The following is a 72,089-nucleotide window of genomic DNA, read 5'->3' on the forward strand; positions in this document are numbered from 1 at the left end:
GTATTTGCTACTTAGTATTTAGGTGAAATGGTCGTTTCAGAATTCTCTTTTCTGTATTTTTGCAAAGATGCTTAAATTTGCTTTAAGTAGGTATTAAATACTTCAGAATATTAACAACTTAGTAATGGATTCTCTCCCTAATATATGTTCTTTTGGTGGGGAATTAAAAAGCTTACAAGTCCTAGACTTGTACATAATAATTGTTAAAGGAATGCCTCTTTTACACTCTTAAAAACAACTCTTAAGAGATCATACCTGTTTTCAGCTAATCAAGGACAACATTTATGGTACTGGTATTGATTTTTTTTGGAAAAGAGTATTCAGTTTTTCTTAGTGTATAGAGTACTGTTGTGGAGCTTTGTGGACAGTGTTTTTAAATCCCTTTTATTTCTTAGAGACAAAAATATTTTATTCTTCCTCTAGTAAGTTTGGGAAAATTAAAATAAGTTTTTAGTAGACAAAAAAGAGGAAGTGTACTAAACTCACATTTTGAACATGATAGCATTTTTTTATTCTGTTACAGTGCATTTTATTATATAAATTTTGAGGTGTTTTGTTTGTTTTGTTTTGTTTTTGTTTTGTTTTTTTGCTTCCCTTGTAGCTCAGTTGGTAAAGACTCTGCCTGCAGTGCAGGAGACCAGGGTTCGATCCCTGGGTTAGGAAGATCCCCTGGAGAAGAAAGTGACAACCCACTCCAGTATTCTTGCCTGGAAAATCTCATGGACAGAGAAGCCTGGTGGGCTGCAGTCCATGGGGTCGCAAAGCGTTGGGCACTACTGAGTGACTAACACATTAACATGAGTTTTTGAGTAAGAGTGAAGATTCTGATGATGTATAGGTCGTTTAAGAAATACTAAGGTAATTGGGAATCAGATAAATACTTACTTGGCAGTGAACTTCTTTTAGCGGTTTCATTGTGAGTTTGTTCTCTGTGATATTTGTGTAGTTAGGAAGATTTTTCTGGAATAAAACTGTTGAATCGAAGATTTATTACAAGTAGTTTCTTGTACAGTTCAGTGTTTTAGTATTAATCCAGTATTATTTCCTTAAATAGACAATTAATCTAATAACATCTTGATTTTATATCTTTAAGAGTATGCTCTTACTCTTTTTAGCTGAACTTGATGAAACAGACACCTTTGATCCTGAAGATGATGATGAAATCTAGTTTAAGGACCCCGAAGGTGAGGATGAAGACATTAACTCCAGGCTGGACCATGTGTATGTGTGCTTTTTACTGTTTTATATATGAAAGTAGTCAATTCTCTCACCGTCTTTGGTCTCAGAAGGTTGAACATTGAATTGAATATATATTGAGGATTATGTATCCATGATGGAGAAGGCAATGGCAACCCACTCCAGTACTATTGCCTGGAAAATCCCATGGACAGAGGAGCCTGGTAGACAGTAGTCAATGGGGTCGCTAAGAGTCGGACACGACTGAGCGACTTCACTTTCACTCTTCTCTTTCATGCATTGGAGAAGGAAATGGCAACCCACTCCAGTGTTCTTGCCTGGAGAATCCCAGGGACGGGGGCGCCTGGTGAGCCACCGTCTATGGGGTCACACATAGTCGGACACGACTGAGCAGCAGTAATAATCCATGAATTTGAATATTCATTAATATTCAGAAACCAGCTTGGCAACCTTCCTAAATTTTCTAAAACTTTATAATTCTTTGGATCCTCTTTTTTTTTTTTTTTTTTTTAATCAGTTAGGTCTGACACTGGGTACTCCATAATGACACTTTATTAGACAAGGGGGTCTACAGTGATAGTAGTAAGAAGTTTAACAGGCAGTTTTAAAATGTATCATCTCCCAAGGCTGGTATATTAAAAGAGGAAAAGCAAACTGCAGCCATCTTGCTGAAGTATTGGAATTCCAGTGTACTCCAAAGCATTCTTAAAATGAAGGCCTGTTTTGTTGCCCATGGATTTAGAGGTTACATTAATTGTCTGGTATCACTCTAGGACAAACGTTTGGTTTGGAATTTGTGGGAAATGGTTGTTTATCTTGGTAAGGAAATAGTGATGGTAGGAGTTTAAATGCCTCACTTTTCTGCTATGGACGTATTTAAGTAAACATTTTATTGATTTGTATCTCTTGATTAGACAGGCATATCAAGTAATTGGAATGACAGTATGGCTTATACTCTTGTAAGCCCTGTTAGACTTCTTCTTATTCTTTTGGTACTTCTGTAGTAAAAATGCACTGTAGAAACCAAACACGCAAAAGAATCAATGAGTGTTTGATTGAAAAAGCAGAAGTTTAAAATTCCAGGAGCAGATTTTACGAAGTCTAAATTGTATCACTGACCTAGAACACTGATTTCAAGATCTTTCAGTCACCAACATTCTTATGAAGAGCATTTTCAGACACTCAAAGTGAATTTTAATTTGAAGTGAGCAATCACATATTCACCAAGATTATACAGTTTACAATCTTCTACTCAGTGTGTCCCATCTATCCTGTTCATATCAGTCCATATTATTCGTTGATGGATTTCCAAATCATTTAAGAAATAAAACCAAGACACTACCCTGGTGGTCTAGTGTTTTAAGATTCTCACTGCAGGGTTCATGAGTTCAATTCATGGTTGGAAAAGAATGGTTCGCATCCTGCGGTGTCATGGTCACAAATAACAATGAAAACCCTAGTTGTTTCAGATTACTCACAACATGAATTAGAACAGCTGAATATGTATCTTTAATAGTGAAACTGTTACCAGAATTTTTTTAACCATATTTTACAGATTTTTAAAAATATCATAATATTCTACTGAAGTGAAAGTGAAGTTGCTCAGTCGTGTCTGACTGTTTGTGACCCCGCAGACTGTAGCCTCCCAGGCTCCTCCGTCTGTAGGATTCTCCAGGCAGGAATACTGGAATGGGTTGCCATTTCCTTCTCCAGGAGATCTTCCTAACCCAGGAATGGAACTCGGGTCTGGATTGCAGGCAGACATTTTACCTTCTGAGCCACCAGGGAAGCCTAATACTCTACTGATGTTATAATGCATTCTAAAGCACATGAGAACTATGAAATGAAAAAAGATTAGAAAAATATTGTTGAAATATCATTAAATGTTTTGAAAATTTCCCTGTTCCACTTTTGCTATCATTTATCAGAGGCTCTAAAAATGTAACATACCTTTTTATTTTATGAATTTATGATGTTTTTGTCATCATCTTTTATGTATTTGGAGTTATGAATTATGTAAATGTTAAAATGAACATCTTAAAGACGTCAGTTAAATCTTGGCTTTAAAAAAAAGGCACTTTTATTTGAAAAAGTGGACCCCAGGTTTTATGAATCAGTTGCACATCAGAAAGTATAAAACGATTATATACAAAGAAAGAATCCAGTAATGAAATGCGTATTAAGATGTCTATTTAGTGATGACTTTGTAGTTTATATGTCATTTGTAATACTGACAATGGATTTCATAGAAGTGCTCTCCTCTCTCTCTAACATTTTGTTCAGTTTTTCCAGAGATTCCTTGTGGCTAAGTTAATACTGTGGAGGTACAACTGACAGTTATTTTCTGTGGTAAGAATGTAAAATGCACCAGTGGCATAGTATGTTATTTGAGACCTGAAGGTTGTCACCACTGAGCTGGAGTTGAAAGCAAGGGATCTAACCAAAGGGAACACGTGAATACCAAGCCCCACAGAAGAAGGAAAAGAGAATAGCTTTCTGGAGCTGTGACTAAGCAGCTCAGTTGGGGAAAAGACTAAAGACAATAGTAATGAAAAAAGTCTGCGTTAGTTTGGAGATTTTGTTTATCTTTATAAGTTTTATGTCAGAATCCCAGTTCTTGCCAAAGTCAGTTATCCCGGTGATTTACTAGAGTGCCACTCTTGTGATGAATTGAGTCAGAAGAATTTGATTGATTACCACCTTCTCTCTTTATGAGGAAATAAGATGCCAAACTCCAATTAAAATGAATGCTGTTGCTGCTGCTGCTTGTAAGACGATTCAGTAGTGTCTGACTCTGTGTGACCCCATAGATGGCAGCCCACCAGGCTCCTCTGTGCTTGGAATTCTCCTGGCAAGAATAATGGAGTGGGTTGCCATTTCCTTCTCCAGTGCATGCATGCATGCATCCTAAGTCGCTTCACTCGTGTCTGACTTTGTACAATCCTATGGAGAGCAGCCCTCCAGGCTCCTCTGATCACAGGGTTCTTCAGGCAAGAATACTGAAGTGGGTTACCATTTTCTTCTCCCATTAAAATGAATGTTTATTTAAAACATTAAAAAAAAAAGAATAGCGTGTATAACATGTGATGTTCTCATGTCAATCATAGAGATTTGGTGAAAACAGGAATTGAGAAAACAATCTGGTTGGTGTCCTTAACTTTAGTTCAAAAGGACTGATTTTCTAAGTAGTGTAAAGAAGATCCCATATGTATTATTAAAAGAATTAATTTTTATGTAGATCAGGTGTTCTTGTTACTTACAGATCTGAATTGAACTCAGAGGTCTGAGCATCGTGCTACAGTTTGAATTTTGGTCATCACCTGTGAAAAAGAGTAAAACTTCAATATGAATGTTGTTTAAAGCACACTGTACCTTAAATAAACAACGGTGTGTTTTCATTGTTTTAAAGTATCATATTTCTTTTAAAAACGAATGAGGCTGAATTATTTTGAGGAAAATGTCAACTCTTGGTTCTTTCAATATAATGGAACTTAGGGGTAAACCCAAAATATCTGCTGTGAAAACACTGGGAAGAAAAAAGAAGAGAAAAGATTTCTCTCCGGTTTTGCCTCCAGTCAGTCACCAGTACACATGTGTTCCCACATCCAGAACCTTCCTCCCACCTCACTCCCCAGACTATTGTTCTTTGTTGCTCCAGAGCACTGGCTTTGAGTGTCCTGCATCATGCACTGAACTTGCACCGGTCATCTGTTTACGTATGGTCATGTACATGTCTCAGTGCTATTCTCTCAAATCATCCCACCATTGCCCTCTCCACAGACTCCAAAAGTCTGTTCTTTCCATCTCTGTCTCTTTTGCTGCCCTGTATGTAGGATCATCGTGACCATCTCTCCAAATTGCATACATATGCATTCCTACACAGTATTTGTATTTCTCTTTCTGACTTTTATTCATTCTGTAGAACAGGCTCCTGTTTCACTCACCTCTCTAGAATGGACTCAAATGCATTCTTTTTCACAGTTGAGTAATAGTCCATCGTGTTTATATACCACCACTTTCTTATCCATTCATCTGCAGTGGATATCTAGATTTCTTCCATGTTCTAGCTATTGTAAATAGTCGTGAGATGAATATTGGTGTACATGTGTCTCTTTCAGTTCTGCTTTCCTTGGGGTGTATGCAAGCAGTGGGATTGCTTTGTCATGCTGCTGCTGCTAAGTCGCTTCAGTCATATCCAACTCTGTGAGACCCCATGGACTGCAGCCTACTAGGCTTCTCCATCCATGGGATTCTCCAGGCAAGAACACTGGAGTGGGTTGCCATTTCCTTCTCCAATGCATGAAAGTGGAAAGTGAAAGTGAGGTCCCTCAGTCATGTCTGACTTTTAGCGACCCCATGGACTGCAGCCTACCAGGGTCTTCCATCCTTGGAATTTTCAAGGCAACAGTACTGGAGTGAGGTGCCATTGCCTTCCCCCTGCTGCGTCATATGACAGTTCTATTTCCAGGTTTTTAAGAAATCATATGGTTTATTGTGGCTATACCAGTTTTCATTCCTACCAACAGTGTAAGCTGGTTACCTTTCCACTCCCTCTCCAGGGTTTCTTGTTTGAGACTTTGGGTGATGGTCCTTGTGACCAGTGTGAGATGACATCTCATTATGGTATTGACTTTCATCTCTCTGATAATGAGTGATATTGAGCATCTGTCCTGTGTTCATTTGCCATCTGTATATCTTCTCAGGAGAAATGTCCTATTTAGTTCTTTTGCCCACTTTTTGATCGGGTTGTTTGTTTTTCTGGTATTGAGTTGCATGAGCTGCTTGTATATGTGGGAGATTAACTCTTGGGCAGTTGTTTGATTTGTTGTAATTTGCTCCAGTTCTGAAGGCTGTCTTTTCACCTTGCTAATAGTTTCCTTCACTCCACAGAAGCTTAGAAGTTTCAATCAGTCACTTTTGTTTCCTTCTATTATTTCCATTACTCTTGGAGGTGGGACATGGAGGAGAAGGTCTTGCTGTGATTTCTGTCAGAGAGTGTTCTGCCTATGTTTTTCTCTAAGAACTTTATAGTTTCTGGTCTTCCACTTACGTGTATAATCCACTTTGCATTTATTTTTGTGTGTGCCATTAGAAAACATTTCATTCTTTTGATGTGGTTGACCTGTTTTCCCAGAACTGCTTGTTCAAGAGGTTGTCTTTTCTCCGTTGCATATTTATGCCCCCTCTGTCAAAAATGAGGTGGCCGTGGGTGTGTGGCTTCATCTCTGGACTTCCTATTTTGTTCCGTTGATCTGTATTTCTATCTTTGGCCCAGTACCTTACTATCTTGATGACTGTAGCTTTGTAGTATAGTCTGAAGTCAGGAAGGCTGATTCCTCCATTTCCGTTGTTTCTCAAGATTGATTTGCTCATTGAGGTCTTTTGTGTTTCCACACAAATTGTGAAATTATTTGCTCTAGTTCAGTGAAAATCCCCGTTGGTGTTTTTTATGGGGATTCCACAGTTGAATCCAAGAATATCAATGGTGAATGAATGTACCAATAGATTGTCTTGGGTTGTATACTCATGGTCACTGTATTGATTCTTCTGATCCAAGAATATGCTATACTTCTTGATCTATTTGTGCCATCTTTGATTTCTTTCAACATGGTTTTATAGGTTTCTGTACCACGTCCTTGCTTTCTTTGGGGGAACATATTCCTAAATCTTTGAGTCTCTTCATTGGATGGTGAATGAGATACTTTCCTTAAGTTCTATTTCTCATTTTTCATTGCTGGTGTATCAGAATGAAAGTGATTCCTGAGTATTAATTTTGTATTCTTCAGCTATACTCTATTCATTGATTAGCTCGAGTAATTTTCTGCTGGCATCCTTAGTGTTCACTGTGTGGAGGGTCATGCCATCTTCTAACAGTAATAGTTTGTTGCCAATCTGTATTCCTTTTATTTCCTTTCCCCCTGATTGCTGTGTCTAGGACTAATTTAAAAACTAATTCCAATGTGTTTTTCACCTCAGAAAAGCTTAATGATGAAATTACAAAGCACTGAAAAATCTCAATCCTACCAGATTCCCACAATAAAATCATGAAGATCATCAGGAGTTCGGGGTCATATTTTGGGTGGTGGGGAAGAAGAAACTGTTTAAGTCTTTAGAAAAATGTATCATACTCAAATTAGTTCGGAATATTTGTAGTCTTTCCTTCAGTTTCAGAAGATTCTATGGCCCTAAGAGTAATGCAGGGCTTTCTAACTGAAACCAAGAAACTCATCAAGAGCTCCCCAAACTCTAACAGTGCACATTAGAAAAATTGTGTTACTGTGTTGTTAATATTTGTGAGCTTTATAGCCAAATTAAAGAATGGCAAAAACACCTTCAAGAGGGTTGTGCTAAGCATCCTGCTAAAACAGATGAGGCCACAGGGCAAGGGAAAAGGGAAGGTGTGGGAGACCTTTGAATGAAGTGTGGTCCGGGGGAAAGGCAGGTTCCAAAGGCACAGCTGAGAGGGGTCTTGCAGGGCCACACCTGTAAGTGTCACAGCCATGACTTTGGGTGTCTCCCTCAGGCCTGCATTTGAGAAGAAGCAGCACCCGAGACCTCTAGGTCAAGAATGACCAGAGACAGTACACCAGAGCAGCCATCAGAGACAGTTATTGTTATAAATGTGGATAATCCTGGGAAATAGGTGAGAGTGGGGGTGTCCTAAGACCCATGACCGTCAATCAGAGCCCCTGTAGTTGCACTCATTATTGCAGTGCAAAGGCACCAGGTGGTCCACATGCAAGGTGGAACTGGAAGAGGCTGCTGTTCTCATCTGCTCTGAGTGCCAGACAAATTCAGACACATGCTTGCCATCCGCTGTGAAGACAGGGAGCAGGTCAAAGACCCAGGACTTTCTTGCTGAAGACACACACACATACACACATACATACCCATGCATACCACCCCCTTTTTGGAAGACACAGTGTGCAACGGGGACTGCAAATCCTGACCAGGTAAGCAGTGACATGACACTACCCAGCACACACAAGTCAGGAGGAGTACAGTAGCTGTGAGAAACAGCCCCTGGTTGGGGAATGCAGAATACCTCAGATGCAGAACACCACAGGGACATGGAGCCATGAGCGTGTCTGATGATATGGCAGGGCCTGAGCACATAGTGCTGGGAGTTGAAGAACCCAGTCCTTGGAAACTCCTGTCCCAGTGTGCTTCTTCCACCCAAGACTAGGGCTGTTGCTATTGGATCTTCTGGCCCAGCATGTGGGCTGAATGGCTCCTTGACCTAAAGCAGATTATGAACCACTCTCAACTTTCCATCATGATCAGCAACCAAGCTAAAGACTTTCTTAGCTACAAGATCAACTTGAATGTCAGTGAGGGAGGTTGAGGATGGCTGGGTATGGGACCTGGTGGGGAGTGGGAGGATCATGTTAGCCATGTTCCTGTGCTGTGAGACTTTGGAGAGGCATCATGGAAGCTGTTAATGCCTGACTCGGAGGCAATCTGAGGCACCTAGAAGCTTGTACCTTTACCCTTTTCCCTATCCTGGCAGGTGCAGGTGCAGAGACATCCAAGGTCCCGCTGCAAGCTGATCTTTTCCTTTTGGGACAACTCCTACTTCTGGAACATGGTGATCATTAAGGAGTATTACCTTGACATCACTGGTAAAACGTGGCTCCAGGGTGGTGAGTGTAGGTGTGTAAGGAGGTGGATGATCCACCTGTGGAATCCGCCCCTGTGTCCCCTGTCTTTCTGCATGTTATAAGGCAAGTTATTCCACTCCAGTCCACTGGCTCTGGGACTTTGAATGAGGAGCACAGGCTGCAGGCTGGACATCATGTGCCTTAACTTTCTCAACTGGTTGTCAGGCCACAGAATCGAACAGGATTGCTGAGGTGGGGTTGCTTTGGGGCTGCATACAGTTGGCAATTGATGTTGGAGTTCTTGGATGCTCACAGGAGGGTTGGGGGCCTGGTCAGTCCTGGGCTAATCTTTCTTGTGCTGCCAGCAGATCATTGGGAAAGATGTGGGGGATGATCCTGTGAAGTAGTACCATAGGAAGGAAGGTCCTGCCATTAGCGGACCACAGAAACACATGTGATGAAGGGGTCTGGAGGTGGGCCCTGTAGGGACAGCCGTGTAGTGGCCGGGACACTGTCTTTTCTCAAATGAGGATGCTCAGTCGCATGCAAGCTGTCTCTGGAGCCAGATTTTGGGTCATGCATGTAGCAGATGATCTGCTGAGACCGGGGCTTAGGGACTCAGTGTGTACTTGAGTGCAGCAAGTCTCCCTCAATTTAGCTGTGGTTGCAGTGCGAGAGTCCTGGATGATACTACTAAAGGCAGCGTGAATTAAGTATCTTTGTCAGAATCATCCTTTTGTGGGTCCTGCCATCCCCTGGCCTCCTTTTGCTCACAGAGTTTATGATTGCCTGGGCCCTACACTCAGGCACCTTACCTTGGGAAGGCCTATCATTGAAAGGACGTCCTCTCCAGGGTCCCAGTGCACCTGTGTGCTGACTTTGGGATCTTCTGATTTTGCACATCCACCGATCAGCGTCTCACCATTACCACACTTGCTGCATTGGAAGAGGCTTCAGGCTGCCTTCGGAAAATACGGAAGTGCTCAGGGAGGAGGTGGACAGAGAGCTCCAAGTGCAGGACGTGGTGCCTACTGATGCCATCTCTGATACTGCTGGACACATGGGCGTCTTCAGCTCCTGAAACACCTGTGTTCCCTGTTTGTGTTTGTGTCCCTGTATCGAGCCTGTGTGTGTATACACGTGTGTGCTTGTGTCACCTGTGTTTGCGTGCGTGTGTGTGTGTGTGTGTGTGTGTGTGTGTGTGTGGCCCAGGGAAATATCAGAGAAAAAGGCTACAGGAGAGGAAATGCCAAGCAATCAGAAGACGAGACACAAGGCACCCCCAGTTTGAGGGTGGTTGGTCGCCCTATCTCTGCAGTGACCCTGTCCAGGATGGGAATGAGGAAAGGATGGCCACTGATAACTCAGGACCTTGGCTTCAGAAATCTGCCATGAGATGAAATACAAAAACACACTCACCATTTCTACCGTGTTCTTGTATGTGTTTGGACCAGGAAGAGTGAGTGCATGGTCTGTGGATTCACCCAGGGCAAATCAGGTGGAGTGGGGCTTTAAAACCACCGCCTGTGGAGCCCACAGCCTGTGGGGACATGGGCTGGCAGGTGGAAATGGTGGATGTGGATACAGAGGACCTGGGATGGGTGAGGAGGCTAAGGTCTTGCTGAGAAGGACAGAGACCCGAAGGAGAAAGAGGCACAGATTGACTTGTGTACTGGAGACTTGCTCTACACATGTGAGAAGGAGACCTGGGAAGGTCCTGGGCCAGTGCTTCCCAGGATCAGCCCATCAGCCAGCACCCTCTCTCCATGAGGGTTTCACACACTGGAACGATGTGACACAAAATGCGAGACATGCTAAGGTAGGCTGTCGTGCAAAACCACAGGCATCCTAGGAGAGACAACATGTGAGTGTGGCATGCCTCCAGGCACTTCCAGTCTCCCTGGCAGTGCAGAAAGGCGTAGAAAGTGCAGGTGTTTTACGTGTGTGCTCTTCTGCCGAGGTGTGCCTATAAGGGAGGGAACAGGGAGGAAGCAAGGATGGTGGGCTTATTGCGTGTCCGAAGGACCTCATGAGAGTGGGAGACAGGGAAGCCCCTGGGTGCAGTGTAGGGCCTGCTGGTTTTCAGGGTCCAGGGGAAAGGCAATAACGCTCCTGCCAAAGATACCCCATGGCTTGTGCTGAAAGTCCTGATATAAATTCCTTCTTTCCTCTGGGTCTTTCCCCTGGCTTTGGGGACCTGAGGGCAAAGGTGTGTGTTTGCACCTGGGGGAGGATTTTGGCAGTTTCTCTGGAGCATAATCTCTGATTTTGTCGTAGGGGATCTGCACCAGCTGACACTCAGAAGGAAGCTGCATTCCAGGTGACCGTCTTGGATGCCCCTGTGGCCAACCAAGGACTGGCTAACTTGGCACGTGGGCTGTGTAGGTAAGCAGGGATGCCTGACTCCAGGGAGTCCTACCTGGGCTTAATGAACCCAATGAAAGAGAGTATTTGATTTAGCAAATCAATGAGGCCTGGGTGGAATCAAGCCCTCTTGGTGTTTTTGAGATAGAAAAGCTGCTTTCTGTCCAAGGGAGGCATGAGCTGTGGGCCCAGAAAGGGCAGGATTCCCAGATCATCATCTGTTTGGGGACTCCATGGGTCTGGGTAGGAATAAACAGAAGGGACCACCTGTAGGAATGCCACCTTACCATTATGGTCTCGGGCTTCATGCCTTGTTTCAGAAGAGACCCTCTATCTATGGGCACCTTCTTCACAACATTGGATCACACCCAGGTCTCTCACAGACTCTGGGGGACCTTGGAGGCTCAGGCATCTCTTTGGCCTTTTCCTGCTAAAGGGAGATAGTGCTTGGAGGCACAGGTCTTTTCCTGCTAAAGGGAGATAGTGCTTGGAGGCACAGGTAGACAGGTGCACACAGAAAACTACACAGGTAGAAAGAACAGGGGACCTCACTCAGAATGTTGATGTGGTAGGCTAGCAATAGGGACACAGTTTTGACCAGGAATGACTTAGAAGGGGCACACTGAGAAAGCAGTTCTCCAAGTCAGCTGAGCCCAGACGTCCTTGTTTTCTGGTCCCCTGAAAGAATGCACAGGCAATGGATCAGGCCAGTGTGACTGGTACTGTGAAGCTGTCCAAGGTAATGGGAGAATGTAGAATGCAGGCAGAACTCATTCAGCTGTCCAGGGCGAGCATTTCCAACCCTGCCTGAAGCTCTGCAGATCGGTCCTTGTCAGGAGCAAATGCCAAAATTTTGTAACCTTTGAGGCTAAGTCAAAGGGTTAGAAGTGTAACCTGACAGGATCGATGAGAAAGTGAAAGAAAATAATCAGGACAAAGAAAGTCAGGTGCTTACCAAAATTGATGTTCCTGGAGAAGAAAGTTTGTATGTCTGTATATGTGCAAGTTTCCTCTCAGGGATGTTAATGTGTGCACACGCATGTGTGTGCATATATGCATGAAAAGCGCCTGACAGTATGCTTGTGAGTATGAGGTGTAGAAACTGACCTAACCAGGTGATAGAAGTTGAATAGGGAAAACATAAAAGCCATAGGGAAAGGTACATGCTCTGGCCATCAGAAGCACTGGAGCCGGGTTGCCAATCCCTGTTATCTCACTGAGTGAGCAACTTCTAAGTGGAATCACAGTGGTGCACCCAGGATGCCTGGCAGAAAGGAGAGGCAGGAAGAAAGTGCCTGGGGGTGACCAATGAGAGTGCAGAGGATCCGAGACACAGAACAGGCTGCAATTCCAATACACAGAGGTCATAGTGGGTGACCCCACAGCCCCTTGGACATGTAGCTACCAGGGCGTTCTATCCTTCTAGAACACTGGGCTTTCTTTCCCTGTCCTTGCCATGAGCATGAGCACCCCGTGCCTTTTTTTGAGGTTTCAGAAATGGACCAGCACTGCAGCATAAGCACCTGCTACCTGCATAGTCTTCCAGTTTGAAAAATCACTCTTTGTACTCTTTGAAGAAGGTATATATCGGGAGTAAGGACTATAGGATGGATGGATTAGCTTGATCCTCTTGCTGCTCCTGGCCCCACAGGATTGGCCTATTGGGCAGGCTGGTACGTGTTCTTACATGGAGAACAGAACCATTTTGAAACGACCTTGGTAGGGTAAATGGGCAGACGTGCATGTCTCGGGCACCAGGAAGTCCTGGAACTTAACAGGGAGTTGTCCTTAGCATCTCACTGGTAGGCGTTTGAACAAGGTTCAGGGAGTTTCCTCATGCCAGCAGAGCATGCCCCCATTTCTCCCTCTGTGCAAAGTGTGGCCAAGACGCTGCAGACCTGTGCAGTGTTCACATCTGTCCAGTGAGGGAGGGAGGATAAACCGGCCCCTTCTGAGGTTCAGCAGTGACCGCCCACTGTTGGCTTTCAAGTTTGAGAAAGTACTGTCTGAAAGTGTGGACTAAAAATGTCTGATTTTGTACACCCGTGGTGGACTCATGTTGATGTATGGCAAAACCAATATAATATTGTAAAGTAATTAGCCTCTACTTAAAATAAATAAATTTAAATTAAAAAAGAGTCTGATCTCCCGTTAGTGAAACTCACTCAGGAGGAGAAGGGCTTGCCTTCATGCCAAGGATAAGCTTCTCGTATGAGTGCTGGTGTCCAGACAGTGGCAAAGGGTAACAGCATCACTTAAAGAGATGGAACTACATAGACACCAGCCCTGGTACACACACAGAAGGATAGCCCAAAACAGTGCTATGCCAGAAGCAGAGATAAAGAGACACAGAGCGAGCTCTGTACCCTAAGGTTCTGGTGTCCCCGAACAATGCAGATCAACTGTTTCCTCTCAGGGATGTTAATGTGTACACACGCAAATGGTACTCCTACTCCCGTAGCATCCGGACAGCAACAGGTACTCTGTCCCATGGAGAAAAGTATCCAGCCACTGGATCTTTTGGATACTCAGAGCGAACGCCCAGTTATTAAAGGTTATTAAAGGTCTTGTGGGACCCAGGAGTGTGTTTTTCGGATTGCGGAGCAGGAACCCGTGGTTGGAATTTCCAGATCCAGGTCAATGACAGCCCCCGGGGAAGCGGCAGATGCAAAACCTGCTAGCTCCTTGGAGCAGAATCTGGCCACGTGGTGGAGCTGGAGCCCAGGAACCAGGAAAGATGCCCTCCAGTCTAGGGGCATGTCCATAAGGGTGCCGTCCACTACCCTTTTGGCCATTGGTCTAGATTTGGGCCAGCAGCCTGTGCGTGGCTCACAACCTAGGGCCCTGCCTGTTTGGGTGATGTCCCAGGGCCCGTTCAGCCTGTCCTGGGATGTCCACTACCCCTTTCTTCAGCCTCAGGCGACCCCAGACACACCAGCCCCTGCCTCCCAACCATGCCTCTCACTCCCCACCCCGAAAAAGCAAGCGGGCCCCACAGGTTTACTGCAGACTGGGCCTCCATTGCACACCACTTGCTTTGGTGCTATTATGTCTGTCCTTTCGCTTCTGACAGCCAGGGGTCATGGCCAGGGCCAAGAGGAGCGTGAGAGGTGGTCATAGGAAGACGGGAGCGTCCTGGGACCCTGGACCTTCTTAGTTGTGAGCCCAGGTGTTCAGGGGGATGGGGCCCCGCAGCCTGCCCTTGTGATGCTATGCACAGCTGGGACCTAGCAGCCACCAGTTGTCACACCAGGCGAAGATGCCACCCTCTTCAGGGTGGAGATGGCAGAGGATGGCAGGGCCCTGGTGGATGGAGATGTGGTGGGAATCAGGCGGGTGTTCCAGCTGCCTGTGGAAGACATCATGGAGGAGGTAGAGGTTTCAGCTGATGAGGAGCAGCAACAGGGATCCTCCCAGGAGCTGGAGGAGAAGATGTTGGAGAAGCAGGGCCAGGAAAGGCCTGAATGAGCTTCTGGTGCTATATGTGCTACAGGCGCTGGCCGCCCTGCAAGTGGAACTGACGTCTTAGCATGAGAAAAACCGCAGGGCCTATGTTTGTTTCATGTGAAGAGCCATCAGAGGAGGACTTGGCTCAGAGGAGCGCCACCATCCAGGGCATCCCTGGCTTCTGGGACAAAGTGGTATCCTTTCTGCTGCTCCTTGGGGTCTACTTAGGAGGAGGAGAAGGAGGTGCAGAGGCAGGAGCAGGAGGAGGGGTGGGGGCGAGTGCTGGTGGACCCTGAAGGAAGTGTGGTACTGGGCAATTCGCAGGCTTCAAAGGCATAGCTGAATAGAGTCCTGGCAGGGCCACACCTGTGAGTGTCGAAGCCATGACATTGTGTGTCTACTTCAGGCCTGCATCTGAGGAGGAACAGCTCCGAGGCCTCTAAGTCAGGAATGACCAGAGACAGTACACCAGAGCAGTCTCAGCAGACAGTTATTGTTGTAAATGTGGATGATCCCGAAAATAACTGAGACATGGGAGTCACACATACACACACACAGACACACATACACATACGCAAACACACACCAACACCTTTGCTTTCAGACACGATGTGTTACAACGACTGCATGTCTAACCATGTAAGCAGTGACATACCACTACCCAGCATACACAGGTCTAGAGAAGAGTAACAATCAGAAACAGTCTCTGCTTGGGGAATGCAGACCACCTCAGATGCAGTACACCAAAAGGAACCCAGAGCCATGAGCGTGTCTGATGGTATGGCAGGGCCTGAGGACATCAGTAGTGGCTGGGCAAGCAGAAGTGCCCAGCATCCTTGACGATGCCTGTTCCAGTGTCCTTCTTCCACCCCAGACTAGGACTGTTGTTCCTGGATCTTCTTGGCCTAGTATGTGGCCTAAATGGCTCCTTGACCTAAAGCAGATTATGAACCACCCTCAAGTTTCTGTCATCATCAGCGACCAAGATAAAGACTTTCTCAGCTACATGATCAACTTGAAGGTCAATGAGGGAGACTGAGGACAGGTGGGTATGGGACTTGGTGGAGAGTGGGAGGATCATGTTTTCCATGTTCCTATTCTGGGAGAGTTTGGAGAGGCTTCATGGAAGCTGTTAATGGGAGGCAAGCTGAGGCCCCTAGAAGCTTGCACCTTTTCCCTTCTCCCTATCCTAGCAGGTACAGGTGCGAGCCATCTCTGGTCCCACAGCAAGCTGATATTTCCTTTTTGGGACCACCCTTACTTCTTGAACAACAGTGATCATTAAAGAGTATTATCTTGACATCACTGGTAAAACGTGGCTCCTTGGGTGATGACTGTCAGTATGAAAGGGTGTGGGTGATTCACCTGCGGGATTCACACCCTTCTCCCCTATCTTTCTGCAGGGTAAAGGGCACATTGTTCCACACCAGTCCATTGGTTCTGGGACTTTGAACAGGGAGGAGCCAGCCACAGGCTGGTCACCAGGAGCCTAAACTTTCTCAACTGGTTGTCAGGCCACAACTGCCCAGAATCAACAGGATTGCTCAGGTGGAGTTGTTTTGGTCCTGCATACAGTTGATGATTGATGTTGGAGTTCTTGGCTGCTCATGGGAAGGTTCGGGTCCTGGTCAGCCCAGAGGTGACATTCCTCGTGTTGCCACCAGATCATCAGCTAAGACGAGTGGGACGATCCCCTGAAGTGCTACCCCAGGAGGGAAGATTCTTCCATGAGTGGTAACTGACAGAAACACATGTGGTAAAGGGTCTGGAGGTGGGCTGTGAAGGGACAACTGTGTTGGAGCCGTGACACTGTCCTTTCGCAAATGGGGATGATCAGGCTCATGCAAGCTGGCTGAGGAGCATGGATTTGAGCTATGCATGTAGCAGGTGGCCTGCTGAGACTTGGGTCTGGGCATTCAATGTGTCCGTGAGTGAAACAAGTCTCCCTCAAATCAGCTGTGGTTGCAGCATGAGACTCCTAGGTGGTACTACTAGAGGCAGGGTGAATTAAGTATCTTTTTCAGAATAATCCTGCTGTGGGTCCTGCCATCACCCGGCCTCCTGTTGCTCACTGAGTTTGACATTGCCTGGGGCCTTCATTCCCGCCCCTTAACTTGGGAAGGTCTATCATTGAAAGGGCATCCTCTCTGGGATCCCAGTGCACCTGTGTGCTGACTTTGGGATCTTCTGTGAATTTCCACATGCACCACTTGGTGGCTCACAAGCATCACACATGCTGCGCTGGAAGTAGCTTCAGGCTACCTTGGGAAAATATGGAAGAGCTCGTGGAGGAGGTGAACAGGGAAGAGCTCGTGGAGGAGGTAAACAGGGAAGAGCTCGTGGAGGAGGTGAACAGGGAGCCACAAGGGCAGGGCATGGTGCATACCGACTACATCTCTGACATTGCAGAGACCACCCACCCTTAGACTGGGGACACCTCATGCCTCCACTTATGGTAACTAGGCTCCTCCTCTCCTGTCACCTTCATCTCTGTGTCTTCCCTGGGCTACACACACAAACACACACACTCACAAACACAGCCGACATAGGCACATGCGTGTATACACACACATGCTCGGCACGGAGACACAAACACAATCAGGGAACACGGGCTTCTGAAACACATGAGTTTCCTGTTTGCATTTGTGTTCCTGTGCCGAGCATTTGTGTGTATACATGTGTGTGCTTGTGTCGGCTGTGTTTATGTGTGTGTGTGTGTGTGTGTGTGTGTGTGTGTGTCTGGCCCAGGGCAGACACAGAGATGAAGGAGACAGGAGAGGAGGTGCCAAGCAACCAAAAGAGGAGGCACGAGGCATCCCCAGTCTAAGGGTGGTCGGTCGCCGTATCCCTGCAGTACCCTGTACAGGATGGGAACGGGGAAAGGATGGCCAGTGATAACTCCAGACCATGGCTCCAGAAATCTGCAATTAAACCAAACACAAACAAGCTCATCATTTCTACCATGTTGCTGTGTGTGTTTGGACCGGGAAGAGGGGGTGCATGGCCTGAGGATTCACCCAGGACAAATCAGGTGGGGTAGGGCTTTGAGACCACTGGCTTTGGAGCCCTCAGCCTGTGGTCACATGGGCCGGCCTTTGGAAATGGTGGATGTGGCTATGGCAGGACTGGGATGGTGAGGAGGCTAAGGTCCTGCAGAAAAGGGCAGAGACCTGAAGGAGAAAGAGCCACAGATTGTCTGCTGCACTGGAGACTTGTTCCACACATGTAAGGAGAACTGGAAAGGTCCTGGGCTGTACTGCCCAGGATCAGCCCAAAAGCCAGCATGCTATGTCCATGAGAGTGGCACACACTGACACAATGTGACACAAAATGGAAGATAAGGTAAGGCAGGCTGTCTGTGCAAAATGACAGGCCTCCTAGGAGAGACAGGATGTGAGCGTGGCATGCCTCCAGGCACTTCCAGCCTCCCTGGCAGTGCAGGTAGGCAAAGAAAGTGCAGGGCCTAGTGTACGTGTGTGGCCCTCCGCTGGGTTGTGCCTGTGAGGGAGGGAACAGGGAGGAAGCAAGGGTGGTGGGCTTATTGCATGTCCCAAGGGAACTCGGGGGAGGGGAGATGGGGAAGCCCCTGGGGGTAATTTGAAGCCTGCTGGTTTTCAGGGTCCAGGGTCTAGGCAATAGCGGTCCTGCCAAAGATACCCCATGGTGTGTGCTGAAAGTCCTGACGTGAATTCCTTCTTTCCTCTGGGGTCATGCCCCTGGCCCTGGGGTCTAGAGGGGTAAAGGTGTGCATCTGCATCTGAGAGAGGATTGTGGCTCTCTCTCTCTGGAGCAGATTCTCTGATTTTGTCATAGGGGATTTGCACCAGGTGACACTCAGTGGGACCCTGCCTTCCAGGTGACTGTCTTGGATGTCTTTGGGCCCAACCAGGGACAGGCTTCTTTGGCACTTTGGCTGTTAGGAAAGCAGATATACCTGATTGTATGAAGACCTACCTGGGCCTAATGAGAGCAACTGAAAGGGAGTCTTGGCATTTAGTCAATCAGTGATGTCTGGGTGGTTCTAACACAGTTGGTGCTAAGTTACAGAGTCAGAAGTGCAACCTGAGATGAGCAAGTGAAAGAAAATAACCAGGACAAAGAAAGTTGGGTGCTTACCAAAGTTCATGTTCCTGGAGAAGAAAGCGTGTACTTTCTGCATATGTGCAAGTTTCCTCTCAGGGATGTTACTGTGTACATGCACATGCACACAAAGAACCACCTGCCAGTACGCTTATGAGTATGAGCTGTCGGAAGTGACCTAACCAGGTAATGGGAGTTGAATAGCAAAGCATGAACGTCATAGGGAAAGACTCCACCTAGACTCCAGCCAGCAGAAGCACTGATAACAGTTCCTGTTATCTCACCGAGATAGCAAGTTCTAAGTGGAGTCAGAATGGTGCACCAAGGATGCCCGTCAGAAAGGAGAGGCAGGAGGAAAGTGCCTGTGGGCGACCAGTGAGAGTTCAGAGGTTCCTAGACACAGAACAGGCAGCAACCCCAGACACAGAAACCAAAATGGGTGACCACACAACCCCTTGACCACCCGGCTACAAGGGTCTTTCTGTCCTTCTGAAGTGCCAGGCATACTTTCCCTGACCTTGCCAAGAGCATGGGCAAGGTTTGCCTTTTTCCTGTGTTTTCAGTGATGGACCAGAACTGTAGCATAAGGACCTGCTACCTGCAGAGTCTTCCAGTTTGAAATATTACTAATTGTACTCTTTGCAGAACACATATATTGGGTATCAGGACTATAGGATGGATGGCTTAGCTTGATCCTCTTATTGCTTCCCTCCCCACAGCCTTGGGCAACAAGGCAGGCTTGGGTGTGTTCTCACATGGAGAACAGAATCGCATTTGCTGGGAGCCACCACGGGAGACCCCATGCATGACAAAAGTCATGCAGAGAATATCTGACAGGCAAAGGCGGATCAGGACTCGAGGGATTCCCTGGACCTGCTCAAGCATCTGCCCCCAAACCAAAATCTGTCTGTCTACTGTTTACTATAGTATGCCTTTCATCAGTTCTTCTGACATTAACAGGGTGCTCTCCCTGACAATCATTCTCTGAAGAAATTCAACTTAAGGCTCTAGTTAATAAGTCTCCTGGGCTTGAAAGGAGCATTTTAATTCTAACCCCTCTGTTACTATTTTAGCTTGCTTGGCAGGTCTATTCATACTCTTGTATTTAACGCACATGATTGTTCACAACAAAACCCAAGTATAACCTTTGAGTGATAAAACAGCATTATTAGAATAATACTGCATTGTTGAGCCAATGTTTCCTTCTGAGTTTCCTTGTCCTTTACCCAATTTGCACCTGGGAGTGCATTAGCTAGTATATTGGAATGCAAGAAAAACAAGCGGTAGCCTTGGTATTAGCAACATAAGACTCTTGAGTTAATAAGTTTGTTCTTTCTTGTAACCCACTGCACCTTTGCTCCATAAGAATGTAACTCTGTTTCCTGACGGGGAAAGAATGTAACTCTGTTTCCTGAGGGGGACTGCAGACTGGAAAGATAAAGGGAAAGCAGGTTTTGAGGTTGACCAACATTTATCAAGAAAGAGTTGCAAAATGTTAACAGGCCACAGAGCCAGAAGATAGTGTACATAACATAAGACCCTTGTTTGTGAAAAGCTTTGCAAAAAATGTCCTGGTTTCGATAAAGGTAAAACTGATGGAATGTTGAGCTTATTCTGCATGACTTTGTATCTTTCACTTCTGGAAATGTGTAACTCAGGGTATAAAAGCCCCTTTTGAAAATAAAGCTGCAGACCCGTTTCACCTAAGCTGGGTCTCCCCGTGTCATCCTCTCTCTCTCTCTCTCTCTCTCTCTCTCTCTCTCTCTCTCTCTCTCTCTCTCTCTCCCTCCCTCCCTCCCTCCCTCCCTCCCTCCCTCCCTCCCTCCCTCCCTCTCTCTCTCTCTCTCTCTCTCTCTCTCTCTTTCTCTCTATCAGCCAGATTCCCTAGAGCACAACGGCTCTCTGTGTTAACTTTTTTGCCCGGGCTTCTAAGACCCAATCTAGAAGGTGCTCTGCGTCTTCGCTCCATCGGGAGTGCGCCTGTGGCCTCCATGAACAGAGCGAGTGCTGTGTTAGGGGCTTTATTGGCTTTCTGTGTAAACTAAGGAATATCAGCCTCTTTTGCTCTCCTTTACTTTCCCTCTTGCCAACGCCGTTCATCCTGAGAGTATCCCTAAATCCTGCTGGGGCTGGACCCTGGCAAATGGCACCCAGAACAGGAACCTGAAGGTAAGTCTCCCCATTGTCCAGTTTTTGGAACGGCCAGGGTCCCACTTAGGGTGCTGCAAACCCCCTTGCATACGATAGGTAGTGTGAGGAAGAGTGGGTAGTGTTGAGTCTTTCCTTGAAGACAGAAATCACTGACACGGGGAACAACGAATCAAAAGAACGACAGCTCTTTATAGGAGTAATCTTGCAATTGTTAAATAAAAGAGGAATTAAAGTTAAGGTTAGTATTCAATCATTTTTTACGTTTGTACAAGAGCAATGTGTTTGGTTTCCAGAAGAGGGCACTGGTAACCTAGATACTTGGGAAAATGTAGGGAAACAGGTAAAATCTTATTACACTTTTGCATTACCCAGAAAAAGTAACCACTGACACCCTTTCTCTTTGGAATATGATTAAGGATGCTTTAGATCCTGCTCATAAATCTGAAGGGTAAATAATTTGAGACCGTAATGTGGGGCGGTTAGGATTGTACCTGCCTAACTGCCAGCAGGGTGAAGAGGGTACAGAATGAATAAGAATATTCTCTAGAAAAATAGGTTTCTCTGCATCTAAGAATAGACAAATGTTTATTGAAGTACTACTTCACATGTTAGCCCATAGAGACATTAAAAAAAGCACAGGAAAACTGTCTAAATTTCTACATTGTTTTATACTTTTCATGGGCCAGAAAATGTTCCTGTAGATGCTTTGCTCTGTGAAATATGATTAGAAATGTCCTGAACCCTTGTCATGAGGCTGTTAGACAGCCTATGGGCGAGGCTATAGTGGTCGGTGGTGGGTCTCCACTTTTGTGCAGATCATATTTTCTGCCGTTGAAGAACAAAAAGGAGACAGACTGTGCTCTACCTCCCGAGGAAGGAGGGGGCTTACAGGATCCTATGGTCAGGCGCCCTGGTGAGCCCCCTCCCCCTCTGCACAAACCTTTAAAAACTTATCCACCACTTTCTGATTTAAGGTGACTGCCGCCACTTCCATTTGTGCCTCCCAAAGCCTCCGAAGGTGTTGCCTAAGGCTGAAGAAGATAAAAAGTTTTTTGCACAACAGAACTTTTAAAGCAGACACATACACAATATGCAGAGCATGCTCCTTGGAGAAAACCCTCAGGGGGGCCTCACACAGGCTAGGAGAGAAGTGGAATGGTAAGGGGATTTAACAACAATATTAACTCCGGACATGCCTGTTACTCCAATTCCAATGGGAGTGGCTGTCCCCCTACCTGAGGGTATTATAGGATTAGTGTTTGGGCGTAGCTCGCTTTCTTTTCGAGGAATTTCACTGGTGCCTGTTGTAGTAGATTCTGATTATATTGGGGAAATTTAAGTTTTGATCTTGCCACTTGCCAAAACTGTGCAAATTAATAAAGGTCAAAGAATAGCACAGCTTTTGCTTTTAAGTTATTATCAGAAAGGAAAAAAAAAAAAAAAACTTGACTTCTCAAGCTAGGGGCCACAGAGTATTTGGATCTAGTAATCTAGCTTTTTGGGTTCAGGAAATTACAGCTTCTCGGCCTTCAAAAGACCTTTTAATTCAAGGAAATGAAATAGGGCTGTTAGATACTGGAGCAGACGTCTCTTGCATTGCTGGACTTCCACCTTTAGAAGGGACAATTTTAGTTTTCACAGATGATTCCTCTAATGTTAAAGCAGTCACAATTATTGATAAAATATCCCATGTTCAGGTAACTGAAGTGACATCTGCCCAGAGAGCTGAGTTATGAACAGTTATTTGGGCTCTTCAACATTTAAGAGACCACACCTTCAATTTTTTGACTGACTCCCGATATACTGTAGGGTTGATTCCTCATATAGAGACCGCTAATATCCCCCCAAAATAAAACTACTATATTCTCCTTGTTATCTGGTTTACAGAAAGAGATTAAACACAGAGATAAGAAATACTTTGTGGGACATATTAGAGCCCATTCTGGCTTGTCTGGCCCTTTACATGAAGGAAATGCTTTGGCAGATGCATTGACTAAAGTAATTGCTTTAAACTTACAGAAAAAGATGAACAAAGCCAAAACTTCTCACAAAAGTCACCATCAAAATGCAACTGGTTTAAGGTATGAATTTCATATCCCTAAAAGAAACAGCTAGACAAATGGTAAAGTTATGTCCAAATTTCCCAATATTTAATCCATCTCCACTGTTAGGAGTAAATCTCCGAGGCCTTAAGCCTAATGCTCTCTGGCAAATTGACGTAACCCTATCCCGACCAAAAAATGAGTCTACTTATTTTATTTTAGCTTGCCTACCCTCTCCCTATGTTTTTCTCTTCACTAATGACTCCAAAGGACTTAATATACAAATAAATTATTCAGGTGGACCTAACATAGTATCTTGTGAACAATGTACGCTCTCATCTTGTGTGAACCCTCAATATAACGTTTGTTCCTTTGCAGTGTTGCGAAGTCCACCCTATCTTATGGTGCCTGTGACTGCACTCACTTATTGGTATGATAACTGTGGTCTTGCTGTGCTGCAACAATTACAAGATTTGATGTGATCATGACTGTTTGTGAGCTTGCTTTTCTTGAGAATATCAGCTTTAATAACTGCAATTACCTCTGTCACTGTGGCGGCAATATCATTGACTCAAAAAGTGCATACTGCTCAATATGTTAATACTATGTCTAAAATTGCCTGGAAAATCCCATGGACAGAGGAGCCCGGTAGGCTACAGTCCATGGGGTCGCAAAGAGTCGGACACGACTGTGTGACTTCACGTTCACGTTCTCGTTCACGTTCATGTCTAAAAATGGCTCTTTAGCTTTGGCAGGAAGTTATAGATAGGAAACTAGAAATGGAGGTAGATGCCCTGGAGGAAGCAGTAATGCATATTGGGACTGAATTACAGGCATTAAAAGTAAACCTGTCACTGTCCTGTCATGCCGACTACTGGTGGATTTGTGTAACACCCATGAAAGTAAACGAGACAGATTATAACTGGGAGAAAATTAGAAATCATATTTCGGGGGTATGGAATAGCTCCAGCATTAGTTTAGATTTAGGCAAACTTCACACTCAGATAAAGACCATGGAACATTCCCATTGGATTTTTCCACCTCAGGAGCAGCAAATGACCTTTTTTCTTATATTTTTGAACCTTATTTCAGGAAAAAAACATTCTGTCTACTATTTTTAGCTATGCTGCCGTGGCCACTCTAATTCTGCTTCTCATAATTATTCTTCCTTGTATTGTCAGAACTCTTGGACAGAGCACTCAGAAGCTCGTGACTGAATTACATCTGGCTGTTTTAAAAAAATAAAAAAAGGAAAGATGCCAGGAGCCAGGAGAAGACCTGACAGGCAAAGGCGGATCAGAAGTCAAGGGATTCCCTGGACCTGCTCGAGCATCTGCTCCAAAACCAAAATCTGTCTCTCTACTGTTTACTATATTATGCCTTTCACCAATTCTTTTGACATTAACAGGGGGTTCTCTCCAACCACCTTTCTCTGAAGAAAACCAACTTAGGGCTCTAGTTAATAAGTCTCCTGGGATTGAAAGGAACATTTTAAATCTAACCCCTCTGTTACTATTTTAGCTTGCTTGGCAGTTTTATCCACACTCTTGTAACTAATGCACATGATTGTTCACAACACCCCAAGCATAACCATCGAGTGATAAAAAAGAAAAGCTTTATTAGAATAACACTGCATTGTTGAGGCAATGTTTGCTATCGAGTTTCCTTGTCCTTTACCCAATGTGCACCTGTAAGTGCATTAGCTAGTATAGTTGGTATGCAAGAAAAACAAGCAGTAGACTTGGTATTAGCAACATAAGCCTCTTGAGTTAATAAGTACTTTCTTTGTTGTAATCCACTGCACCTTTGCTCCATGAGAATGTAACTCTGTTTCCTGAGGGGGACTGCAGACTGGAAAGATAAAGGGAAAGCAGGTTTTCAGGTTGACCAACCTTTATCAAGAAAGAGTCACAAAATGTTAACAGGTCACAGGGCCAGAAGATAATGTACATAACATAAGACCCTCTTTGGGGGAAAGTTATGCAGAAAATGTCCTGGTTTCGATAAAGGTAAAACTGATGGAGTGTTGAGCTGATTCTGCATGACTTTGTATCTTTCACTCCTGGAAATGTGTAACTCAGGGTATAAAAGCCCCTTTTCAAAATAAAGCTGCAGACCCGTTTCACCTAAGCTGGGTCTCCCGGTGACATTGTTTCTTTCTATTTCTCTCTTTTTCTCAGGCAGATTCACTTGAGCCCAGAGGCTCTCTGAGTTCACTTTTTTTGCCAGGGCTTCTAAAACCCAATCGAGAAGGCACTTTGCATCTTCGCTCCATTCAGAGAGCGCCTGTGGCCTCTGTGAACAGAGCAAGTCCCGTGTCAGGGGCTTCATTGGCTTTCTGCGTAAACCAGGGAATATCAGCCTCTTTTTCTCTCCTTTACTTTTCTCTTGCTGGCACCGTTTTTCCTGAGGGTATCCCTGGATGGTGCTGGGGCTGGACCCTGGCACACGTTGAAAGGGCCTCAATAGCGTACATGGGCAGACGTGCATGTCTCTGGCACCGGTGGGTCGTGGAAGTCATAGGGGAGCTGTCCTTACTGTCTCCCTGGCAGGTATTCGAGTAATGTTCAGGGAGTTCCCTTATGCCAGGAGGGCATGCCTCATTTCTCCATCTGTGCAAAGTGTGGCCAAGCCACTTCAGGCCTGTGCAGCATTCATATCTGTCCAGCAATGGAAGGAGGGTCGCCAGGCCCCTTCTGCAGTTCAGCAGTGACCACCCACTGTTAGCTTTCAAGTTTGAGAAAGAACTATCTGAACGCGTGGACTAAAAAAATCGGATCTCCCATTGGTGCAACTCACTAAGGAGGAGAAGGGCTTGCCTTCACGCCATGGATAAGCTTCTCATATGAGCACTGGTATCCAGAGTGTGCCAGACAGCAACAGCGCCACGTGGAGAGATGCAGACACACAGACACCAGCCCTTGGTACACACATAGAAGGATTGCCCAAAATAGTGCTATGCCAGAAGCAGAGATAAAGAGACACAGATTAAGCTCTGTACCCTAAGGCTCTGGTGTCCCTGAACAGTGGAGATCAACTGTAGCAAACAGTGGGGTTTTTCCCTACTTCCCTAGCATCCAGACAGGAACAGGTTCTCTATCCCATGGATTAAAGTATCCAGGCACGTGGTGCCCCTGCTTATCCTTTGATACTCAGGGAGAGTTCCCAGTTATTGACGGGCCCGAGGGACACAGGAGTTTGGTGTTTGGACTGTGAAGCAGGAACCTGTGGTTGGAATTTCCAGAGCCTGGTCAATGACTGTGCCTGGGCTAGCAGCAGATGCAAAACCCACTACCTCCCTGGAGCAGAATATGCCTCGTGGGTGGGCTGCAGACCAGGAACCGTCGAAGATGCCATCTGGTCTAGGGATGTGTCCGTAAGGGTGCCACCCACCACGCTCTCAGGCTTTGCACTAATTTTTGGCCAGCAGCTCGAGAGTGGCTCACCACCTAGGGCCCCGCCTATTTGGCTGATATCCCCAGAGCCTGTCCACCATGTCCTGTGCTGTCTTCCAACCCATTCTTCAGCCTAAGGCCACCCCACACACACGAGCTCCCATCTCCCTACCATCCCCCTCACTCCCTGCCCCCAAAGAGCTAGTGGGTCCCACAGGATTACTGCAGCCTGAGCCACATTTGTGCACCACTTGTTGTGCTATTATGACCCATCCCTTCGTATCTGCCCCAGCCTGGGCTTGCGACCAGGGCCAAGAGGAGTGTGGGAGGCGGTCAGAAGAATGCAGGAGTGTCCTGGGACCCCAGACCATCTTAGTTGTAAGCCCTGGTGTTCGGGTTGCTGGGGCCTGTGGCCTGCCATCCTGATGCTTTGCGCGGCTGGGACCTTGGAGCCACTAGTTGTAATGCCAGGCAAAGAGACCACCCTCTTCAGGTTGGAGGCAGTGGACGACAGTGAGCCCCTGGTGGACGGAGATGCGGCAGGGATCGGGCGGGGGTTCCAGCTGCCTGCAGAAGACATCATGGAGGAGGTGGAGGTTGTGGCAGATGAAGAGCAGCAATAGGGGTCCTCCCAGGAGCTGAAGAGAAGATGATGGAGGAGCAGGGCCAGGAAAGGCCCAGGAGATCAACTGAGCTTCTGGGGCAAGATGCACTGCAGGAACTGGCCGCCATGAAGGTGGAACTGAGGTCTGAGCATGAGAAAAACTGCAGGGCCTACTTTCAGTTCATGCGCAAGAACCATCAGAGGAGGAAGCCTGACTTGGCTCGGAGGAGTGCCATCATCCAGGGCATCCCTTGCTTGTGGGCCATAGCTTTATCCTTTCTGCTGCCCTTGGAGTCCGCTGCTCAGGAGGAGGAGGAGGTGCAGAAAACTTTTCCCTCCTCCCTACCCTGGCAGGTGCAGTTGCAGAGCCATCCATGTTCCCCCTGCAAGGTGATCTTCTCCATTCAGGACCAACCCTACTTCTTGAGCACAGTGATCACTAAGTATAGTTACCTTGACATCGTTGGTAAAACATGGCTCCCAGGGTGAAGAGTGTGGGTATGCAAGGGTGTGAGATCCGCACCCATCTCCCCTGTCTTCTGCAGGGTATAGGGCACATCATTCCACTCCTGTCGACTGATTCTGGTGCTTCGAATGGGGAGCACCCAGCCACAGGCTGGACACCAGGAGCCTTAATTTTCTGAGCTGGTTGTCAGGCCAAAACTGCTTAGAATCGAACAGGATTGCTGAGGTGTGGTGGTTTGAGACCTGCACAGTTAACGATTGATTATGGAATTCTTGGTTGCTGGCTCACCTTACTCATTTTGCCAGCAGATCATCAGCAAAGATGTGTGGGATGATCCCCTGAAGTAGTACCCTGGGGAGGAAGGTTCTTCCATGAGCGTAAGTGACAGAAACATATGTGGAGAGGAAGTGTGGAGGTGGGCCCTGAAGGGACAGTCGTGTAGTATCTAGGACACTGTCCTTTCCCAAATGGGGATGCTCAGACTCATGCAAGCTGGCTTTGGAGCCTGAATTTGAGTCGTGCATGTGCAAGTGACCCCCTGAGACTGTGGATTTGGGGATTCGGTGTGTCCATGAGTGAAGCAAGTGTACCTCAAATCAGCTGTGGTTGCAGTGCCAAAGTCCAGGTGATACTATTAGAGGGAGGGTGAATTAAGGGTTTTTTTTTTTTTTCAGAATCATTCTTCCATGGGTCCTGCCATCCCCTGGCTCCTGTTACTGTTACTCCTGTTACTCCAGGGTCCCAGTGAACCTGTGTGCTGACTTTGGGATCTTCTGTGAATTTCCACATTCACCACTCGGCATCTCACCACCACCACACATGCTGCGCTGGAAGCAGCTTCAAGCTGCCTTGGGAAAATAGAGAAGAGTTCGGGGAAGGTGGACAGGGAGCTCCAAGGGAAGGACATGGTGCCTACTATCACCATCTCCGACATTGCAGGACTCAGTTGTGTTAACCTTCTGAAACACCTGTGTACCTTGTTTGTGTTTGTGTCCCATGCTGAGCATGTGTGTGTACACATGCATGTGCTTGTGTCGGCTGTGTTTATATGTGTGTGTATGTGTGTGTGTGTGTGTGTGTGTGTGTGTGTATGTGTGGCCCAGAGCAGATGCAGAGATGAAGGCTACAGGAGACAAGGTGCTGAACAACCATAAGAGGAGGCAGGAGCGTCCCCAGTCTGAAGGTGGTTTGTCACTGGATCTCTGCAGTGACCCTGTCCAGGGTGGGAACAAGAAAAGGATGGCTAGTGATAACTCCAGACCGTGGCTCCAGATATCTGCAATTAGGCCAATTACAAAACACACTCACCATAACTACTATGTTGTTGGGTGTGTTTGGACTAGGAAGAGGGGGTGCATGGTCTGAGGATTCACAAAGGGCCAATCAGGTGGGGTGGGGCTTTGAAACCCCTGCCTGTGGGGCCTTCAGTCTAGGGGGCCGTGGCCGGCCTATTGAAATGGTGGACGTGGTTATGGCAAGACCCAGGATGGCGAGGAGGCTAAGGTCCTGCCGAGTTGAGCAGATACCTGAAGAAGAAGGGCATAGATTGCCTGCTGCACTGGAGACTTGTTCCACACATGTGAGAAGGAGAACTGGGAAGGTCCTGGGCCAGTGCTGCCCAGGAGCAGCCCATCAGCCAGCACACTCCCTCCCTGAGAGTGGCACAAACTGCGACACAAAACGCGAGACATGCTAAAGTAAGCTGTACCTGCAAAACCACAGGCATCCTAGGAGAGACAGGGTGTGTGTGTGGCATGCCTACAGGCACTTCTAGCCTGCCTCCCTGGCAGTGCAGAAAGGCAAGGAAAGCGCAGCGGGGTGTAAGTGTCTGACCCTCTGCCCGGATGAGCCTGTGAGGGAGGAAACGGGGAGGGAGCAAGGAAGGTGAGCTAATTGCATGTCCCAAGGGACCTCAGGAGAGTGGGATACAGGGAAGCCCCTGGGGGCAGTTAGAGGCCTGCTGGTTTTCAGGGTCCAGGGTCTAGGCAATAGCTGTCCTACCAAAGATACACCATGGTGTGTACTATAAGTCCTGACGTGAACTCCTTCTTTCCTCTGGGGTCTTGCCTCTGACTCTGGGGGCCTGAGAGGCAATAGTGTGTGTCTGCATCTGAGAGAGGATTCTGGAAGTCTTGCTGGAGCAAAAGCTCTGATTTTCTCGTAGGGGATCTGCACCCGGTGACACTCAGAAGGAAGCTGCCTTCCAGGTGACCATCTTGGATGCCCCCGGGCCTAACTGGGGACTGGCTTCCTTGGCACGTGGGCTGTGTAGGCAATCAGAGATGCATGCCTGTAGGGAGTCCTACCTGGGCCTGAGAGCAACTGAGAGTTTTGGCATTTAGCAAATCACTGTGGCTTGGGTGTTTCAAGCCCTCTTGGTGCATTTGAGATAGAAAGCTTCTTTCTTCCCAAGGGAGGCATTAGCTGTGGTCCCAGAAAGGGAAGGTTTTCCAGGGCATCATCTGTTCGGGGACTCCGTGTGCATGGGAAGTGTTAAACAGAAGGGAAGACGTGTAGCGAGACCACCTTACCTTTATGGCCTCAGGTTCCATTCTTTGTATTGGAAGAGACCCTGTATCCATGAGCATCTTCACAACATTGGCTCAGACCCAGGCCTATCACAGTCTCTTGGGGCTCTTGGAGGCTCAGGCGTCTCTTTGGCCTTTTTCTGCTATATGGACATAGCACTTGGTGGCACAGGTATATAGGTGCACATAGAAAGCTACACTGATAGGAAGAACAGAGAGCCTCACTCACAATGTTGTGGGCCATAGCGGGTGGTAAGCTAGCAAGAGGGCCACAACATTGACAAGGAATGACCTAGGTAGGTGCACACCGAGAAAGCGATTCTCCAAGTCAGCTGAGCCCAGAGGTCCTTGTTTTCTGGTCCCCTGAAGGAATGCACAGGCAATGGATCAGGCCAACGTAGAGACTGGTACTGTGAAGCTGTTCAAGGTGATGGGAGAATGCAGAACACACACTCATGTCATACAGCTGTTCATGGCGAGCGCTGCAGGTCGATCCCTGTCATAAGCAAATGTCAAGATTTTGAAACCTTTGAGGATAAGTCACAGAGTTAGATGGAGAAGGCAATGGCACCCTACTCCAGTACTCTTGGCTGGGAATTCCCATGGACGCAGGAGCCTGTTAGGCTGAAGTCCTTGGGGTCGAGAAGAGTCGGACACGACTGAGCAACTTCTCTTTCAATTTTCATTTTCATGCATTGGAGAAGGAAATGGCAACCCACTCTAGTGTTCTTGCCTGGAGAATCCCAGGAACTGGGGAGCCTGGTGGGCTGCCATCTATGGGGTCACACAGAGTTGGACATGACTGAAGTGACTTACCAGCAGTAGCAGCACATAGTTAGAAGTGCAAAGTGACATGATTAATGAGCAAGTGAAAGAAAACAACGAGGACAAAGAAAGTTGGGTGCTTACCAAAATTCATGTTCCTGGAGAAGAAAGCTTGTATTTCTGCATATGTGCAAGTTTCCTCTCAGGGATGTTACTGTGTACACACACATGTGTGCACATAGAGTTCCCTGCCAGTACATTTGTGAGTATGAGCTGTCGGAATTGATCTAGCCAGGTGATGGAAGTTGGATAGCGAAAACATGAAGGTCTTAGGGGAAGGTACATAGACTCTGGCCAGCAGAAGGACTGAAGCCAGGGAATCAATCCCCGTTATCTCACTGAGCAAACAAGTTCTAAGTGGAATCACAGTGGTGCACCCTGGATGCCTGGCAGAAAAGAGAGGCAGGGGAAAGAGCCTGGAGAGTGGGCAGAGGAAAGGCCACTACACCTGCAGTTTATGAAAAGTAGAAAATGTACCTAATGACCTGGAAGGAGAAACTGTATCTTATTTATTGAGATATCTAGCCAAGGAGAATTCCAGCCAAAGAGCCAAAAGTGCTTCCTGGTTTCTTGCTGCCTATAGTAAAATATGAAGGGAAATTAAATGAATAAATAAATAAATATGAGAAAGACTATTTAAAAATAAGACAGAACTTGCTGATTTGGAAATTTTCCAGTCTTTTAAGATGTCAGAAGATGCGAAAATTAATGGCTCTCAAGCAAGTTCATATACAAGGCATTGATATAAGATGGTCTAAATATAACATTTACATCACGTATAGGTCATTCTTCTTATTATTTTTTTTAAATAAAGGTTGTCTAAAGATGAGTGTGACTGTAAAATTCTTTGTTAAGCCTCAGAAAGCTGGAAGGGGATGCTTCGTGGCATTATTTAGGCAGGCCAATGCCCTCCAAAGAGTTTAGGGGTGTCACTCAGAGATCATTTCAGTCAAACAATAAGATTTCTACCAAGTTTCAGGGTGTTATCCCTCAGCTATCTCAGCAGAAAACCAAGACAGAGAAGGACTTTTTATGAAAACATGTGTGATTGTGGCTTTCGGGTGGAGTGCTTTACCATGAAAACCAGTAAGATTATCAGGAGACATACCAAGATTTTAAGATAACATATTTAAGTTCAGCTTGGACTGAAAGGACCAGCAATAGTACAAAATAAGAGAGCTCTGGACTTCTACCTTCGACAAGCAGGAAGCAGGCTAGGGAGACTGTTTCACTGTAACCATATACTACCCACCTTTCCTGCAATGGAATCATGTCAGAGAGCAGAATTAAAAATTCAGAGACTGAAGCCTAGGAAGTTTCCAGGCCTTAAATGCTAATCAAAGGACTGCCAAAAAGAACCCGTGGGATTTCAGAACTGCTACTATTGACTCCCACTCCCCTCCCCTTTCTGGAACAGGAGTGTCTATAAAGGTTATCTATGCCTGACCCAGCACTGTATGTTGGCTGTGAAAGTGAGCAGAATAATTCATCTCTTTTGTTTACAGATCATCAGGTCTAGAGGAACTACACTTGTATAATTTGATCTGATGTGTTGGAGAAGACTTGAGAGTCTAGTGGACTACAAGGAGATGAAACCAGGCAATCCTAAAGTAAATCAGTCCTGCATATTCATTGGAAGGACTGATGCTGAAGCTGCAGTTCCAATACTTTGGCTACCTGATGTGAAGAACTGACCCATTGGAAAAGAGCCTAATGGGGGAAATATTGAAGGCAGGAGAAGGGGACGGCAGAGGATGAGATGGTTGGATGGCATCACCAACTCAATGGACTTGAGTTTGAGCAAGCTCCTGGAGTTAATGGTGGACAGGGAAGCCTGGCATGCTGCAGTCCATCGGGTCGCAAAGATTAGAAAACAACTGAACGACTGAACACTTGAGATATTGCACAAGTAGACCCTGATCCATATCTGAAACTGACTTAGATGACAAGGCCCTGAACTACAAGTTAATGCTATAATGGATAAATTATTTGAAAGCATTGGCAGGAAAATGCATTTTGGACATACAAGTATGTAAACAATTTTGTGGCCATGTGTGTACCACGTGGTTTTAAAGGATGTCCGCAAGTCCTTTCTTTCAAGGGTGGATGTTTATACTCCCCTTCACATGTGGGCTGGACTTAGTGGCTCACTTCTAATGTTAGAATATTGTAGAAATGAAAATGAAGTGTCTGAGACTAGGTCATAAAAGACACTGCAGCCTCCTTGCTCATCCTCTTGGATCACTCTAGAAGCCAGCTTAGTAGTATCTTGACAACACTCATGTAACCCAGTAGAGGGGCCCATGGGAAAGAACTGAGGCTTCCTCCCAACAGCCAGCAAAGAAACTGGTTTCAACAGCTATGTGAGTAAGCCATCTTGGAAGGAAATCCACCAGCCCGTGTCAAGGCTTCAGATGACGACAATCTCATGAAACCCTGAACCAGAACACTCAACTGAATTACTCCTGGATTCCTTTCAGCAGCAGTATGAGATAATATTGTTTTAAGCTGTTAGTTTGGGTAATTTGTCATGTACCAGTAGTTCATTAATGCACTGCCAACTTTGTGCCATGTCTTTATCCCGGGGCGCCTGCCCATTTAGTCCAATCTAAGCTGTTAGTTTGGGGTAATTTGTTATGCAGCAGTAGTTCATTAATGCACTGCCAACTTTGGGCCATGTATTTATCCCGGGGCGCCTGCCCATTTAGTCCAATCTAAGCCAGAATCTGCTAGTTCAGTTTAGAAAACATACCTCACCCTTGATCTGACCACCCTCAGTATCAGATCAAATTCCTTATCACTTGCCTCAATATCTTATCAGCCTTGCCTAGCCTCAGCAATGATCCTCTCAGTTGAGCCAGAATCCACCCTCACCCTTATGGCCCTCTTAATAAGTTTCCATTCACTGACACCCACTCTGTTGTTGTTGTTCATTGCAGTCTCCTAGTCTCTATTTGCAATCCCATGGACCCATCCTGTTCCATAGCTATAAATCCTAGTTGTGTCCCTACTGGAGTCAGACTTAAAGCTCAATCTCTCCTGTATTATAAGACCCAGCTCTAGTACTCTTACTTTGAATAAAGTTTTTCTTACCACTTTTAGTAAGTGTTATGCATAATTTTTTAACATTTCCAAGTTCTGTTAGTAGGGATTATTCTCAAAGGAATAGTTTTGTACCTTTACTTTTTATACTGTATTCATTTGGGGAAACAAATTTTTAGAATTAAAACATTTCATGTTTTTACCATACAAACAGAAAATAGCTTTAAAATACATTTATATATACTAAAAAAAATGTAGTAATCTGAAAAGGATGTGTATATAGACATGTCAGTGTATATAAACACATACCCTCAGAGCTCCAAGGAAAACTTAATTCTCAGTAAACTATAAATTAAAACATTCAGCCTGCAAAGAGTGAAATCTTTGGAATTAACTTGCCAAAAAATTGTAGAGAATGAAATATTAGTTAAAAAATGTATACATAAAAATATTTGGGATTTAGACAAAATTTGCTATTTAAATAAAGTTAGGTCAAGCCCTAAACAATCTATTTAAAAAAAGAAAGAAAGAAAGACTCTGCATCACGTAATAACCTATATTGGAAAAGAACCTAAAAAAGAATAGATATGTATCTGTATAATTAAATCACGGTGGTATACATCTGAAACACAACATTGTAAATCAAATATATTTCCATTAAAATTTGTAAAGAAAGCCTTTAAAAGACAAGGTTATAAGGAAAAAGTCGTAAGGAAAGTAGAAGGTATATATGAATTGAAACAAAAATAGAAAACAACAAAAATAAAACTTGTTGGGATAAGAAAACAAGAGCTGCTTCTTGGAAAAACAAAATTAGAAACACTGATACAACTGTGGCAATCTAATAAGGGGAAGAGGAGGTTAATTCCAGTACTAGAAATGAGAAATGGAATGTGGTTCTGAAACTATAATGTTCAAATCTGAGTGGAACTACTTTTGTTTCAGGAAAGATCCAGTCAAGCAAAACCCTGGGGAAAGAAAGGGAAGGAAAGAAAGAGGAAGAGAGTCAGGGAAAGAAAGGAAAAAAAGGAAAGGAAGGGAGAAAGATAGAAAAGGAAATGTCTCAACAGATATTGTAAACTTTCCAATAAAACAATTCTCTTTAAAATCTAAAAACAGAAATAGAAATTCATTAAGCCATATCCTCATTGCCTTTGATGGTACTAAGAACAAGAAAACCCATTTACACATCAGTGTTTAGAATTTGTGGCAAACACAATAAGATTATGAAAAAAAATAGAAATATGCCATTATTTGTAAAAATATGGACAGCAGAAATATTTTTGTAAAAAACATTTTATTTCTATAAATAGTAATTTTACTTAGAATGTTTTGGCAACATTAATAAAACAATAAATTTTACCTGAAAGAACAAGCAAAGTAGACAAGGAATTCACAAAGAGCAATAACAAAATAGTGATCTTGACAGATATTCAATACATTTGTAAACAAAACAAAGTGTCATTGCCTGAAAAAAATACAGAGGTATCAACAGAAAAACAGAGGAAGCTCCTGAAATAACTCAACTATTAACTATATTTTATTTGCAGGCACAGAAACTGACTCAAGCTAATTCTAAGACGCAAAGCCCTGATGTTATTATCTCTTCTCAGTTTGTGTGTGTGTGTGTGTGTGTGTGTGTGTGTGTGTGTGTGTGTGTAAAGTAGGAAATTTAGGCTGGAGAGGTAAGAAGAGGGTAGAGACTTAAAGTGCCTTTAAGGAGGAGGAGGAAATGGAGGGGGTTGAGGATTTCATTGTGTGATTTGAACAGCACTGGTGAAGCTCAAACAAGGGAGGTAGCAAGCCATGCAGGCCTAGGGGAAGAGCATTTCCAGAAGAACAGCAGTTGCAAAGTTTTTGGATTGGCAAGAAATGTATTTGCTTAAGGAAAAGCAAGGCCAGTGTTGTCAAAAAACAGGGCACCAGTGGGGAAAATAGTAGAGTAGAATGACAGAGAATGGAAGAGAGGAAGTAGTCAAGGACCATATCCCTGGGACCTTTTTATTTGGCAATAAATACAACTTGTACTCCTGATGAGCATACTTCAGAGCAAACAACAGTAACTGTGTTCAAAATACTAAGCAACAGTAAAAACATATAAATAAAACATTTCGTATTTTTACTACAGAAATAGAATAAAGGAGATAAGAATGCAATAGTCTGTACATTTATTTATACATAGATTTCTCACATAAGATCAGAACACACACACACACACACATTTTATACAACTAAAAGTGGTTTAAACTGACACTTTGCAAAGTGCTTTGGCCCAAGAAAATTAACTGGAAAGGCCTAGTAATATATTCAAAGTGCAAACCAATCAATCAAGCATTGAATAAATAAATACAACCTACTTGTATTTGAATTTACACTCAAGAAATTATCTAAAATGGAGATAATAGGCTTACTATAGCTTAGTCATCTGTACTCCTTCCGCTTCCGTTCTGAGATGGATGCTAATACCTTGGTGATTACCACTTCCCAGGGTTTTGTGAAAGCTTAGAGCATTTAAATAAATTGTGGAAGGGGAAAAAATAGTGGGGAGAGACAAAGAGGAGGAGAAAGGAAGAGGAAATGGAGAGATTTCTCCTGGCATAGGTATACAGCCAGGATGCCAGGTTCCTTGAATGGTGCACAGAGATTGCTAGGTAACTGTGCCAGAAGTGGAGAAAGTATGGCATTCAACTCCAGGAGGAGACTCAACTCCAGGAACACACAGAGGAAGCCAAGTGTGCTGATGTTCAGGAACCAATATTTAGAGGGTACCCTGCAGGTCTGTGAAAGAGCTCTTGGAGACCGCAAGTAAAAAGGTTTCCACAAGTATAATCACAGACTAGATAGCTGGATAGAGTAGAGGAAGGATAATAATTCTATGACCTGATAATTACTGAAATAAATGAGACAATTCCTGCACATTAGACGGTGTCAAGTAAGACTGAAAATCAGTATTAGTTTGATAAAATGGGAAATTACCCACACAAAGAATTAGCTGTTAACTGCAATACATTCATATTCAAGGCAAGATAAGATACAAAACTGAAATCTTCACGTGTTCAACTAGGGTAAGATACATGTAACTGGAAAAGGTAAGGAAAAGTTCTATAGAGGGTTTAGTCACCCTGGACCCTTCGTATCCACTACATTTACTATTCTCAGACAACTCCATTGTAGCTTAAGGGTAAGAGAACTAAATTTAGCCCAATTCATAAACTGAACAGATTCCCTGTGTTTGATCCTTTTCAGTTAAAACTATGGGTCCAGTACAAATCAAACTGGATGTCAAGGCTTTTTTACTTGGGAATCTTAACTTGCTTTACTTTTGTACTTTTACTTTTGTGACTGAGACAGATATGGCTACTTCACTGTGACTAAAGGCTAGCCAAATGGGAAAGGGGATGGAATGAATCAAAATTCCCCTTTTGATCACTCAACAGGAGGTCCACAGGAACCATGCCTCATTCTATTAACTATTTCTGCTTCCCCAACTGCAGTCAATGATAACACAGGGCCTGCTTGATGCTTGCAGGGGCCTCTCACCAAACACAGGCATTTAAATGGTTGGCTTCCTTGAGATGTCCCTGGGCTAGGTAAAGACACTCTGAGACAGTGTTCCTTCTGCCTTGGCTCCATGCCTGGAGGGAATGCATACCTCTTCCTCCAATGGGACAAGAAGCCACAGCTCTCCACTGACTAAATCCCATGTCTGGTCCCAACTCACATCATAGCTTCTCCATCAACTTCTCCACACCAGGCTTTTGGAGCCAGGTTATCTTAGATCAGCACAACAGAGGCACTTCGGAGAGTTCAGCAGCACAAGGGAACATACAATAACAAAGCCATTCCAATCTGGCTATATAGTTAATATTGAGATAGTCAAGGCATGAAAACAGTTGAAAATTATGTTGCTAAAACACTCTACAGATTATATGTATAGCAGAGCTTTCGAACTTACAAATAACATGAAATACCAAAATAGGCTGTTACTTTTCCTTTCGCCACCTCTCTCGTTCTCTCTCTCTCTCACACACACGCACACATACTTTTTAGTGCTAAGACAACTGTATGAAAAACAGGTAATATATTTTTAAATAACATCTCAATATTCAAACGAAACTATGTTCCATGTATTTAAAACAAAAACACATAAATTACACATTGGTTTCTCTGTATTTATTATTGAATCATGCTATAGTTGAATTTTTTGTTTTTAATGGAGTTTATAACTTTGAAATACTTGCTTCAGACTTACTTAAAGTAGAATTAACTGGGTTTTTTTGACCTCCTACTTTTAGATTTGGGGGGTGATGGTTCAGAATCAGATGCGTTCACAGTAATGGATGCTACTTCCACCAATCCTGGTTGAAGGGGTTCCAGTGATACCTGAATAACAACTTTTGTTTCAGGAGGTAATCCTTCTAGCTGCTTAGGCTTCTTAAACATTTGATGACACTGGGTCTTGTGCTCCCTTTTCTCTTTACAAGTTAAAAATTGTAGCCGACATTTGGAACACTGGTGAAAACTCTTTGCCCAGTGCTGTCTATAATGACATATGTATAGTGCTTCAGTTTTAAAAATTTGGAGACAAAAGGGGCAAAGTAAATTCTTAGTGTTAGCATGGTATGCTCTGAAATGTGCATCCACATCTGCAAAGAATGATGATCTGTAACTGCAAACCTGGCATACATAGGGCATTTCACCAGGCTTATGATTATCTTTCATGTGCTGTAAGAGAATCTGATCTGCCTCAAAGGACAATTCACAGATTTTACAGACTGTGCAGGGCTCCTGGGAAGTGTGGACACTTTCAATGTGACACTGCAGCTGGAAGGGCGTAGGAAACTGGCGGTGGCAGTGCTGGCAGGTGGTGTGGTATTTCCAGCTGTCACATCTCAGCCTCTCAAGTTCCAAATGGTGCTTCATGTGATTCATAAACTCAACATTTTTTAGAACCTTCAAGCAGCTGTGGCATTTAAAGACTGTGTGAGTTTTCGGTTCTGGCTGCCCATCTCCTATATGCTGTCCATAGTAGAAGTCACGAAGTAACACAATCAGATTGCCTTCTGTGGGATCAGCAAACTTATTTTGACTTGATACACTTGGAAAGTCAGTTTTTGTCAATACATTTCCCCCTAAAGGACTTACAGGCTTGCAATGAACATTGTCCTTTGGAAAAGCTGTTGGACAAGGTTCTCCACTCTGAACATGGCTTAATGAGTTATGAACACTGTCTGGTGTGCTTTGCTGAGTAGTCACTGTATGAAAAGTACCTGAAAGGGACAAAGCTAAAGAATGTTCTCCTATAATTCCATCACTGAGTGTAGGCCTTTTGGGACTTGTGCTATTTGTTTCAGAAGTGGAAAGTCGCTTTGATACACGAGGACTTTTATCCATATCTCCTGCAGAAACTGCTGTTTCTACTGGATGCTGCAATGAACTTGTGAAGGTAATCAAAGGAGAACATAACTCTGAAAAGCTATTAGGCACTATTTGTGGTGAAATATTTTTAGAATCCGCTTTGGACAAAGGCTCAATAATAATAGGACTATCTGTTGATCTTGATTCAGAGACAGAAAGTGGCAAGACAGTCTTTGCTTCTGATGTAGGAGTCACATGACTAACAGGCTGTAATTTCTGAGCATTATCTTTCCTGAAGTGACCATACCTATTTCTCCTTGAACAAGAACCTGGGTTAACTCTGTTCAGTACGTTTGAAATGACTGGTTTTGAATTTGAGGTCATCCCAACAAAGATCACATCATCATCCTCATGTACATGTTCCACTCCAACCAAGATGAGTTCAGCATCTTCATCATTTACTAGTTTGGTTTCTCCCTCACTTTTCTGTGGTTCTGGCTCTTGTTCTTCTTCACATGACATCCATGGTGGTTCCATATTTTAAATACTTTTTTGTTCTTGGAGGGTGTGACCACAAGTCCCAGTGCTTCCTTTAAATAAACTGCCACCTAGGTATAAATATACTACATATTAGTTAAGTACAGAAAAATGTGCTATTTGGTTATCTCCAAAACTCTATGGTAGTTATAAACACCCTTATCTTACAAATAAAGATACTGAGCATCAAAGAGACTAAATGAAAGATGAATAACCTATGACTACAAGTCTACATGACTCAAGAATAATAGCTTTGTTCCATGTTGATTTTAATCTCTTCTAAGTAAAAAAAAAAAAGAAAGATAAAGAAAAAACAGAATACCACCACTGATCATTAGGAGAAATCACATGTAAAGCACGAGTATTTTTACAACTGCACTATTGTACAGTGTTTAGAAACATGGACTTTGGAGTCAAAGAAGATGAAGCTGGAATTCTAAGTTAATCACACACCAGCTGCATCTTTTTGGGCAAATTTATAACTTTTAAATGTGTTTCCGCACCTTAAAGACAAACATGCTTATTTCTTAGACTTAAGGTTAAGCTCTTTTTAAAAAGCGTCAGCTATTTAATGGCATCTTGTTTTGTAGTAAAATTGGACAAAAAGTTATCTTAAATGCACATTACAACTGATTCACACATACTAATTTCATAAATGTTAATACAGAAAATAGGTAGCAAATTCAAATATAAAGTATCTATACACAGTTAACAAACAGCATAATTCAATGTCAAGCACTTAACACAGGCCTAGAAAATTGAGAATGAACTCTCTTGATAATCTCACCCCCAAAGCCACACTTATACATCCTAAATTTCTCCCTCTAATCCTGACTAAACTTAAATCCAACAATGCTTCATCCTTCATTCCACATTTCTCTTCCCCACATATCAGGCAAAGTCATGACAGTATTTCTCTAATACCAATATCAGACAGAGACATCAAACACACACACACACACACAACGGATATTCTGTATGAATACAGATGCAAGAGTCCTCAACAAAATACTTGCAAACAAAACCTAACAACATATAAAAAAGATTATATACCATGATCACGTGGGATTTATGGAGGTATGCAAAGTTGGTTCATTATATGAAAGTCAATCGACATTATGCCATTTTAACACAATAAAGGACAAAAAACACATCTGCCTGCAGAAAAAGCATTTCCCTGAATCTAGCACCTTTTCATAATAGGGGTTAAAGTAAACCACTTAATAACTAAGAACAGAAGAGAACTTTCTCAAAGGGTACCTGTAAACGACCCACAGCTAAATCATACTTAATAATGAAACACTGAAAGCTTTCCCTATAAGATTGGGAACAACATAAGGAAGTCTATTCCACACTTTGGTTCAATATTATACTGGCAGTTCTATAACCAGAGCAATCAGGTAAGAAAAATGAATTGTTGTTGTTGCTTAAAACAAACAAACAAACAAACCAAAAAACAGCCTTCAGAATGGAAAGGAAAAAGTCAAAGTATATTGGAGATACCATACTTTTATATATAGAAAATCCCAAAGAAACCACAGGTATTAGAATTAATAAAAAGCTTGAAGAGTATGAGATAAATATTTTAAAAGTCAATCACATTTCTATACAGTAGCAACAAATGTTCTGAAAATGAAGTCAAGTAAACACTTGACTCTACATTAGCATTAAAAATAATACTTAGGATGTCACAAAGAGAAAGACAAATATCATATGGTATCACTTACATGTGGACTATAAACTATAACACAAATGAACTCATCTGTGAAACAGAAACAGACTCACAGACATAGTGAGCAGACTATGTGATTACCAAGAGAGGAAGGGTGGGGGAGGCATAGATTGGGAGCTGGTGACTAGCAGATGCAAACTATAATGTTAATATATAGAATAGATAAAAAAAGATCCTACTGTGTAGCACAAGGAACTATATTCATAATTTGTGATAAACAGTAATGGGAAAGGATATGAAAAAAATTGTTCGTGCATGTGTGTGTGTTTACATATGAAGGAAAGGAAAGGTAAAAGGAAGGAAAGGAAAGGAAAACTCTTGGCAAGTATGTACAGAAACTGGACCTTGTGTGTTATGGATAGATTTTAAAATGGTGCAACTGCTACAGAAAACAGTCTAAAGCCTCCTCAAAAAATTAAAAATAGAACTACCACATGATTCATTAATTCCACTTCTGAATATAAATTCAAAAGAAGTTAACATGGGGTCTTGAGATATTTGCATAGCCATGCTCAAAGCAGCACTAATCACAACAACTAAGAGGTGGAAGCATCTAAACATCTATCAAATGTGATACATACATATAATGGAACATTATTAAGCCATATAAAGGAAATTCTGCCCCAAGCTACAACTTCATGATCACTTAAGACATCAAGCCAAAGGAAATAAGCCAGTCATAAAAAAGACAAAAGTGTATGTTTCCACTTATACGAAATATCTAATATAGTCAAGCAATAGAAAGGAACAAAGTGGAATGATGGAGTCCAGGGTCCATGGAAACAGGGAAGAAAAGAGGAGTTGTTGTTTAATGGGACAGGTGATGGGTACAGAGTTTCAATTTTGCAAGATGAAAAGGTGTAGAGATCTATTTCATAGCAATGTGATAAGGAATTCCATGATATTTCAGAGGTTAGGACTCCAAACTTTCCTATCAGGGGCCTGGGTATGATTCTCAACCAGGAAACTGTCATTTAAGCTGCATAGAACAGCTAAAAAAATGACAGCAACAAAAACAAAACAACACTGTGACTCTGTGTGTGTGTGTGTGTGTGTGTGTGTACTTGTGTGAGTTGCTCAGTCGTGTATGACTCATTGTGTCCCCATGGACTGTAGCCCACCAGGCTCCTTTGTCGATGGGATTCTCCAGGCAAGAATACTGGAGTGGGCTGCCATTTCTTTCTCCAAAAAGGCTGATGAAATTGTGTGAAATACTTAGCACGTAAAAATGGTTAAAATGGTAAAAATTTAAGTTAGATGTTTGGTTTTTTTACAACAATTAAAAAAAAAATCTAACAACCAGGAAAATAATTTGAATGGACTTTTCACCAAATATGATATGCAAATGGCCAACAATCACAAAAAATACTGCTTAACATGATTGAAAGTGAAAGAAAGTGAAGTCACTCAGTCATGTCCGACTCTTTTCGACCCCATGGATGGTAGCCTACAACGCTCCTCCATCCATGGGATTTTCCAGGCAAGAATGCTGGAGTGGATTGTCATTTCCTTCTCCAGAGGATCTTCCCAACCCAGGAATCGAACCCAGGTCTCCTGCATTGCAGGCAGACATCTTACCTTCTGAGCCACCAAGGAAGCCCGTAACAAAATGTAAATCAGTCTCAGTGAGATACTACTTCACACCTATTAGGTTGCTGCTGCTGCTAAGTCGCTTCAGTCCTGTCTGACTCTGTGCGACCCCATAGATGGCAGCCCACCAGGCTCCCCTGTCCCTGGGATTCTCCAGGTAAGAACACTTGAGTGGGTTGTCATTTCCTTCTCCGATGCATGAAAGTGAAAAGTGAAAGTGAAGTCGCTCAGCCGTGTCTGACTCTTAGTGACCCCATGGACTGTAGCCCACCAGGCTACTCCATCCATGGGATTTTCCAGGCAAGAGTACTGGAGTGGGGTGCCATTGCCTTCTCCTACCATTAGGTTGGCTGTAATCAAAAAGAGGAATAATAACAAGTGCTGCAGAGGATGTGGAGAAAAGGAATCTTCATATATTGTTGATGTAATTGCTGTAAAATAGTACAATCACTTTGGAAAAGTGGTTTGTCAGTACCTCAAAAATTAATATAGAGTAGCCATATGATCCAGAAATTTCACTCTTTTGTATATATCCATAAAAAATGAAAATGTTGAGTCCATGCAAAAACAGTGTTCACAGCAACATTATTCACAATAGCCACAAAGAATACACCATCCAAATATTATCCATTAGTTGATGAATGGATAAATAAATGGTGGTATATGCTCACAATGGACTACAGGTAAGCCACATACCATATTGATATACCATATTCAGCCATAAAAAAAAAATGTGCTGCTATACAGCCAAGATATGGATGAATCTTGAAAATACACAAACTAGGGGACTTTCCTGGAGATCCAGTGTTTAAGACTCTGCACAGGTTCCATCCCTGGGCTAGGAACTAAGATCCCACATGCCACATAGCTAGATAAATAAATATTTGAAAAGAAAACATGGCATCTGAATAAAGCCAGACACAAAGGTCACACATTGTATCTGGAAGAACTGTACATAGAAGAGAAGCAGGAAAGACAAGCATTCTATAATCCAAATGAAACATTTTTTTTTCAGGGAGGAGGAAATGAACTGCTCTAATAAAGGCTGCCAATAAATTAAATAAAATAACAACCTCAGGCTCTACTACAAAGCCACAATCATCAAGACAATATGGTACTGGCACAGAGACAGAAATATAGATCAATGGAAAAAAAACCAGAAAGCCCAGAGGTAAACCCACACACCTATGGACACTTTATCTTTGACAAAGGAGGCAAGAGTATACAATGGAGAAAAGACGATCTCTTTAACAAGTGGTGCTGGAAAACTTGTCAATCACTTGTAAAAGAATGAAAGCAGAACACTTTTTGGAGAAGGCAATGGCACCTGACTCCAGTACTCTTGCCTGGAAAATACCATGGACAGAGGAGCCTGGAAGGCTGCAGTTCATGGGGTCGCTAAGGGTCAGCCATGACTGAGTGATTTCACTTTCACTTTCCACTTCCATGCACTGGAGAAGAAAATGGCAACCAACTCCAGTGTTCTTGCCTGGAGAATCCCAGGGCCTGTGGAGCTTGGTGGGCTGCCGTCTATGGGGTTGCACAGAGTCGGACACGACTGAAGTGACTTAGCAGCAGTAGCAGAACACTTTTTAAACCATACACAAAAATAAACTCAAAATGGATTAAAGATCTAAACATAAGACCAGAAATGATAAAACTCCTAGAGGAGAACATAGGCAAAACACTCTCCGACATACATCATAGCAGGATCCTCTATGACCCACCTCCCAGAGTATTGGAAATAACAGCAAAAATAAACAAATGGGACCTAATTAAACGTAAAAGCTTCTGCACCACAAAGGAACTATTAGGAAGGTGAAAAGACAGGCTTCAGAATGGGAGAAAATAATAGCAAATGTAGCAACTGAAAAACAGCTAATCTCAAAAATATACAAGCAACTCCTGCAGCTCAATTCCAGAAAAATAAATAACCCAATCAAAAAATGGGCCAAAGAACTAAATATACATTTCTCCAAAGAAGACATACAGATGGCTAACAAACACATGAAAAAATGCTCAACAATCACTCATTATCAGACAAATGCAAATCAAAATCCACAATTAGGTACCATGTTACGCCAGTCAGAATGACTGCAATTCAAAAGTCTACAAGCAATACATGCTGGAGAGGGTGTGGAGAAAAGGGAACCCTCCTACACTATTGATGGGAATGCAAATTAATACAGCCACTATGAAGAACAGTGTGGAGATTCCTTAAAAAAAATAAGAAAAAAAAAAAAAAACCTGGAAATAGAACTGCCATACAACCCAGTGATCCCACTGCTGGGCACACACACTGAGGAAACCAGAATTGAAAGAGACATGTGTATCCCAATGTTCATCAAAGCACTGTTTATAATAGCCAGGACATGGAAGCAACCTAGATGACCATCAGCAGATGAATGGATCAGAAAGCTATGGTATGTATAAACAATGGAGTATTACTCAGCCATTTAAAAGAATATATTTGAATCAGTTCTAATGAGGTGAATTAAACTGGAGCCTATTATAAAGACTGAAGCCAGAAAGAAAAACACCAATACAGTATACTAACACATATATATGGAATTTAGAATGATGGTAACAACAACACTGTATGCAAGACAGCAAAAGAGACACAGATGTATAGAGTAGTGTTTTGGACTCTGTGGGAGAGGGAGGGGAGAATGATTTGGGAGAATGGCATTAAAGCATGTATAATATCATATTCGAAATGAATCGCCAGTCCAGGTTGAATGCAGGATACAGGAGGCTTGAGGCTGCTGCACTGGGATGACCAGAGGAATGGTATGGGGTGGGAGGTGGGAGGAGGGCTCAGGATGGGGAATACGTGTACACCCATGACGGGTTCATGTTGATATGGCAAAACCAATACAATATTGTAAATTTAAAATAATAATAATAATAAAATTTTTAAAAAATAAAAAAAATAAAAATTGACCACTGAGTTAAACATTTGGAATTCACTGGTGATCTTGACAAGAGTGGATTTAAAGGAAAATGAGAGAAATGGAGATAAAAAATTCTACAAACAACTCTGCAGAAGTCCATAATAAGAAAACATAAAATGAAAAAAGCAGAAGCAGGATGTGTCACAAAAGACAGATTTTTAACGAGAGGTGACATTATAGTCAGTCTGTTTGCTGATGGGAACCGTCCAGAGAAACAGAAAACTTAATCCAGGACAAAGAAGAGACTTGCTAGAATATCACTGAATAAACAAGAATTGAGTAGAAAATGGCAACCCACACCAGTATTCTTGCCTGGAAAATCCCATGGATGGAGGAGCCTGGTAGGCCACAGTCCTGGGGTTTTCCAAGAGTCAGACAGGGCTAAGAGACTTCACTTTCACTTTTCACTCTCAGGAATTGGAGAAGGAAATGCCAACCCACTCCAGTGTTCTTGCCTGGAGAATCCCAGGGCTGGGGGACCCTGGTGGGCTGCTGTCTATAGGATTGCACAGAGTCAGACATGACTGAAGTGACTTAGCAGCAGAAGCAACAGCACACAAGAAGTGAACACAAGCCAAATAATTTGCTCACAGTAACAAGACTGAGATCATATGCAGAAAGGCTGTCATGGTGGATTAATGGGTATGGTCGCCAGCCTTCAAGATGACCCTGTGAATCACATCTTCTGATATTCCCACCCCTATGTAGTTCTCTCTCAAACTATCACAGGGTTGACCTGTGAGACTAAGCAAATACAGAAGTGAAGATGTGTAACATCTGAAAAAAGACTGCACTTTATCGTGGGTTCAAGTTCTTTCCTGAATCACTCATTCTGGGAAAAGACAGCAGCCTCCACACGAGCAGCCCCTTGGAGAGGCCCACAGAAGGAGGAACTGAGGCCTCATGAGTACAGCCAAGTGAGAGAACTTACATTCAATAAGCCAAGTTTTCAGAGGTTGCCAAACCAGATAAAAGCTTGACTACCACCTCAGGAGGGACCCTGAGGCTAAACTACCCAACTGGATTCTAGATCAATAGATATCAAGTGTAAGTTTTTTCAAACTATTCAATTTTGAGATAATATGTACAACACAAACAGTTCGAGGTATAATATCATTCACATCATACTTACACATAGAAGAGTTCTCTTATAAATATGGTAAAACTTAAAAAACACAAAACAAACCAAAACACCTAAAAACAGGAGTTGCCTGGCAGTCCAGTGGTTTGATTAGGACTCAGCCCTCTCACTGCCAGGATCCTGTGTTCGATCCCTGGTTGGGGAACTAATATCCTATGAAGCCACATGTTGTGACCAAAACAAAACATGCTGTCAAGTTCAAAGCTGTACCAGCAATAGATAACTATGCAACAGAGCTGTAGGCACAAGTTGCTGGGCATAAAGCTACCTATCATCTTGTTTACTGGCATGAAATGAACTCAGATGCTCCCCCACCCCCATCCAGTGGAGTTCAATTACTTAATGAAATAAAGCTCTTACAGGTGCAAAAATGAGCAAGTAATCCCATGTAAACATGTTAAATCACAACACATTTTCTCTGAATGAACCACTTTATTCATTTGGCCACGCTGCTTGGCTTGTGGGGTCCCAGTTCCCTGACCAGAAATTAAATCCAGACCACTGCAGTGAAAGCCAAGAATCCTAATCTCCAGGCCACAAGGGAATTCCCATACCTTCATTACTTTGCTTTTGTAGCTAAAACCTTAGGATATGTGCATTGCCCCATTTTAGCCTCACCAAGTGGTAGGAGTCAGCTCTACACAGCTTAAAACCCATGGTGCTCTTACTTTTTTTTCTTTCAAGAATGCAGGAGAAAGCAAGCCAGTAGCCTCCCTGCCTGCTTTTAATGTTTCAACTCAGAGAGCTTCAGAGTGACCTGAAACCATGATTGCCCTGAAGTCACCACCCGCAATCAGGGTCAGCTAATCCCCAGGAGAACTCTCTCTCTACAGCAACATGTCAGCCCATGAATGAAAGGAGAAAAACGGAAGGCAAGAAAGACACAACTTTGTTCCTTATTGTAAAAATGTCTGTCACCTTACCTCAGGGGCACACTGAAAACCTGAGTGCCCTTCCCAGGCAAGAGAAGGTCACATCCTGGGGTTGGGCAGAGGGAAAGGTCAGGGTGAGTCACGTCTTCCTGAAACATTCTAACCCCCAGGCCCTACCTGGTCCTATCCTACAGATGCTGACCAGGTGTCTCACACTCAACCAGAGCAAGTGATTGAACTCCTCTTCCCTGAGCTTCTTCCTCCCACCTCCCTTCTCTCAGTAACAAACAAACAGACAAACAAACAAATACCTCATCTGCCACCTTTTCGAACCAAAGGCCTGAATCTCGGGGCCCCCAGGGACAGGGGCAGCCCTGGAGTCCGAGGAGAGGCAGAGCAAACAGGAAAACGACCAAAGCACCGCGGCAGTGGAGAGGCCACTAGATTGATTTTTTTTTTGTTTTTGCTGTGCCCGCCTGACTGTGTCTGGTTGCAGAACCGGGTTGGGCCCGAGTCATAAACCCGCGTGAAGATTTGTGTATGTGTGTGTGTTTAAATATATTAAGTTCCACAGGAGACCTGGGAGGGGCGGGGGGCTGGGGGCATGACAGGCCCTTTCCGCGAGCTGGCTCGTCCCACCCCTAGGACAGGAAGGCTGCTGGAGAGCTGCTCACACCCAGACTAGAGAGGGGAGAGGGCGAAAGGGGCCTGGGGCCTGTAGGCCCGGCCTCAAACTCCCTCCTGGGCCCTCAGAGGCCGTCCCGCCGAGCAAGGCCCCGCCAGATTGGGGATCTGAGAAACCCTTCCCTGGGCACTCCGGCACCGCTTTGGCCGCACCAGGCCCCAGTCCTTACCGGTTCCCGTGGGCGGCGATGCCAGAACTGCCGGCAGCTCACCTGCACCTAAACAGTCCCTGGGTTAAGTCTGAGGAGGCAGGCCCGAGGGAACAACGCCTCCTCAGGCCTGGGACTCCGCTTCAACTGCCGGCGTGTCCACTGCCAAGGACGATTGGTTGCCAGGTGTTGACGCCTGCAATCGGATTGGCCGCTAGGCCGAGTTCCGCGCATGCGCGCGCGGTGGCCCCCTCTGGAGGCAACTGCTGGGGGTGTAGTCAGGCTGAACCTGAATCTGAAGTGTCTTGGGTCTGTCAAGATTGCGCAGCTCACCAAAGGGGAAAAAAGAAAAACAATAGATTGCACAGTCGCCAGGGCACAGGGCTGAGAACGACCTCCGAGTCTACCAGGGGACTTCAATGATGGTGTCTAGCACTCACAGCCCTCAGGGGTGACCTTCCCCTTGCTTAAGAAACTTGACCGTACACCTGGATCTTGAAGCCCCTTCTCTTGGAATTCCATTTTGCTCAATGCAGGGCAGCCTGCCCCCGATTTTGCACAGCTAGAGTGAGCTGAGCCGAGAAGACAACGGCAACCCACTCCAGTACTCTTGCCTGGAAAATCCCATGGACGGAGGAGCCTGGTAGGCTGCAGCGCATGCGGTCGCTAAGAGTCGGGCACGACTGAGCGATTTCACTTTCACTTTTCACTTTCATGCATTGGAGAAGGGAAGGGCAACCCACTCCAGTATTCCTGCCTGGAGAATCCCAGGGACAGAGGAGCCTAGTGGGCTGCTGTCTATGGGGTCGCACAGAGTCAGACGGGACTGAAGCGACTTAGCAGCAGCCTAGTGAGCTGAGAATGAGCTTTACTTCTTTTTCTTTCTTTTTTTTTTTTTTTTAATTTTAGAGCCTACACTTTTTAATGGCTGAGGAAAACCGAAAAGCATATTATTTTCTGACGTGAAAATTGTGTGAAGTTCAATTTTTGGTGTCCTTAAAGTTGAAACAGGGACTTGCCAGTTCCTTTGGTTATTGTCTATGACTGAAAACTTGATCAATCGTCAAAGATCATATTCGCAAAGCCTAAAATAGTTCTTTTTGGGCCCTTTACAGAATCTTTTTAAAATGCTCTGTTCTGCTGGAAGTCTCCTAGTAGTCATATGGGGGAATAAAGTCTTGGTTTTGTTACAATATTTTCTTCTCTATTATACTCATTTTTCATTCTTTATTAATTGCATTCCTTCTTATCACTATAAGTTTGTTCTGTTGCGCATCTTTACAACTTTTTGAGATGGTTATTTGTAACTCTCATTTCTCTTATATGTAATACTATAAGTTTACTTTAATTTGTTGTCGTTGTTGTTCAGTCCGTCAATCATGTAGGACTCTTTGCAACCCCATGCACTGCACGCAGCACACCAGGCTTCGCTGTCCTTCACTATCTCCTGGAGTTTGCTCAGACTCATGTCCATTTAGTTGGTGATACTATCCAACCATCTCATCCTTTGCTGCCCACTTCTTCCTGCCCTCAGTCTTTCCCAGCATCAAGGTCTTTTCCAATGAGTTGGCTTTTCACATCAGGTGGCCAAACTATTGGATCTTCAGCTTCAGCATCAGTCCTTCCAGTGAATATTCAGAGTTGATTTCCTTTACGATTGACTGCTGAATCTTGCTGTCCAAGGGACTCTCAAGAGTCTTCGCCAACACCACAGATCAAGAGCATCAATTCTTTGGCACTCAGCCTTCTTTATGATCCAACTGTCACATCCATACATGACTGCTGGAAAAACCATAGCTGTGACCAGATGGACTTTGTCAGCAAAGTAATGTCTCTGTGTTTTAATATGCTGTCCAGGTTTGTCATAGCTTTTCTTCCAAGGGGCAAATATCTTTTAATTCCGTGGCTGCAGTCACCACCCACAATCATTTTGGACCCCAGGAAAATAAAGTCTGTCACTGTTTCCATCGTTTCTCCATACAACTTTAACTGTGTCTCACAATTTTTGCTGCATAGTTTGTTCATTATCATTCACTTCAAGTATATCCTAATATTCTCTTCTTAAGACAAAGATTATATATTGTATGGGCTTCCCTGGTACCTCAACTGGTAAAGAACTTTCCAGCCAATGCTGGAGACACAAGAGGCCTGGGTTCGATCCTGGGTCAGGAAGATTCCCCTGGAGAAAAAAATGGCAATCTGCTCCAGTAGTCTTGCCTGAAAATTCCATGGAGATATATATTATGGATTAATGTAGTTAGTGATATTTTCCAAATGAATGGCATTTTAAAAGATGTTTCTTTGTCAATTTCTCATGATTGCATATGGTCAGATCACACAATATAAATATTATTGATCCTTTGTATTTGAAGATTTCAATTCAGTTAAGTGTACCATACTTTAGATTTCCATTCCAGTGAAGTCAAAATGAAGAGGGTGTGATGTAGACAAAATACTTGCAATACCTAAAATATATATCTGTGAAATGACCTCCATTAAGCCTCACAATTATTCCAGCATCTTTCAGTAGGGTACCTTTAACTAAGTTCCAGGTTTTATGCAAATTTTACCAGCTTTTCCAAAAATGTTCTTTTCCAGTTTCATATTCCCATACAGGATACTGAACTGCATGAGGATATATAGCCAAAAGCTACAGATACCTCCCTTAGTTTACTCTGGTCTATAGCAGTTTCCTAAACTTTCCTTGCTTTACATGACTTTTGACAATTCTCAGGAGTCCTTCAGGGACAGGCATTTTGCACAATGACTCTCAATATGGGTTTGATATGTTTCTCCTGGTTGCACTGGGGTTTATATATTTTTAGAACTATACCTCCAAGGCAAAATATCTTTCTTATCACTTCCCATCAAGGATTCATACTATCAATACGACTTACCACTAGTTCCTCTGCTATAAAGTTATCTCCTTCCCTCTGACATATTCTGTTCTTTAGAAACAAGTCACTAAACCCAGCCTACACTTGGGGAGGGGCATGGACTCTCATCTTGAGGAAAATATCTAAGAGAAACACAAGTTACTGAGTATACAAATTAATTGAAACTCATTTATAAGGAAGATCTGGTTCTTCTAGCCATATCTTTTCATTTTAAATTAATTTAATTAAATTAAAGTAAAGACTTAAGAGGTTTCCCAGGTGGTGCTAGTGGTAAAGAACTTGCCTCCCAATGCAGGAGATGTAAAAGACACCCAGGTTCAGGAAGATCCCCTGGAAAGGGAAATGGCGACCCCTGCCCATATTATTGCCTGGGTAATCCCATGGAGAGAGGAGCCTGGCAGGCTACACTGATGAGGTCACAAAGAGTCAGACAGGACTGAAGCTGCTGAACACACACAAAGATTTAATACCTCAGTCACACTAGCTACATTTTAACATCTCCAAAGTGGCATATTAGACAAGGACATAGAAAACATATTCATTGAGAATTCCCTAGTGATCTGGTTGTTAGGGCTTTGTGCTTCCACTGCAGGGGGCAGAGATTCCATCCCTGGTTGAAGATCTAAATCCCTTAATCCTCACAGCAAAGCCAAAAAAAAAAATCCTACCAGATGAACACTCCATCTGAAAATTCAGATAAAGGATATAAACAGGTAACCTCAGAGAAGAGAAACATACGCATTTATATATGTGAAAAGCTGGTTGTCCTTATTAGGGCATACATGTAACAATTATTTAAAAGTTTTCTATTGCTGCAGAAACTTCTGGGAATAGCACTGACTTAGATCATTGTTTTGCCAACCTTTCTTCTTTTCAAATGTAATGCACATTAACACATGAAACTGCTTTATCTCCATCTCACAATTTTTCTGTTTTCAATATCATTCAGCTTAAATATTTTATTTTTCCCATAACAATTTCTCTCAGGACCAGTAAGTTATTCAGGTTCAGAAGCAGGAGTAGGAGGAGCCTAAACCACAATATTAAAGAAGCTTGTGAGTTACAGATGGAGAAGGTAATGGCACCCCACTCCAGTACTCTTGCCTGGAAATCCCCATGGACAGAGGAGCCTGGTAGGCTGCAGTCCATGGGATCCCTAAGAATCTGACATGACTGAGCGACTTCACTTTCACTTTTCTCCTTCATGCATTGGAGAAGGAAATGGCAACCCACTCCAGTGTTCCCAGGGATGGGGGAACCTGGTGGGCTGTGTGACCTATGGGGTTGCACAGAGTCAAACACGACTGAAGTGACTTAGAAGCATTAGTGAATTACAGAGGTGCCACTTTCACACTTTGGGTTCCTGGCAATCCTTAATCTATCCTCAGCCTGGGTGAAGTTATATTGCTTCATTTTCAAACTTTGGGAGTTATTTCCTCCGTATTTATCTTTCTAGGTTTTTGTTTGGCCATGCCACGGAACCTGTGGGATCTTAGTTCCATAACCAGGGTGTTGAACCCTGGCCATTGGCAGTGAAAGCATCAAGTCCTAACCACTGAACCACCAGGGAATTCTCATATCTTTTTCTTTCTTTCTTTCAAATATTTATTCATTTACTTGGCTGTGCTTGGTTTTAGTTCCAGCACAAGGACTCTTCAGTCTTCACTGTAGCATGTGGGAGGCAGGATTTTTAACTCTCACATGCAGTATTTTTAGTAGCAGTATGTGGGATCTAATGCCCTGACCAGGGAATGAATTTGGACTCCCTAATTGGGGAGCACTGAGTCTTACTACTGGACTACAGAGATGTCCTTCCCATGGTCAAACCCAGGTCTCCCACATTACAAGTGAATTCCTTACTGTCTGAGCCACTGTGGCTTTGACTATAACAACTTTGGTCAGCAGAGTGATGCCTTTGCTTTTTTTTTAAATGCTATCTATGTTTGTCATAGCTTTTCTTCCAAGGAGCTAGCTACTTTTAATTTTGTGGTTACATTCACCATCCACAGTGATTTTGGAGTTCAAGAAAATAAGATCTGCTGTTATTTTCACTTTTTCTCCATTTGTTTGCCATGAAGTGATGGGACCAGATGTCACAATGTTCATTTTTTGAATATTGAGTTTTAAGCCTACCTTTTCACTCTCCTCTTTCCCTGTCATCAAGAGGATCTTCATTTTCTGTTATTAGTGTGGCAGCATCTGCATGTCTGAGATTGTCGCTATTTCTCCCAGAAATCTTGATTCCAGATTGTGCTTCATCCAGCCCAGCATTTTTAATGATGTACTCTGCATATAAGTTAAATAAGTAGGGCAACAGTACACAATCTTGACATACTCCTTTCCCTATTCAGAACCAGTCTCTTGTTCCATGTCCAGTTCTAACAGTTGCTTCTTGACCTGCATACAGATTTCTCAAAAGGCATGTCAGATGGTCTGGTATTCCCATCTCTTTAAGAATTTTCCAGAGTTTGTTGTGGTCCACACAGTCAAAGGTCTCATCACTTCATGGCAAATAGACGAGGAAACAAAGAATCAGTGACAGACTTTATTTTCTTGAGCTCCAAAATCACTGCAGATGGTGACTGCAGCCACGAATTTAAAAGATGCTTGCTCCTTGGAATAAAAGCTGTGACAAACCTAGATGGCATATTAAAAAGCAGAGACATTACTTTGCCAGCAAAGGTCAGTGGAGTCAAGGCTATGGTTCTTCCAGTAGTCATGTATGGATGTGAGAGTTGGACCATAAAGAAGCCTGAGCACCAAAGACTGGACACTTTTGAACTGTGATGTTGGACAAGACTCTTGAGAGTCACTTGGACTGCAAGGAGATCCAACCAGTCAATCCTAAGGGAAATTAACTCTGAATATTCAGTGGAAGAACTGATGCTGAATGTCCAATACTTTGGCCTCCTGATGGGAAGAGTCAACTCATTGGGAAAAAAAAAAAAAAAAAACAAACCTGATACTGGGAACTATTGAAGGCAGGAGCAGAAGGTGTGACAGAGGACACGATGGTTGGATGGCATCAGCAACCCAACGGAACGAGTTTGAGCAAGCTTCGGGAAATGGTGATGGACAGGGAAGCCTGGCATACTGAAGTTCATAGGGTCACAGGGAGTCAGACACGACTGAGAAACTGAACAACAAAAGCCAGGCAGGGTCTCTATGTACAGCTGGCTGAACCTCAATAGGGCTTTTTTGAATTTCTGGAGGTGGGTAGAACTTAATTTTTAGCCAGATCCCTTGCTGCAACACGTCTGGAATATTTTGTGTTTGTAGTCAATCTTCTTTGTAGTTTTTCTGGGTGACACTTGGGAGTCAGTGTTCCTCACAATGATGGATGCTGTCTCTCTCAGTCCCAGCTGAACTGAAGTTTGGATCATGACCTCTGTTTCAGGAGGCAACCCTCACAATTGCTCTGGCTTTTTGAAAGACTGATGATTCTTTGTTTGGTGCTCTGTCTTTTCCTTCATTTTCAAACACTGTAGCCAGCACTTGGGATATGGAAAGACCCTCTTATTTCAGTGCCTCCAAGTGTGATTTATGAAGGATGTCACCAGTTTGAAAATTTCGAAGCAAAACAGACAAAGCAAATTGTTCATGTTTCCATGCCATATTCTAAAATGTACCTCTACATTGGCCAAGGCTGACAGTCTGTAATTGCAAACACGGCACACATAGGGCATTTTGCCAGGTTTGTGACTGTCCTTCATGTGCTATAAGAGAACCTGATCTGTTTTGAAGGACAATTCACAGATATAACAGACCGTGGAGGGCTCCCGGGAAGCATGGACACTTTCAGTGTGACACTGCAACTGGAACAGGGTGGGAAACTGGTGGTGGCAGTGCTGGCAGGTAGTGTGGATTTCCCAGCTGTCACCCTTCTGCCTCTCCAGGTCCAGATGGTTCCTCACATGGGTCATAAACTTGACATTTTTTAGAACTCTCAAGCAACTGAGGCATTTAAAGACTGTGTGAGTCTTCTGTTCTGACTACCCATCTCTTGTATGCTGTCCATAGTAAAAGTCATCAAGTAACATGATCAGATTTCCTTTCATGGGATCAACAGTCTTGCTCTGACTTGCAAGAGTCAAAAAGTCCGTTTTCTCCAGCCCCTCCAACTACATGTTCTGTCTGGATCCATAAGACTGAAGCATGCCTGGTCATTTGCGTGAGTCTGTGAAAATGATGCCCCGCGGTGAACATGGCTCGGTGAGGTCAGGAGACCTTCCAAGGTCATAATCGTGTCCTTTGTAGGAGAAATACCTACAGGGGCCATGGTGGAGGCAGGTCCCCCTGGGATTCCATTGCTGAGTTTGGGTCTTTTGGGATTCCCACTGTTACATTTTACATCTGAAGTGGGACATTGCTTTGAATTAAGAGGACTTTTCATCCTTGCCTGCTATTGAGAGACTAGCTCCAGATAGACAATGAGGCCGAAGAGAGAGCAATTCTTAATTGTGAAGCACAGCTTCCAGAGAGCTCGTTTTATAATCAGGTTTAGATGAAGGCTCGAAAATAACAGGACTGTTTTTTCCTCCCCATTCAGACTGAGAAGCTAATGATACAGCCACTGGTTCTGATGCTGGGGTCCTGAGATTTGCAGGTTGCAATGTGCAGGAGGGATTTGGACTCACGTGGCCCTTCTTTCTTCTTGAAGATGCATCCCTGGTCACTCTGTTCAAAATGTTAGAAATGACTGGCTTTGAACTTGAAATCACTCTGACAAAGAGAGTTTCAGCATCCTCATTGACATGCTGCACTCCAACAAAGATGACCTCAGCATCATCATTATCCTCATCTCTGGGTTTGGACCCTGCGGTCTTTGTCTCGGGTTGTGGTCATGCTTGTGCTTCCTCACATAGGAAGAGATGGGCCATTTTACAATCACTTTTGGCTTCAAGTGGCCCCTTCCAGTGTTTTTTCCACCTAAAGGCAACCACAGAACAAGGTCATCCCCTCTGATCTCAGGTGTCACTTTCTGTGGTTTCAGTTAACCCTCAGTTGTTCACTGAAAATATTAAATGGAAAACTCCAGAAATACATAACTCATAAGTTTTAAATTGCATGTCATTCTGAGGAGTAGGATTGGAATCTCACACCATCCTGCTTCCTCCTGCCCAGAAATGTGAATCGAACTTAGTCCTGCACATCTCACCCATTTGTCACTCGGTTACCACAATGACTGTTGAGATGTCACAGAGCTTGTGACCAAGTCACCCTTATTTTACTCAATAATGGCCCCAAACCGTAAGTGGAGTGATGTTGGTTATTTAGACATGCCAGAGAGAATCCTTTAAGTGCTACCTTTAAGTGAAAAGATCAAAGTTCTCAATTTGATATAAAAAGAAAAAAAAGTATGCTGAGGTTGCTAATATCTGTGGTGAATGTGAAGCAGAGAAAAGAAATCTGGGTTAGTTTTGCTGTCAAACTGCAAACTGCAAAAGGTATGGCCACAGAGCATAGTGCATAGTTAGGGTGAAAAAAAAATCACGAAATTAGTTCAGTAATATATTTTACATAGAGACTACATTCACAAAACTGTTATAAAAATATGTTGTTATAATTGTTCTATGTTATTATTACACCTTCCCTGGTGGCTCAGATCGTAAGGTGTCTGCTACTATTCAGGAGACCTGGGTTCCATCCCTGGAGAAGGAAATGGCAACCCAATCCAGAATTCTTGCCTGGGAAATCCCATCACAGAGGAGCATAGTAAGCTGCAGTCCATCAGGTTGCAAAGAGTTGGACACGACTGAGCAACTTCACTTTCACTTTCCTGTTATTATTAGGAAGTTGCCAATCTCTTACTGTTCTTTTATAAAATAAACTGCATCACAGGTATGTTTGTATAGAAAAACCATTGTGTATATAGGGTTTGATACTATGTGTGGTTACAGATGTCCACTGGGGGTCTTGGAACTTATTCTCTGCAGATAAGTGGTGATGATTATATTTCTTCCAAAAGACAAAATTAGTACCTGATTTAATCATCAGCTGAAACATTGAGATAACTATTAACACCCTTAGACATAAGGAAACATCTCAAACTCAGTTAAGTGACATGATCATTTTAAACTTCCTTCTCCAGACCCTACTTTTGCCTTGTCTCCCCATAGTGGCCCCAGTGCTCCTGTTCAACTCTACAGGAGAGCTGGTAGGCACCACTTTGCTTATAGATCTCCAATCTCACTCAGAAATGCTGACCAACATAAAATGTCCAAAAAAGCCCCCAGCTGTCCCTTGGGGGTGCCCCTCACTCCCTCCATTCTCTGAGTCCAGAAGGCACCAGACTCTATACATGGATCAAAAATATATAAAAAAAAAAAATTCCAGAAAGTTCTCATAGCAAAACTTGAACCTGCCTCATGCTGGCAACTATATATACATATACATACACACACATACATACACACATACAAAATACATACATATGCATATATACACATATATGTATATGCATATACATATATGTGTATATATATATAGCATGTACATTGTACTTGAAACTATTTACACAGCATTGGCATTGTATTAGGTATTACAAGGAATGTGGAGATGATTTAAACTATGTGGGAGCATCCCCTTAAGTTACGTGCAAAGACTATACCATTTTATATAAGGAACTTGAGCATCCATGGATTCTGGTATCTGTGGGTGCAGGGTTCCCAGACCCAATCTCCCAAGGGTACCAAGGAGAGAGGACAGGGCCTTCTCAGGACTTCTGCTACTCCCCCTGCCTTGGACACTGTCTCAAGTACTGTCACCCAACTCCTGACCTGCTTCAGTCCACAGTTTCTCTGCCAGGCTTCCCTGACCCTGATGTCAGAAATCACAGCCTCCCCCAACTCACATGCCATATTCAACTCCAGAGCTATTGGGTTGCTGTATTGTTGTTTCTAGAACAAGTTCTGGTGTCTGTCAGTGCTACATGTCTGCTGCATAAATAAACAGTAGCTGTTATGAATACAATCTTTATCTGTACCACAGGCTTGACCCACTAATTCCTGGCTCCCCAGGTTCTTACACTTGATCTTAGCAAAGAAGCTGACAAGCAATTTCTCCAAGCATTTAATGAATTCCAAATCTTAATGAATTAAAAGTATCATGCAAGGGAGAAAGTCAGCCAGTATGTAGTTGGATGCTGACAGGGGCAGTAGTGGTCATTGAAATAAAAGGTTTGTAACACAATTTCTCTCCATATAATTCATTTGTTGATAGCTTCCATGCTGTTAACACGTTTCATTGACATTAAGGGACATTCTACAGTTTACATTTGACCATTTCTGATACCAGATCACATTTCATCAGCAGCATATTATAGTTTGTTTGGTTGTGTATAAATGATAGCCCTAGCGGTAAAGGTCTCTCCTGACAATGCAAAAGATGTAAGAGATGCAGGTTCCATCTCTGGGTCAGGACGACCCCCTGGAGGAGGGCATGGCAACCCACTGCAGTATTCCTGCCTGAAGAATCCTATGGACAGAGGAGCCGGGTGGGCTACAGTCCATAGCGTTGCTGCTGCTGCTGCTGCTACTAAGTGGCTTCAGTCGTGTCCGACTCTGTGTGACCCCAGAGACAGCAGCCCACCAGGCTCCACTGTCCCTGGGATTCTCCAGGCAAGAACACGAGTGGGTTGCCATTTCCTTCTCCAATGCATGAAAGTGAAAAGTCAAAGTGAAGTCGCTCAGTCGTGCCCGACTCCCAGCGACCCCATGGACTGCAGCCCACCAGGGTCCTCCGTCCATGAGATTTTCCAGGCAAGAGTACTGGAGTGGGGTGCCATTGCCTTCTCCAAGTCCATAGTGTTGCAAGGAGTCAAACATTACTGAAGCAACTGAACACACACACATACATATGTATATATGTGTATATTTTATAGTGGTATGAAAAATAATTCTGTGGGACTTCCCTGGTGATCCAGTATTTAAGACTCCTCACTTCCAGGCCAGGGTCATGGCTTCAATCCCTGTCAGAGACCTATGATCCCACATGCCACTGGGTGTGGCAGAAAAAAAAAAAAAGAAAAGGAATAATGCTGCATTTTACAGCTGATGTCATCTTAGATTTAATGGAAATTTCTGTTTTTCATAAGCAGAATCCAGCCTACTAAATTCATGTCACAAGTCACTAATGGGATGCTAGCTGCATTATATAGGCAAATGGTTTAAACAGGAATTTACAAATTGGCTTGCTTCCTGTTTGCTTTTTCTCCCAACCAGCAAGCTAAGAATGATTTTTAGGTTTTAGTTTTTTTTTTTTTTTTAACTTTTAAAAATATATTTAATATTTTTACATTTTTTAATTTGGGGGCAAACAAAGGAATATTTTGCGATATGTGAAAATTATAGGATATCTAAATTTCAGTGTCACAAATAAAGTTTTATTGGAACACAGCCGTGATCATTTGCTGCTGCTGCTGCTGCTAAGTCACTTCAGTCATGTCCGACTCTGTGTGGCCCCATAGACAGCAGCCCACCAGGTTCCCCTGTCCCTGGGATTCTCCCGGCAAGAACACTGGAGTGGGTACCCGAGGCTATTTCACTCTGCTAATGGCAGACTGCATTGGCGCTTAATGCCCGTTTACTCTCTAGGCCTTTACAGAGCAATTTTGCACACTCATGGCTGTAGAGAACAAAATGAAGCATTCCAAACCCCATGGCTCACCAGCTCCTGAAGTCCAGTTGACTCAGTGCAGCTAAACACTTCTTATTCTGAGTCCCACTGGAGGATGAAGCTGGAGTATCTCTGTCTCCACGCCCCAGAAAGATTTCTCTGGAAATATCAGCACTGCTTCCTGTGTCCAGTGTCCATGAAACTCCTACCTGGCTCTCCAAAAGCCTTTTCTCAGTGAGGCTGGATCAGGAGATTCCAAGCCTTTGAAAGCCCATTCTAATCCAATCCATAGTATCCAAATGGTGCTCCAATCAGGTTTCTGAGCCAGTTTTTCCCCATGGGATCTTTCAACTAGAAACCTTTCTACCAAATTGTTAAAGAGAGGAAAGAATGTGGGTGCGGCTGCAGGGCCCCACCCAGGGGCTGTTTTCCAGGTCTCAGGGTGGTGAGAGTCCCCACTTCCCTCTCTGGCATCCAGAGGCCCACCATCTTATCTCCAGTTTATCTGCATCCTTAGTTATTTGGGATTCAATAGCTTAAGGGCAGGGGAAGGTGGTCCACATAGCTATTCCAACAGAGCTCGGGCTGGTATCAGGAATGGAAAAATCAGGGGTTCACCTCCAATACCAGAAAATTCTCCAGCTGCAAACAGCAAACCCCTGTCCTCTTCTGGGAGCAAGGGTGGTGGGTTGGGGGCGGGTGGGCATGGTGAGGAGAGCAGAAAGCAAGCTTACTCCCAAATGATCTGCACTTGAAGACTCAGCACCTGCTGGATTTCAGGGGTCCTCACTGTGGATCTTCATGCTGAACCCCAGGAGCTTTTTCTAGGCAGGGGCTCATGCTTTCTTAAACCAGGTCAGGGGTGTCAGGTCACACCCTGGTCCCCATCCTTCTGCCTTCCTCACTCACTCCCCGTCTTCTCTCTCCTTCCCCTTTGCACCACCAAGATTATATCTCAAGCTTTCCTTCCCACTGCCTTTACAACCCTGTGCACACAGATACATAGAGGGAGGGAGGGTTTCAGAGTAGAAATATGTGTATTTCCATTCCTTATAAGGTAACAGAGTCACTGAATTAGAACAAAAATGAACTTCACTGATGAACGTGATCTCAAGTGTTGTAACCAGATATAACATCAAAAACACTGTTCTTATCAAATCAACATGTGTTCACCTTAAATTTACACAATATGTGTCCATTACATCTCAATGAAGCAGGGGAAAAAAATACAGAACTGACCATTAGAAAGAGCTCGTTTTAGACTCTTTTAAGACGGTTGATGGTGAGTGCTGTGCCTAGTTGCTCAGTTGTGTCTGACTTCTTGCGACCCCATAGACTGTAGCCAGCCAGGCTCCTCTATCCATGGACTTCTCCAGGCAAAAATGCTGGATTGCCTTGCCATGTCCTTCTGCAATGTTGGTGAGTATCAAAACCCAAGGCTAGGGACTTCCCTCGTGGTCCATGGGTTGAGAATCTGCCTTCCAATGTAGGGAATGTGCGTTTAATACATGGTGGTTAAGATCCCATATACCAGAGGGCAGTAGAAAGGACAAAGGATCCTGCATGCCATGACTAAGACTCGAGGCAGCCAAATAAATGAATAAAAATATATATATTTTTGAACTCTATGCTCTTTACATTCTTCTGGATGTATTTGTAAACATGATATTAACAGTTTTATTTATTTATGGATACACCATGAGACTTCCTGCAGGATCTTAGTTTCCTGACCGGGGACTGAACCCAGATCACCAGAGTGATAGCATTGAGCAGTAAATGCTGGTTTGCCAGGGAATTCCTAGTTTGATTACTTAAAGGGTTTATTTTTATTGTATGCCCAAAGGTACATCCTTTGCTGTGTTTACACTTACAATAAAAACATTTTGGATGTCAATTTTAAAATGTTTGCAAAAACTTAGGGGAAAGGAAGGAACATGTTGACTACATATTTATGCTTCTAGGCTTCCCTAATGGCTCAGACAGTAAAAAGTCCGCCTGCAGTAGAGGAGACCGGAGTTTGATCCCTGGTTCAGGAAGATCTCCTGGAGAAGGGAATGGCTATCCACTTCAGTATGCTTGCATCGAGAATTCCATGGATAGAGGAGCCTGGGGAACTACTATCCATGGGTTTGCAAAGAGTCAAACACAACTGGATGACTAACACTTTCATTTTCATATGCTTCTAAAGATTGTTCAAATCTCAGAATCACCTGGGACATTATTAAACATAGAGATTCCAGGGCTGCATATCATACCTAAGAAACTAAAATTGCCTGAGGAGGGGGCTTGGGCATCTGAAAGTTCAATGTTTGCTTCACTTGATTCTGATGTGACGTGAGTCCCAGGGTGTAAAATCATCCAATACTTTGGGAAAGATTGATCTCTGGTGGTTCAGCAGTTAAGAATCCACCTGTTAATGCAGGAGACCTGGTTTCAATGAAAGGGTTGGAAAGATCTCCTGGAGGAAGAAATGGCAACCCAGTCCAGTATTCTTGCCTGGGAAATACCATGGACAGAGGGGCCTGGCAGGCTACAGTCTATGGGGTCACAAAAGACTCAGACACAACTTAGCAACTAAACCACAACAGTGAAAGTGAAAGTCCCTCAGTCGTGTCTGACCCTTCCTGACCCCATGGACTATATACAGTCCATGGAATCGTCCAGGCTAGAATACTGGACTGGGTAGCCTTTCCTGTCTCCAGGGGATTTTCCCAACCCAGGGATCAAACTCAGGTCTCCCACATTGCAGGCAGATTCTTCACCAGCTGAGGCACAAGGGGAACCCAAACAACAGTAAAAACATGCTTAAAATATCCAAGAATCTACTCCTTCAGGAGACCCTGAGGGTTGAGCGTCAGGAATTAATTTTTTCTTCATGTGACACACTGAGCACCTGCCTTGGGAGAAGCGTGTTATTGGTAATTCAATAAACCAATCAGATGTTGTACCTTGAGCTGGGAGCTTCATCCTCCCCACCACTCTTCAGAGATTCTAGGACCTCCACACTCTGTCCTGGGGCTTCTGGATGTCCTTCGCACTAAAGGAAGTTAGGGTATAAGCAAAGCTCAGAGATCTGGATCCAAACTTCTCAGTTTGGGCCACACTTGCAAATCTCCTGGGCTGTGCTTTGTAACCCTCAGTGAATCTAAGGATTTCCCTACATGTCTTGTGTAAAAACATATTCTCGTCCGACAGTTGTGAGTGGGGCCTGAGAGTCTTGAGTTTCTCACAAACTCCAGGTGTTGCCCAGGCTGCTTAAGGTGTCCATATTAAACAGTGAGTACTAGAGAGTTTTGAAAAGTACTGATTGATTTTGAAAAGTTCTGGTTGATTTTGCCGATCTTACTCCATACCCACAGAATAAGTATCTCCAGGAATGGGACCAGGGAGTCAACGTTACTAAGCGTCTCAGATATTTCTAAGGAGCAGGTAGGGTGCAACGTGAAGCTACACCACAATGTGTAGCCAGGCACATCACCCTACCATCAACCCTGTTTTGGGCTTCATTGTGTCCTACAAAATCCATAAGTGGAGGGGACTTTCCCAATGATCCAGTGGCTAAAGCTCTCCACTCCCAGTGCAGGGGGCTGGACTTCGGTCCCTGGTCAGGGAACTAGATCCCACGTGCTGCCAGGAAGTCCAAAGACCCCACATGCCACAACTAACAATTGGTGCCATCAAATAAATTAATTCATTTAAAAAATTATCTGTAGAAGTCCTATCCCCCTACACTTTGGAATGTGACTATATTTGTAGATTATATTCTTAACAAGGTAGTTAAACTCAACGAAGGCACTAGGGTAAGCCCTAGTCCAATCTGATGGTTCTCTACATAAAAAGAGAGAGCAGAATTCCCTGCAAGGCCAGTGGTTAGGGCTCAGAATTTTCACGGCCAAGGGCCCCATTTCAATCCCTGGACTGGAAACTAAGACCCAGAAGTGAAGCAGCATGACCAGAAAAAAAAAAAAAAAAAGGAAATTAGGACACACAAGACATCAAAGATGCATGGACATAAAGGGACAGGAGGACACAAGAATGCAGCTGTTTGTGCATCAGGGAAAGAGATCTCCCGAGAAACCACACTGTCAACACCTTGATCCTGGACTTCTAGCCTCCAGAACTGGGAGAAAACAATTTCCTGTTGTTTAGGTCTCTTGTATATCTTGTGGCCACCTTAGTACATTAATGCGTTCTTTAGATCAGGAGTCCCTGGAGAGGGCTCACCTCAAGGACAGGTGGGGAGTATGCAGGTGATGACTCAGCTCCCAGGTGACTTCTAAACATCAACAAATGCCCACCCACCCAGATTTTCCAGGACACAGCCTGCTCCTGTGGACCCCTTCTTGCAGACCACTGCTGCTAAAAGTCCCCACCCAACTCTCGTTCTGGCCCCAACTTTCTTTACTTCTCTCCTAGACTGTGAGGGACAGAGCCTTGAGAACAGAGCAAGGCCTGTGCTCAAACCATCCTGGTTGTGAAGGGGAGTATGTGTTTTAACAAAAAATAAAAAAAAAAAAGGAAGAAAACCCATAGCTGTCTAGCATAAGCTTAACACTGGATGTACAGAAAAGCCTTCACATGTTATGTTAGGAAGAAGCAGAGGACATGATTTCAACCTTTTCTTCAGGGAAGGTTTCCAGGAAGGAGGACAGCATTCTTTCTGTAGATGGGTTGAGAGCAGATGAATTTATTGGAAGGCCTTTGGGTCTGTAGCCAGGAAAGCAATATGAGTGGGGAGGGGGTATGTTGTCCTTCAGTTCTCTCTACCTCCAGAAGTTTCTATGATATGGGCCATGGTCATAGGGCTCCCAGAGATCAGGGAGAGAGGGATGTTTTGTGACTTCACCCAAGCCTCACCCATAGAAGGCTGCCTCTCAGCAGCCAACGTCAGACTTCTGGGCCATCTGCCAGGCTCAAGAAATGACCTACTAGGAACTCTCTGGTAGTCCTGGAGTGGTTAGGACTCTGCACTTTCACTGCTGAGGGCAGGGATTCTATACATAGTTGGGGAACTAAGATCCTGCAAGCTGCACTGGCTGGCCAACAATAGAAAACAAACAAACAAACAAACAAAAGACAGACATGACCTTTCCCACCTTTCCTTCCATAGACAACCCCAAGGCTGAGTCCAGTTCAGGTCCATTGCTGTGGTCAAGGAGGAAGCTCCCTTGGGCTTGTGGCTGTGGAGTGACATGTGGTCAGCCTGAGCATCCACCAACAGGGCTGGGCATCTCACACCAACCGAGAACCTGGTACCCAGTAGGAGGTCAGGCCCTCAGGACACATGCTGGTGCCTGCTGACTACAGATCAGGGCTGTGTGAGAAGTGGACTCTACAAGGTGGCCAGAAGGCACACCTTTCAGGAGAGCACTAACCCAGGTGGCCAGACTCTTCCCACTTCCTCCGTCTCTAGGGGAGAACTTGGCGCTTCCATTGTTCTCACAAATGTTTTCCTCTTCTACTCCCCCTGGAACAGCTTTATCTCAAGAAATTGTTGTTGTTCATTTGCCCAGTTGTATCTGCAACCCCATGGACCACAGTGTGCCAGACCTCCCTGTCCCTCACCATTTCCTGAAGTTTGCCCAAGTTCGTGTCCATTGCATTGGTGATGCAATCCAGCCATCTCATTCTCTGTCACCCTTTCTCCTTCAGGCCATCTCCACATAACCAACAACAGTCCTCTCCCAGGATGGCACTCTAAATCCTGTGTCCAGCTTCCAGACCCCATGCACACTGGTTGAGCTGCATTGCAGTTTGGGCCATATAGAGCCACGACACACATTATCTGTGTAACTTTTGCTCTACATAAATAATATTTCATCAGCTGTCTTACCTTGCTTCCTTTCAGTCCAAAGCAATTTACCCTTTACTGAAGGGGCTTGCCTCATTCTGGAAATCTCTTCCCTGCTTCTCCATCTCCCACCACAAGGCTCAGGTTTTGTTTTGCTTCCTCTTATACTTCTTTTCCCATCTTAATTCCTTCCCGCCCAGGTATGTCTGAAACCCACATGGAACACTCTGGGGACTAGGGTCTTCTGCTAGTATTTATCTTATGCTCTGGGAAAACTATTGACCATGTAGAAGTGTTACTTCTGATCTATACATTGAGAGAGGTGCATTTCATATCCTTCTACATTTCTGCCTTCTTTGAACTTCTCAGTGTTTCCTGGAAAGCTCTATTATTCTTTTTCCTTGACAGCAAAACATGAAACATTAGTGGACATGAATTACTCTGTTTGATGGGACGTTGCTTACGTACACACGTAACTGGTATTACTTTGACTTCCAACATGCAATCAAGCACATTTGTTGTTGTTGTTGTTTTCCCCCTAGAAAATTTCTCTTAATGATAAATTGTCCTCAGCATGAAGAAATGCAGAACATTCCACATAAAATATAATAGCATAACTGGGCTCAAAAAGTCAGCACTTGAATATATCTAGCTATATTTTGAATGTTCCTGACATTTTCCCAGAGTACCGATGTCTGATTTCAAATCTCAAAGCTTAATTCCATTCAGCGAGTCTCAAGGGTCAGAGACTGCCATGGGCATAATTTAATTCCTGTAGAATAAGTTGGCAAGTTCATACTTGACTTGACTACTTGGTACTTGACTACTTGATAAAGAGAGAAAACAACAATAACAACAATGACCAAAAAATAAACAAACAAAAAAACACAGAAATGTGTAGTTAGTGATTCAGTCATAACAGGTACACATAAATTGATGTATAGACTATACAATCATCTATATCTGCTTAATTGTTTCTGCTAATGACTTGGACACTGTGAATCACACACAAACCATTGAAAAAGAAAAGTAATTTTGGAAAATTCTTAGAGAAAAGAACATCAGAATTCCTTACCTGTCTCCTGGGAAATGTGTACGCTATTAAATTTGCAACAGTTAGACCTGGACACGGGACAATGAAGTGATTCAAAATCGGGAAAGGAATAAGTCAAAGCTATCTAGTGTTGCCCTGGTTATTTGACTTCTGTGCAGAGGACCTCATGAACAAATAAAATCCTAGATGAATCTCAAGCTAGACACAAAATTTATGTGGGCGATATGATAACTTAGTTATCCAGATGACAACACCCAAATGACAGAAGAATAATAGGAATTAAGGTGCCTCTTGATGAAGGTATTATCTGTTTCAAGTACAGACATCTGAAATGACATAGTCCTTCATAAAAGATGAAATTCTCAGTTTCACATTTGAAAATCTAGATGTATATTCCAGAATGTGAAATATAAAATTCTCTATTAGTCACATATACAAATCTGGGGACAATTTTTCCAACTTGAAATGTGGAATTCTCTGTACATCTCACATGAAAGTATACATACAATATTTTCTTATTAAAATGTGGAATTTTTCACATTAGAGATATGAAAATCAGGATGCAGATTCTTTGACAGGAAATATGAAAATGTCTATTTCACATATCAAAATATGGTCACAGGATTTCTCACATGAGATATGGAATTTTTTCATATTTCTCATTTGAAAATCTTTGTACTGTCTTTCCTTCATGAAATATTGAATACTGTCTACTTCACATTTGAAAAAAGTGCATTCATTCTCCTACAAGAAATGTAGAATTTTCCCACAGATTTTCATGCTTGAGCTCTGAAATTCTGTATATTTCCATCAAGAAAGCTTGAATGAAGGTCTTCTGATATGAGACTTGGAATTCTGTGTATTTCACATTTAACAATCTGGGGAGAAATGTTCTCATATGAAATATGAAATCTCGACTATTCACATATGAAACTTTTTCTAGATTTGTACACATGAAACCTATATGCAGGTTAGGAAAAAACAGTTAGAACTGGACATGGAACAACAGACTGGTTCCAATTAGGAAAAGGAGGATCGCAAGCCTATATATTGCCACCCTGCTTATTTAAATTACATGCAGAGTGCATCATGTGAAACAGTGGGCTGGAAGAAGTGCAAGCTGGAATCAAGATTGCTGGGAGAAATATCAATAACCTCAGATATACAGATGACACCACCCTTATGGCAGAGAAGAGGAACTAAAAAGCCTCTAGAAGAAAGTGAAAGAGGAGAGTGAAAAAGTTGGCTTAAAACTCAACACTAAGAAAACGAAGATCATGGCATCTGGTCCCATCACTTCATGGGAAATAGATGGTGAAACAGTGGAAACAGTGTCAGACTTTATTTTTTGGGGCTGCAAAATCACTGCAGATGATGACTGCAGCCATGAAATTAAAAGACGTTTACTCCTTGGAAGAAAAGTTATGACCAAGCTAGATAGCATATTCAAAAGCAGAGACATTACTTTGCCAAGAAAGGTTCGTCTAGTCAAGGCTATGGTTTCTCCAGTCTTCATATATGGATGTGAGAGTTGGACTGTGAAGATTGCTGAGCACTGAAGAATTGATGCTTTTGATCTGTGGTGTTGGAGAAGACTCTTGAGAGTCCCTTGGACTGCAAGGGGATCCAACCAGTGCATTTGGAAGGAGATCAGCCCTGGGATTTCTTTGGAAGGACTGATGCTACAGCTGAAACTCTAGTACTTTGGCCACCTCATGGGAAGAGTTGACTCATTGGAAAAGACTCTGATGATGGGAGATATTGGGGATAGAAGGGAAAGGGGATGACAGAGGATGAGACGGTTGGACGGCATCACTGACTCGATGGAAGTGAGTTAGAATGAACTCCGGGAGATGGTGATGGATAGGGAGGCCTGGCATACTGCAATTCATGGGGTCGCAAAGAGTCAGACATGACTGAGTGACTGAACTAAACTGAACTGAGCTGTACACATGAAATAGAAATTTTTCAATGAATCAGAAATTGATATCTGAGCTAAAACATCAAATAGGTACAGCTATATTTCATGTATTTCCTGAATAACAGAAAGAGTTCTCTGTATTTCTTTGAAAAAAGTCTGGGTGAAGATTTCTCTGCATGAAATAGGGGATTAGCATATTTTACAGGTGCAAAATCAAAACGCTTATGATTATACAGTGGAAGTGATAAATAGATTCAGGGGATTCTATCTGATAGACAGAGTGCCTGAAGACCTATGGGTGGAGGGGTGACATTGTACAGGAATCAGGGATAAAGACCATTCCCATATAAAAGAAATGCAAAATAACAAAGTGATAAGGCCTTACAAAGATCTGAAAAGACCAAAGATGCTAAACAAAAACGAGAAAATGAAAACAATACCCATTTGAATGCAGAGTCCCAAAGAATAGCAAGGAGAGATTAAACCTTCCTCAGTTATCAATACCAGTTCATACAGGAAATAAATAGAATGGGAAATCCTACAGATCTCTTCAAGAAAATCAGAGATACCAAGGGCAAATTTCATGCAAAGAGGGGCACAATAAAGGACAGAAATGGTACGGATGTAACAGAAGCAGAAGCTATTAAGAAGAGGAGGGAAGAATACACAGATGAAATATGCACAAAAGATCTGCATGATCCAGTTAAGCACAATGGTGTGATCACTCACCTAGAGCCAGACGTCCTGGAATGCAAAGTCAAGTCGGACTTTAGAAGCATAACTACAAACAAAGCTCGTGGAGGTGGTGGAATTCAGTTGAGCTCTTTCAAATTCTAAAAGATGATGTTGTGAGTGTGCTGCCCTCTATATGCCAGCAGATTTGGAAGACACAGCTGTGGCCAGACCACTGGAAAAGTTGTTTTCATTCCAACCGCAATAAAAGGCAATCCATCGAGTGTGCAAACTACTACTTAACTTCACTCATCTCACACATTCGCAAAGTACTGCTCAAAATTCCCAAAGCCAGGCTTCAATAGAATGTGAACCATGAGCTTCCAGATGTTCAAGCTGGATTTAGAAAGGTCAGAAGAACCTGAGATTAAATTACCAACACCCATTGGGTTATCAAAAAAGCCAGAGGAGGAGGAGCCAAGATGGCGGAGGAGTAGGACGGGGAGAACACTTTCTCCCCCACAAATTCATTAACAGAGCATTTAAACGTCGAGTAAATTCCACAAAACAATTTCTGAATGCCGGCAGAGGACATCAGGCACCCAGAAAAGCAATCCAACTCTTCGAAAGGAGGTAGGAAAAAATATAAAAGACAAAAAAAGAGACAAAAGAGGGAGGGACGGAGTTCCGTCCCGGGAAGGGAGTCTTAAAAAGAGAGAAGTTTCCAAACACCAGGAAACCTTCTCACTGCCGAATCTGTGCCGAGCTTTGGAAGCACAGAGGGCAACATAACAGGAAGAAAAAATAAATAAACAATTAAAACTCGAAGATTTCGAGTCCTACGGTAACTCCCCCAGCGGAGAAGCAGCGCAGACGCCTGCACGCGCCATTAGCAAGCGGGGGCTGGGCAGGGAGGTGCAGCACGGGCTGCATCGCTTAGAGTAAGAATCTGGCCTGAATACACTGAGCACTATCTGAGCAAAATAATTTGGGCGAGCAAACCAGACTGTGGGATATCTACCACGCGAAAAGCCAGCCCCAACCTAAGACACCGCCAGGCCCGCGCACGAAACAAAGAATTGATCAGAGATAGCCGGCTGCAGACCTTCCCCCTCTGGTGACAGGCAGCCAGAGCCGGAAGGGGGCAATCGCAGCCCCAGAGAGACATTATCTATAAAACTGTAAGCAGGCTTCTTTGCTAACTAAAACTTCTTGGGGGTCTGGACGGTTAACATCTGCCTGAGAAGGGGCGCCGGTTTTACACCCAGATAACCGAGTGGCGGGGAGGCGATAAGTCGCAGCATTGGCGCTCGCCAAACACCTCATCACTTGAGCTGCTTGGACCTGGGAAGAGCACAAAACTCAGGCCCAACTGAGTTTGCGCCTCTGAGGACTACCCGAGTGCCTGAACCTGAGCGGCTTGGACCTGGGAGGTACATGCAACCCAGGGCCAGCCTCGGATGGTTCCCGGCGGAACAACCTAGAGCCCGAGCAGTGTGGGCAGGGAGGCTACATGCGCCGTGAGCGGGGGCAGACCCAGTGTGGCTGAGGCACTGCGAGCGCACTCCAGTGATATTTGTTTGCAGCATCCCTCCCTCCCTCCCCACAGCGCGACTGAACAAAGAGAAGAAATACAGCTCCACCTATCAGAACACCGACACAAGCTTCCCTAACCAGGAAACCTTGACAAGCCACCTGTACAAACCCACACACAGCGAGGAAAAGCCACAATAAAGAGAACTCCACAAACTGCCAGAATACAGAAAGGACACCCCAAACTCAGCAATTTAAACAAGATGAAGAGACAGAGGAATAGCCAGCAGATAAAGGAACAGGATAAATGCCCACCAAACCAAACAAAAGAGGAAGAGATAGGGAATCTACCTGATAAAGAATTCCGAATAATGATAGTGAAATTGATCCAAAATCTTGAAATTAAAATGGAATCACAGGTAAATAGCTTGGAGACAAGGATTGAGAAGATGCAAGAAAGGTTTAACAAGGACCTAGAAGAAATAAAAAAGAGTCAATATATAATGAATAATGCAATAAATGAAATTAAAAACACTCTGGAGGCAACAAATAGTAGAATAACAGAGGCAACAGATAGGATTAGTGAATTAGAAGATAGAATGGTAGAAATAAATGAATCAGAGAGAATAAAAGAAAAACGAATTAAAAGAAATGAGGACAATCTCAGAGACCTCCAGGACAATATTAAACCCTACAACGTTCGAATCATAGGGGTTCCAGAAGAAGAAGACAAAAAGAAAGACCATGAGAAAATACTTGAGGAGATAATAGTTGAAAACTTCCCTAAACTGGGGAAGGAAATAATCACCCAAGTCCAAGAAACCGAGAGAATCCCAAACAGGATAA

General features: G+C 43.7%; 1 protein-coding gene across 1 annotated transcript; it reads right to left on the reverse strand.

The window, feature by feature from the left end:
• Positions 1-37,909: 37,909 nt before the first annotated feature.
• Positions 37,910-48,931, reverse strand: LOC132344711 (zinc finger protein 280B-like). The gene is made up of 2 exons (XM_059884355.1): positions 48,781-48,931; positions 37,910-39,708 (listed from the first exon to the last, which is right to left on the reverse strand). The coding sequence occupies exon 2, from the start codon at positions 39,635-39,637 to the stop codon at positions 38,006-38,008; it is 1,632 nt and encodes a 543-aa protein (XP_059740338.1). The 5' UTR covers positions 39,638-39,708; positions 48,781-48,931; the 3' UTR covers positions 37,910-38,005.
• Between the last annotated feature and the right edge of the window lie 23,158 nt (positions 48,932-72,089).

Source organism: Bos taurus, chromosome Y (assembly GCF_002263795.3).
Source record: "Bos taurus isolate L1 Dominette 01449 registration number 42190680 breed Hereford chromosome Y, ARS-UCD2.0, whole genome shotgun sequence".
NCBI lineage: Eukaryota > Metazoa > Chordata > Mammalia > Artiodactyla > Bovidae > Bos > Bos taurus.

Coding starts and splice junctions, on each gene's coding strand:
- LOC132344711 (XM_059884355.1), bottom strand. CDS start 39,637: ATGGAACCACCATGGATGTCATGTGAAGAAGAACAAGAGCCAGAACCA.